Raw genomic sequence first — 72089 nt, forward strand, 5'->3', positions numbered from 1 at the left:
GTCAAATAAACCCCAAAGTCAAGGATATAAGCAGGTAAAATGTTTAAAGTGAAAGAAAAACAAGCAAATAATTGAGGCGATAAATTTTTGTAGAGATTGGGTTCAAGAAATACGGAGGAAGGCTATTTTGTCAAAAGCCAGCATCTTTTTTGCCAACCCCCTTAAAAGCTGATAAGTTAAAAGTAACTAGGTCTGTTTTGGACAGTATCCCAGATACATCTTCCTCTTACCATCAGTACAATTCAATAATTTAAAAGAGGAACTAACTGGGTAAAAGTAGTATGTTTTCTTTCTCCAGTGATCTATAGACTGTTAGAATGTGAATGTGGCTTTGCTAATGGAAAAAAAAATTTTTTAAGACACATATGTGTGTGTTTGTATGTAATGTGTTTACAGAATGAACACATGTTTATGTGAGTGCTTAATGTTTCTTATTGATGATTATAAACATCAAAATATTATCAAATATTCATTCAATTAAGAAAAATGTAATGAAAACACAATTCTGTATTTTTAATTCACTGCTGCAACTTCCACATTGAAATGCTAATATATGTCCATGAAAATAACCTGGTGAATACTCTAACAAATACATAAGAGTAGCTTATACATGTTGACTTACTCATTTGGTATTCTTATTAAAATCCAAATAAAACAAAGGTATTTAAAGGTCCCCCCCCAATGTTTTTACACAGAAATGTCCTATATACAGTATTTTTAAGAGTTAGTTATATAGCCCAATGAAATGTACATTTTACAGTCTCATACCTAATTTGTTAAATAAATTCTTTAGCTCCTACTATATACTGAGCATTTCACTGGGGTATGACAGTATCATAGGACCCCCAAGAACATATAGATTGATGAGGGGGATAGACCAACTCCATAATGTGACAAATGGAACAATAAAGTTATACACAAGGCACAGTAGAAGCGTCAAAAACACTGGAGAAGAGGAATGCCATGGACCACAGCAGAGCTTCATGGTTAGACAGGCAGGCTCGGCAGTCATACAGCCAGGCCCCATTCCCCACCCTCCATTTAAGAATCATGTGACCTTGGCTATATTGCTTTATCTCAGTTCTTTCATTGATAGAATGGGACATGACAACACTTACCTCGTTGGGTGTGTATGTTGGTAATCATATAAATATAGTAGAACAGAGTATATTTAAAATATGCATATAAGTCTTACTCTTTACATATTCTTATATAATTTGCTTCTCTCAGAGTTATTTTGTGAGATTTATCTACAATGACGCAGGTACCTCTAGTTCATTCATTTTAACTTCTACATAGTATTCCTTTGCTTGATATGCAATAATTTATTCATTTTCCTCTCAATAGGCATTTAGGTTGTTTCCCACATTTTGCTTTTACAATGATGCAGAAGACATTTTTTATAAGTCTACTTCCATGTGTATGCAAGAATGCCTCTAGTATTACATTTCGTCAAACTCCTCACAAAGGGCATTGTGTAATTTACATTTCCAGAAGCAATGTTATGAGAGCTCACATGTGCCATATTCTGACCAATATTTGTACCTTCAAACTAGTTTTGCCAAACTGATGGTTATGAAGTGGCATCTCACTACATTTGCCCAGTTATAGCTAGTGAAGTTGAGCATCTTTGGGGGTATTTACTGGATTTTGGTGGGGTATTTTTCTGTGAATCATCTGTTCACATTTCTTTCCCATTTCTCTATTGATATTTTTTTGGAAGAAATCTTAATATACCCTGCCTTCTAACCCTTCTTGGTTATATGACGTGGAAATGTTTGTCTTTCCTTTTATAATTTGATATACAAAAGTTTGTTTGTTTTTAATTTTAATGCCACCATTTCTTTTAGCCTTTGCTTTAGGGTGTGTGTTCTCATGTGTTATTTAAGCCATCTTCTGTAACTCAGGGTTAGCTCATGTATTTTCCTCTATTTCCTCTAACTTACAAAGCTGAATTTTTCACTTTGCAATTAGGTTTCTAATATAATTACACTTGATTTCTGTGTATAATATGAAGTGTGGACAAATGTATTCTGCACAACGAGTTGTCCTAATACCATTTACATACCATCACACAGTCCACCTTTTGCCCACACTTTATAATTCCACTTCCTTATTTTTTATTTCTTACGAAGCTTTTGCTTCATGCGTGTGCATTTGTGTATGTATACTGAGACTTGACGTAAAAGATATGTCTTACTGTGCACCCTGTTAAGAAAAAGTTGAAAGCCATCATACCACCATATGTGGCTAAAAGAAAAACTCATGTGAATAATCTATAGCCATATTGTTTCTATAATGAACTCATTTGAAAGACATTACAATATAAATTACATTTTATTTTTTACTTTATTTTAATGGACCTATGTGCTAATAATAAGCTTCATTTTATATGTATACAGAGTAGAAAGATGATTATTATCATAAAAAATTTTATTGTAACCATATTCTTAATAGTTTATAGGAGTGGAGAACTATGTCTGTTCTGTCTACCATTGTAGTGCCAGTGGATAGCACCATTCCTGGGACACGGCCAGATTTCAATAAATATGTTTAATGAATAAATAAAACATAACACAGTAAATATTTTATCTCAAAGTCAACTATTACATTCCCTTTTATCCCTGCATACCTTTTTCTTACCTCTCAATTCAACAGTCCAAGAGAAGATTCAGCTTTGTCTACATCAAATTTGGAGCTCCCCTCACAAGCGTTCTCACAAAATCAAAAAATAATTTAAACAGAAAATGTTACACTCTTCATATGACTGTTTTCCTCTTTTTGGAATGGCCTTTCCCCCTCCATTCTATAACTTGGAATCCAGTTTTCCTTTGAGTCCTAACTCAGTAGAGCTCTTTTTCCCTGTGTATCTCCTTAGCCATTTGCTAAATGTCTGCACCAGTGATCAAGATGTATGAGAACATACACCTCTTCATTGCTACTTAACTGTTGCATGTGTAAGTTCCAAATTTTTTAAACTCCTTGATGATAATGACCATGATCATGACTTTAATCCTCCTCTGGAATCTAAAACAGTACTGTGTCTATCAGAGGTATTCAATCTATGCTTGGTGAGTGACTAACAATAAGTGAGTGGATTGAAGCCTGATTTCCATCATCTCACTAGACCCAGGGCCACAGATGCACCACTTCCTTTCATGACAGAGTTAGGGGCATGATTCACTTTATCTATGAAATATCAGCTGTGTGCTATCATTAAAATTCTCCTCTGACCCCACTGAGAGTTGGAAGGAAAGTTGAAATTTTAGAATATTCCTTCTCTTTTATGAAATTTCATTTTTAGTTATGAGGCAGTGTAAGGCATATTACCATTTTATTTGAACATTTATTTTGACCAGATTGCAAATTTTCTGTTAATTGAGTCTTAAGTTGGCCAATACACCATTGTAGATTTGCTCCATAGCTTCCGCACATGGAATTTATTGCAGACTTTTCACCCGCATCTGCTCATTTAGTTTGCTTAAACTGGTACAGTGTTTCCCTTATACACAGTGGGGGGTAGGGAAGTGAATTGTGAGTGAAGAACGAAGGAAAAAGAACTTAAAAATATTCGCAGTTTAAATTGTATCTATATCCAGGTTATGTAATAAAATATTAAGTGAACTATGCTTTTCTTTTTGTTGGTATGCTATATACTTATCATTATTTTTCATTACGGAAATAACACACTAATTGAAAAGTTGAGAAAATGCAGGTGAGCAAATAGAAAAAAAAGTTACCTAAAATCCTTTTACTCAGAGATAACAACTATTAACTTATGCTGTATATTTCCAAACTTTTCTTTGTAAAATATATGTTAACCGTAATTTTTGCAGCAAATATTTTTCAATTTGACAGTTGACTTTTTCCCACCTAACATTGTAAACCCCTTTCCATGACACTAAATATATATATATATTCATATTTAATAATTGCACAATCTTATTCTGCATAGATCCCTGTAATATATATAGTAGCTCAATCCTATTTGTAGGAAACTTGTTTCCAATTTTTCGTTATGTTTAACATTTTAGCAATGAACAGTTTTGTACAAACATATTTATAAATGTATAATACTTCCCAAGGATAAATTCTAAGAAGAGGAATTGCTAAGCCAACAGTATGATTTTTTTTTTTCTTAAAATTTTGGCATAATTTGCCAAAGTGCCCTCAAGTTTTACTCTGTTGCATCTTCTCTAACAAGTACTAGGTACTGTGCTTCATTTTTCATGTTTGGCAGCTAATGAAAAAAAAAGGCATTTTATTTTTATATTTTTTATTATTTTTAGTTGCTGGTGAGGTTAAATATCTTTTCATGTGGTTATGGGCTGACTTCGTTTTTCTACTAGATTGATAATCTTATCTTATTGATTTTTCAGAATATCTTTGTTCAGGAGACTGACAGCCTAAGTTTTTAATCCAATAAGTAAAATATTGTTTCCATAAAATAATTTATTCCTTGACTTAAGTAAGATGTACTCACAAAAACATTTGCCTGAAAGATTCCAGCAAGAAATCTTTGATTGAATTCCCTTCTCCCCTCACACCACTTTTCTGTTGTATTCTTAAAAGTGCATAATGAGAACCATGTAACTTGTGTTATTTTCAAGATTAATAGACTCAGGGTGCAAGAGATGCAACATTTGGAGCATGAAGAATTGTTAACTAGCAACAACGTTTTGAGGAATGGTTTTGCATTCCGAAAGCTTCATTGCTTCATTGAATAGTGAACACAGGAACTCACTTGGATGCAGATGTTGTGCTTACACATATTACAAATGCAAGCAGTTATCTCCAAAGTGAACAGAGAGGAATGATAAACAAACACACACAAAGAAAAATACATAAAATTATCTCATGGAAAGAAATACTGCACGGAATTTAAAAAATGAACTCTCTCTAGGAAGTGTGCTCTCCATCTAGGGCCACTGTGTGGTAAACATAAGTGCAGTGGGTGATGACATGAGGACTTAAAAAGCAAAATAAGTGTGTCCACTTCTGTTGGTAGACAGTGCTAGAGTCTGCAGGGCTAATTCAACATGCAAAGTGTTATCCTGACATAAGTTATAAATCAATTTAAGGAAAGACTATCATGCCTCTAAAATTACACGTTAAACTTTGGTTTGGTTGCAGATTTGTGCATTTTTCCTGGGGAGAGATTTCTATATTTTATTATCAAATTTTCAAAAGGGACACACATGCTGTTCTCTGTCATCACCTTAATATTTTGACATTCTCCACTTTCTCTTTGGAATGACCTTTATTTTCTTCTCTCTGTTCTTCGGATGTCAAAATAACATTCTTCCCCAAACCCCACGTCAAAGATTACCTTGTTGAGAAAACTGTTTTTAATTCAACCATCAGATTACATTGTTCTGGACATAAGCTGAACCTTTTCTGCCTCTGTTAATAATAGCAACAGAGTCACATTCCGTTGATCATTTTGCGTGTTGGTCAAAGTTAGCCAGAAGCAGTATTTTATTCCATCTCTCCAGCATCTCCGTAACCTTGTTTTGGGTTCTCTGCATCCAAAGTTTAGGTGCTAAGAGTAATTAGTGTCTATATGTACGAATGACTGAAAGATCAAACAGATGGGTGATTCTTGTCCTGTGACTGAAGCTTCACTTTCTAGTTCCTTTTGCTTTTCAGGAATCTATGTTCTTACCCAAAATGGGTTGCCTCATTCTGTGGCTGCCTCCTAGGTTTTGAGTTTGCTGTCATTGTTTCTCCCCAGACTCCGTACCGTATCACCATTGGACCTCTGAGAAACTTCCAGGCAAGGTTCTCTGCATTGTCCTTTATCATTCTTTGTGTCCTAGGGCTTCCAAAACAAAGGCTGGTTGGGTGACCTGTTGAGTCTACTCTTTCCACTAGGCTCACCACTGACCTGGAGTCGCTAAGAGAGAACACTGCAGATATTCTGTGATATTTTCCCTCAAATGAGCATTTATCCCAAGTTGGTACTTCCTTGAAAAATTGAATATTGTATTTCAAACATTTACAGGTGGTCAAATGAATTGTTATCACCCATAGAGTTTGGAAGGAACCTGCTATTTTCCTATTGGTTTATTATTATTATTATTTATGTATTTATTTATTTATTTTTTGCGGTACGCGGGCGCCTCACTGTTGTGGCCTCTCCTGTTGCGGAGCACAGGCTCCGGACGCGCAGGCTCAGCGGCCATGGCTCACGGGCCCAGCCGCTCCGCGGCATGTGGGATCTTCCCGGACCGGGGCACGAACCCGCATCCCCTGCATCGGCAGGCGGACTCTCAACCACTACGCCACCAGCGAAGCCCTGGTTTATTATTAAGTCAGAAATACAACATAAACAAGTCCAAGTCCCCATCTTTGGGAATTTAAATTGACATCTTGGAAGTCATCTTGGTAGTAAAAGAAGTGCAATGTCAATGGCTGGATGATACCATTATATCTTAATATATTTTTCAGTTCCACTTGACCTGTAATATGTCAGTAAGGAAAATACATTGAGTAAAAAAGGATAAAGTTGATATTTTATTGCACTTTTCTATAGTAAAGAAATATTGCAAGAGGCTATAAAGAGGTCTTTTTTTTTTTTTCAATGCTTTACGGAGGTGATATTATTTTGTAGCAGGTACGGCAAAAGATTCAGAGTTCAAATAGTTTTAAGCCTCTTCTGTTTATTGCTTTGGTGATCTCAGGCAAGTTCCTTAAAGATTCTAGTCCTCAGTTTCCTTATCTTCACAACAGGGGTTACTACATGCCCTCAAAGTGTCATTTATAAGGATGTCACGTTAACACATATGTGAAGTAACGTAAAAGAATAAAATAGTGCTTGCAATTGCCAGTGATGACTATTGTGATCGACTTTTTTTGACTCCAGATACTCACTAGTCTTTTCTATCTGAGGTGATGTGAACTACCTGGACAAGAAATATTTGAAATGAGTCTAAAGAATTGAGTTCAGCAGGCAAGGCATTAGACAGCAACTGTTTCCCTATTGTTTCTACCGTCCCAGCCAATAATTAATCCCCTTGCAGTGTTGAGGAGTCTTACTCGGGGGAGCATTAACCTTGGACTTCACACCTCTGTGCTACTTCAGAAATCAAATTCGCCACACTACATGGAATCATCACAATGGTGATAGCCGTTTTTTTATTTCCCAGGCTGTTTAATTTATTCTGCATAACTAGCCACTTTCTCCCTCGGGAAATTCATAAAAGGTCTCAAGCCTCTGATTTCCCTGTTAAAGGGGACAGAACGTGTAAGTCTCCGGAAGGGGTAACATGAGGCTGCACCTGCAGAAAACCCAGTTTCAGGGTGCACAGAACACAGCATCTGTGCTTCGTGTTCCTAAACTCTAATGAAGCATTATGCATCCCTTAAAAAATGTATTCTGGTGTGAAATCTTGGTCTTTCTTGTTTTACTTTTCTTTCTTTTTTTCATCCCTGGGCTGCCCTGGGTCACATCGTGCTTCAAGAAAATAAAAAGGCTTCATTAGTCAGGCAGTACCTGTAACAGATGTCAGCTCAAACTGAGCACCCTAAAGAGAAGCAAACTACACCTTTGGCAGCCAGAAATGAATACATCCTGAATCCAACGAGACAAATGTGTCTAAAGGGCTATTCTAACAGATTTGACTCTACATTGTAAAGTGCTTGAGTGAATGTGCCAATAAAGGGTAGATGTATATTTCAGCACCCTAGGAGTTCATTTCTGTCAATCAATGGCTGGAAATTACTTTGTGGATATTACCTAAAGGTGTTTTTGAATCACTGGACATTTGGAAGCCTGGTTTGAAACATGCATTTAAATGGAAGCCGAATGTTTTAAAAGCTTTCTAAGCATTTGAAGCTGTTATTCGGAAAATAACGTTTCAGAGTAATATAGCAATACCATTGGCTTTTCAGAGGGGGAGGCTGAAGCTCAGCAAGGTTGAGTGAATTGTTCCACTAATGTGTGTAGCAGGGAGGCAACAGAGCAGAAGCCGGAATTCTCCAACACTAGCTGTTTTGCATTCTACCACTATGTGATACTTAACTGTGAAGGAGTAGCATTAAGAAGGAAAGTTGCACTCAAGTTTTAGAGAGATTTGAAAAAAACGAAACAAAAAACCCTGGAAGAAAAATTTTTTTTAAAACTCACAAAAGGACCTTCTCTTGTTGGGACTCATAGGTAGAGTAAAGAGAAGAAAGGGAAATAGAGGCTGTGGTCTTTCTCTTTGAATTTTTACCTCCACCATAAAAAGAAGAGTTGCAAATAAAAAGGAAGCTACAGGCCAGACTTTTGTCACAGGCAGGAACAGAAGAAAATACAAAGACTGCAGCAAAATATCGTGGGTAAAATATTCTAAATTCAGAATACTGGGATGTAATTCCAAATTTCAGCACTTACTCCCTTTATGACTTTAGGAGAAGTTCAACATCCCTGGAAACTGTGGTTCCTTTACGTGTAAACTAGGGAATTTTTTAGAGTTGTATTTAGATTTTTATGTTAAATTTTTATAGGTCTAACTTATATGAGTCCCTTATGAGGTTTAAATTCAATAATGCCTATTAAGTAACTTTATAACCTGTGTATGTTTTAATGCTATTATTGCTTTTGTAAATATGGCCAGGAAACTCTACTGTCAGTCTCAGAAGTGCACAAGAAATTTGATGATGCTACTTATTGATCATCTACCAAAGGTATAACATACGCTATCTCTAATCTTTCCTACAAACTTCAAGGTAGGAATTTGTATTACAGTTGAACAATGCAGGGATTAGGGACACCAATCCCACATAGTCTAAAATCCAAGTATAGCTTTACAGCTGGCCCTCCATATCCACAATTCCAAATCCACAAATTCGATCAATTGCAGATTGTATAGAACTGTAATATGCATTTATTGAAAAAGATCTGTGTATGAAGCTCCTTACAGTCCAAACATGTGTTGTTCAGGGGTCCACTGTATTTTCCTATTGCTGCTGCAATAAATTGTCACAAACTTAGTGGCCAAAACAACACAAACTTATTCTCCTATCTTTATGGGGTCAAAGTCCTAAAATCAAAGTGTCAACAGGGCTACATTATTTTTTCTTGAAGCTCTGTAGGGGAATCCATTCCCTTGTTTTTTTCTAGCTTCTAGAAGCTGCCCACATTCCTTGGCTCATGGCCTCTTTCTTGTGTTTCTCTGAGCTCGGCATCCATCATCACACCTCCTTCTCTGAGTCCGATGCTCCTGCCTCCCTTCTCTGTTAAAACTCCTGTGATTACAGTGGGCCCACCCAGATAATCCAGGATCATCTCCCAATCTCAAGATCCTTAATCTGATCACATCCACAAATCCTTTTTGCCAAGTAAGATAACATATTCACAGGTTCTGGGGATTAGGATGTGCTCATCTTTAAGGGATGGGAGGCATTATTATATGAAGATCAGAGTGTGGAATAATGTGACCAAGAGCTGAAGCAGGGATAAAGAAACATCACCGTATGCATTGATACCCACCAATTTGGCATTAAATCTTAATGTAGAAGCAAACATTATTCATTGCACATACCTATTCCTTCATCAGAAGTTGAAGAATTTTGTGCCTGTTGTGAATAAATTGAAACCCTAGCTCACTTCTGGAAAAAATATTTTCAAGATCAGATACTTCACACGGTGGATGAATAGAAATTTCTGGATGTAGGGGAGCAAAATATGCAACCCCAAAATGTGTCTCTTTGGCAAGAGTTTTAAGTTAGACTGATTGTTTTTAAAAAAACAGAAGACTCAGGAAGTCTTTCTTTAACTTCCCCTTAGCTGCCCAATGAATTTAGGTAAAGAGCCTGTTCCCAGAATAGAGCTATCACCAGAGGTATCCACAAAGAATATGGGTGAGATGTGGTGGGGAAACTTGGGAGGGCCTGGAGATCAGAATCCACTCTGTGTCCCATAGTCTCTGCATGTCCCAGCAAACATGTTACCAAAGATCTGCTTTTCCATCTCCATGTAGATGGCCTTCCTTCCCTCTGAAGTCCCAAAGCACTACCCCCAACATCGTCTTTTATCTTTAGCTGAGAACGTTATTTAAGGTGAGGGTTTGGGCCATTGTGGCAAGTTACTCAGTTTTCCTGGGTCTCTCCCATGTATACGTGTTATTAAACTTTGGTTTAATTTCCTCCTGTTAATCTTTCTCATGTCACTTTACTTCTTAGACCAACCAAATGAACCTAGAAGGGGAGAGGAACATTTCTTCCTCCCCGACAAGGACAATACACCCAAAGAGGAAAAATCTTCTCTGTACAAATAAAATAACTAAGGGAATAGGGCATTCCCTTTTTATGCTGTTGGTGTCCAAAAGACTGCAAGTGACAAGGTACAGTCCTGGCCTCACTAAAGTGAGGTTAACATTGGTGTCTATTTCCTATCCGTGTCTATGCCCAGGACTATAAACACTTAGATGTGATGCTCACCGTTTGGTGCGATGTTTTTCTGCTTCCCAAAGATCAGCTGGGCTTGGCTTTCTTATGCTCACTGTGACAGGGAAGTGTAGTAGTTACAGGAAGTACACACCAAGCTGGACCATGGAGAAATAAAACTATGTGGATCGTGGAGAGGATGATTTATTCCATGTATTGAGTGTACCAGGCACTATGTTAAGCATGGACTCATCAAATCTTAGATCAAATCTCAGACATAAGAATGAGTATTCTATATATATTACAAAAGAGGAATCTGGGGCTTAGGTCAAGGTCACGCAACCAGTGAGGCTCAGAGTGGCACCTGGCAGGTGGGCAGCGCCTCTGAGCCTACTTGCTGATTGCATCAAGTAGCCCTCACCTGTATGCCACAGCGTGATGCTCAGTGAAGTGGCTGGGAGTCTTAGGGACTCAGGGTCTCAGAGCTTTGTGCAGCATTACATTGGGGTGTAAGGTGCTAAGAGCAGGCTGTACCTGGTGAGGAGTGCTCAGCCTACACAGTCAGCAGGGGCCAGGCTTGGGGCTGTTACCCTCCCTCCTGGGTCCAAGCTGGCATGGAGGTATCTCAAAGATGAGGAGGTAGAGGTTAGAATTCAGGGCTGCTGGGGTGACTCCGTTAGTGGGAAGGGAACCAGGGAGGAGTGAACTGTGCAGGGAAGAAGCTGAAGAGTTCTTCGCTAAGTAATAAATGAAAGGCTTTGCAGTAGTCTAAACTGTGGATGTACAGGCTGAGATTCCACAAAGACTGGTAGAGAAGGGCTTCTGGGGAGCAGAGAAATGAGTGGAGACTCCAGGGTTTGCACAGCACTGGGAGACAAAGGAGGCTTGAGCAGGAGAGTGGAGACAACTCTCTGAACACATCAGGCATTTAACTGAGACACCGAAAGTTCTGGTCTTAGAAGTAGAGTTACTCTTGTCTTAGAGGAAGGCTATCCTAGACTCAATAAAGTTTAACACCAAGCCCTGAAAGAATTGAGCTGATCTGCAATAAAGTAATTGCTTGCCAGAACAAAATTAACACTCTTCAAAAGAAGAAAACAAAATCCAGACCAGGCGCCATAGTCTAACACACAATCGAAAATTACGAACAAGTGAAGAAGCCAAACAATATGATCCGTGGGTAGGGGAGGGAGGAACAGTCAATAGAAACAGACCAGACAAGATAGAAACGTTGGGAGTAACATACACAGACTTTAAAACAGATGAATGAGTAGCTATTTAAAGACTTCTAGGTCTAATAGTCTATGACAAAGAAAAGTTGTATGTATTTATATAAACTTTCAGAAGAGCCCTTGCTTCAGTGAGATTCAGCGAATTATGTATTGAGCTCTTTACAAAGTGCTGAACACACTACCAGACACCAAGAATAACAAAATAAACACGAACAAAATCATCTTCTGCCTTTATGAACTCTAGTAGGGGTCAAAACTAAACATGCAGTTTTCACTGAGTGCTATGAATGCCAGGATAGAGTGAGCATGCATTGCACTAAAGCAAAAGGAATCCAATTTGCTTGGAGGTAAAAGAAAATTAGAAGCAGTGAAAAAACCAAGATTTTTCTAGAAAGCTACCCACAGATTCTTATATTCCATGCCTGTAATTTGCCTTGAATGTGTACTCCAAAATTCTTTCAGAGAGCTAAACCAATTCCTTATCCTCTAAATGGCTATTTGAATGTACTGTTTCTTAATGCAGAAGTGATAGTGAAAGATAGCTAAAAGTTAGGGCTGCATTCTACGACTGTCACCTGAAGAAGCAGCCCCTAAACTCTGAAGAGGATGTGACATAAGCAATCATTGGTTAATCCAGAGAGAGAATATTGTAAACCACAATTTTCTGTCTTTGAGACAGAAAATATGAAATCAGAAGCATGTCTATTCTTAAGAAGAAAACGATCTTTAATTAAAAGATCTGCTGCTATAAAAGATTACCATTCACTGGGTGGCTTATAAGTAACAAAAATTTATTACTCACAGTTCTGGGCGCTGGGAAGGTTCTGTGTTTGGTGGTGGGCTCACTTCCCGATCTGTAAACGATCTGTAAACAATCATCTTCCCACTATGTTCTCAGACAGAGGAAAAGGAAAGAGAGCTCTCTGAGTCTCTTTTCCAAGGGCATTAATCCATTCATGAGGGCTCCACCCTCATGACCCAATCACCTCCCAAAGGCCCCACCTCCACGTACCACCGCATTGGGGAATAGGTTTCAACATATGAAATTTGGGGGGAAACAATTATCAGTCTATCACAGAAACTATGAAGCAATCACTTGGGTCTAAACTACTTGGTCTGTTCAGGTAAAGCTTTGTAAATTGTCTTCTCTTAACTGATGAGAAAGCTGAAGGATATGGAATATTTATGACCCAAGACATTAAACAAATTGCCCATTTCCTGACTAATCAACTTGAGGCAAAGCTAACAAATAAGATTAAATTTGAGGGTGTTCTGTCATTTATCACAAGTTACAAAACTTCTCAGTTGAGGTTTTTTAATTCAATGGAAGGAGTTAAGGGCCTTTGTTTCAAATTATTTGACTTTTGTTTTTCAATCTAGAAAATAACTCTTTAAAAACCATTTTTATAGAGACTTAAAATGTTATGAAACTTTAAAAAACATTATTAAAGTATAACATGCATAAGGGAATTGTAAAACTTCTGATAATTTAAGTGATAAAATGTCTATTGTAGGAGGTAGTCATAGTTTTCAACTACACCTACTGTTAATTAGTTACAGAGTGAATCAACGTGCAGAGTCATTTGCTTTTCTCCCCCTTTTCTGTTTTTCATTTTATTTACTTTTTTATTTGTTTATTTTTATTGAAGTATAGTTAACTTATAATGTTATATTAGTTTCAGGTGTACAACATAGTGATTTGATATTTTTATAGATTTCCCCTTCTTTTTCTTATCACATCTGGGACTAGCTCCTTTATGTCACATACTATCTAAACTCCACGTAGCTTCTGGTGTATGAGACTATGTTGCAGGAAGGGGGACCCCTTCCAGGGCCTGAGAGTGGGCTCTTGCCTAACAGTGGGAAATGAATTGTCCGAGGAGACACATGTGCTGATGAAACAAGAGACCTTATTGGGAAGGGGCGCCTGGGCGGAGAGCAGCAGGGTAAGGGAACCCAGGAGAACTGCTCTGCCACGTGGCTCGCGGTCTCGGGGTTTTATGGTAATGGGGTTAGTTTCCGGGTTGTCTCTGGCCAATCATTCTAACTCAGGGTCCTTCCTGGTGGCCTGCACATCGCTCAGCCAAGATCGATTCCAGCGAGAAGGATCCTGGGAGTTGGTAGGACATATGGACTGGCATCTCCTCTCTCCTTTTGACTTTTCTGAAATTCTTCTGGTTGGTGGCAGCTTGTTAGTTCCGCGTTCCTTACCAGGAGCTCCTGGTGTAAGATAACTCATGCAAGTGGTTACTATGGTGCCTGGCCAGGGCGGGCGGTTACCGTCAGTGGCTCCCCTAACATTGCAGGATGCTCCTTTGGTTTTGCTCTGCAGTGGGTTGAGCAGAGTTTTGTTCCAAAACCAATATCCTGATTCCCTGCAAAGGATCCTGTGAACTGTGGGATTCTACCCTCTTGAGTCCTGGGATGATTTTACAGAGTCTCAGTACATAACGTGAAGGGATAGGTGAGCCTCATCTAGAAAAACATACTAGCACAGATTTTTCTTTCCTACTCTCACCCGGTCAACACTCCCTGAAACACCTCTGCTCCACAAAATTTTCCTTTCTTTCTTTGCCCTGCACCTTACTGTGTGGGCTGCTTGGGTAGTTAATCATTACAGTAGTCTTCTTTTTTTCTTCTCAAAAAAGAAGACAGTCTTTCAGAGGCTTATTTTGGTCCTCTGCTCACTTCTTTAACACAAGAAGTATAGATATGCAAGTGGCAGAGAGAAAGAAATCTGCCCATGAAACCCCAGGACCTGGGTCTGCACCTTTGCCTTTCCAGGGGTAGTAACTGTAAACAGCCCTGCAGTGAATGCGGCCGGCTGAGCTCCTCTAAGCGGAAAAGGTTTGTGAGCAGGCAGGAACCATGGGACACTCTGTTGTTTCTGTCATCCTGGGTCTCCATCAGCTTTGTTTACCAGCAATGGCTGAAAACCAAACCTCCAAAGGGTTTAACTATTCAGGGGAAAAAAAGGAAAAAGCAGTATATTAATAATATATGTTCTCCAGTGTCTGCCTCATGCACTCTTCTTATGAGAGTTAAACATAGTACCTGGTGTAAGATGTCCACCCACCTTTTGCCCCCCAGACTTCTGTACTTAGAACAAGGTTTGAGGAAAAGTTAGCACAAGTATCATCCCCTTCTGAAGACATCTTAACAGACTTGCAAAATGGCACCTTAAGACCTCAGGAGATAAATGATTTTAAAGCAAGTTAAAACCACACATGTCGGGCTTCCCTGGTGGCACAGTGGTTGAGAGTCCGCTTGCCGATGCAGGGGACAAGGGTTCGTGCCCCGGTCCGGGAAGATCCCACATGCCGCGGAGCGGCTGGGCCTGTGAGCCATGGCCGCTGAGCCTGCACATCCGGAGCCTGTGCTCCACAACGGGAGAGGCCACAGCAGTGAGAGGCCCGCGTACCGCAAAAAAAAACACAAAACACACATGTCATGCAAACAGATACTACAGAAAAACAAAGCACTGTGAGAACTGACGACCTCAGAGCTTGCAGGTCTCAAGTAGCCACTGTAAAAGGTCAGTTAATACAGGAGGGAGGACTAAGGAGCAGGAGCTGCTGCTGAATCTTCGCAGGTGAGCACGTGAGCAGGTGAGCGGATGAGCACGTGAGCGGGTGAGCACGTGAGCAGGTGAGCACGTGAGCAGGTGAGCACGAGGCTAATGGCGCTCACCTTCTCTCCCGGCGCGGGCTCATTCACCATGCAGACCAGGCAGCTGGTGTCAGAACCTTGCCTCTGTAAACGTCTCTACTTTCTAAAAGAGAACATAATTCTGCTCCCCTGGTATATTTCTTCACTTATAGCTGTCTGAATTGAAAAGGCAGATGTTTTATTTGGGGAATTAACAGCCAGGGTGATCGCTTTCAGGTGAAACAGTTAATAAATTAAAATTTAGGGAGCAGAGAAGTCTACTTCGGGAATAAAACTCTACCCTAAATGTGGGGAGAAGAGAGCTCCACTGGTTGTTATTGGAATAGCTCTGTGGATAATTACATAATTAGGAGAGGAGGAGGGGGTGAAACAGTCGTATTGATTAGCTGTCTGAAATTTGCCCGATTGCTATACCTGAAGCCACACATCTTGTTACTGAAATAAAACGTGTTACACAAGGCTGGAGCCTCATGCAAAGGCAAGGACTATACGTGGTGCATGGCACTGCACAGTGGCCCCAACCCCTGGGATCTCAGCTTCTTTTAAACAAAGTCAAATCTCTCTTATTTGAAAACCTCTCTGCCTTAACCCTCCCTCCTATCCTAGTCACCTCAGCATCTCCTCATAGCCCTTTATAGAAAAAGTCTTCAAGAATAATCTTTACCCACCATTCAGGACCTCACTCCCCACTCACTCTTCAACCCACTCCCACTTCAGTTCCGCCTCTGCCATTTCGCTGGATGCTCTCATGGGGAAGCCTGTGGCCTTCCTCCCGCAGAGCCTCTGAGCATCCTTCAGCCTTCACACTGAGACTTTAAGTAGCCCTTCTGACCACTTCCTCTTTCTGAAAACCCGTCTTCCTCTGGTTTCCAGCAGCACACATCTTGCCAGTGTTGCCCTGTATCTCTGGACATTCTCTCTGCATTCTAGCAGTAAGCTCAAAGTGGTTCTGAATAAATATTTGCTCCATAGATAAGAAATGGAGGAGAGAGTGAATGAAAGAAAGATTAAATTCAACTTCTAAAGGAAATATGGGGAGGAGTGGCATGATCCGCAGATAATTTTTTGTAATTAAGCTTTGGGCACTGTGTCATGATAATGCCTACCCGTAACATTTGCTGAACTTGGGGCAAGTGTGCAAACAAAAGACTCAGACCCATAGATCTTCCATCTTCTCATCGCCAGCTCGGACCCTCGCCACGAGAGGCTGGCATGCAGGCCAGGGGACCACACAGTGTACAACTGCATGTTCCTTCACCCCTTCAGCCCACTCCTGCTGGCAGCTGCCCCCAGGCTACCCCTCTGGCCGAGGGGTGAGGAAACAGCATCTGAGTCCCCCCTCTGGAGGGACAGGCAGGGAAGAGGCCTGGGCAGGTGCTGGAAGCCAGCCTGGGGACTTTGGGGCTGGAATTTGGAGGTCTGGAGCAAGATCTGAAAAAGGAGAATTGAGCAGGTTCTGGAGGACAAATCCCTTGTCCTGCAAGGAGAATGTAATAGGAAGAGCCAGAGGGGTCACCTAACGTGCCCGGCCCAGGGCAGGGGCCCAGCAGGGGCTTCTGGTTGTGGGACTGTTCTTCACCATCTGGTGGCATTTTTAGTTGAGGAATCTGAGGCTCCCTTTTGGTTGTCCCTAGGAAACATCAGAATTGTGTTCAGAAGCCCAGGAAAGGTTCTTTTTCATCTGTTGTCAGCGTGTGTATCTTAAAGAACTGGAGGTGCTCTGGAGGGCCCATGCTCTTATCTAGGTCCTGGGCATCACAGTTTCTATACATTCTATATATCCTATATATTCTATTCTTATCCCTTTTTTTTTTTTTTTTTTTTTTCTTTTGCGGTGCGTGGGCCTCTTACTGTTGTGGCCTCTCCCGTTGCAGAGCACAGGCTCCGGACGCACAGGCTCAGCAGCCATGGCTCACGGGCCCAGCCGCTCTGCGGCATGTGGGATCTTCCCGGACTGGGGCACGAACCCGTGTCCCCTGCATCGGCAGGCGGACTCTCAACCACTGCGACACCAGGGAAGCCCTATTCTTATCTTTTTTAATTGCTTCTCTGATTTTTTTTTACATTATATTTTAAACTACAATTATAGATGATGTGTAAAAGGAAGATACCTGACAACAATCAAACAGGATTGTTTTTCACCCTACTTGGAGGCTGCTAAGGAACAAATGAAGGAAATTTTATAAGCAAAGGTTGTGGAAAAGAGATGGAGAACTTGATCAGACAGAGGTTTAATTAAAAACTAGTGAAGTGAGGAAGCTGGGCTTACCCTGGATGAAAATTATTTCATTGTACGTTAGCCTGTTTTCTCATTGTCTAAGCTAGTATTTTCAACTTCCTCGTATGCATCTAGAGAAAAATAATACTTTATTTAGCAAAATTGATCATGTATACTACCAATCTGTATCTATTTACACACATGCACTCATTCATTTCACATTACAGAATGGCAAAATTGGGAAAGTTGTGTATGTTGCATGTGATTTGATGCTGCTAATTATGAATATTTATGATGAAAATGCAAAAAAAAGTTAATGTGTTAGACTTGAAAGAATCCATAGACTTTGAAAATCATGCCATTTTAGGCCTGAAAAAACACAAAAACAAAAACTCTTGAAATTTCAGAAACTGTTTCTCCTTCTCTTCCATTCCAACCACACAACTCTTGAATTATATGCCATGCTGTCCCTTGAATATATCAAGCACTTCTACACATCTGTGCTTTTACTCATGCTAGTCTATTTATCCTTAGAAATTCCTTCTTCCTTTTTCACTGAATAAGAGTGTACTCATTCCACAAAGCATAGATCAAATACACCTCACTTGTGAAGTCTCCCCCCACCTCCCATTCTGCTGGTCAGAATCAGTCATTTCCTGTTTTTGCTACAGAGTATGATGTAACTTACGACACTGGGTTCAAGTACCATTTCTGCCACTTACTAGCTGTGTGATTTTGGCTAATTTTTGTCCCTTAGTTTCTTTATCTGTAAAATAGGGACAATAATAGGCTATACCTCATGAGGTCCTTCTGAGGTTTAAATTAGCTATGAAAGAAAAATAGATGAAGGATTTTGAAACAATGCCCAGGACAATGTAAGTGCCCCTGAAATGCTAGATGTTCTTATAACATGCTTTTGTTATAACACATCATATGAATGGTTGCATAATCTATTTGTCTATTCATTAGCTTATCAGAACTTTGCCTTTTTATTCCCAATTCCCAGGTGTTTATCACAAAATAAGCTTTCAACAAATTTTTGTTGAACTGCAATACAGTAACACTAAACTTCCTTATACTAAATGTCTAAAATTTTATGATGCAGTGAGGTTCTTTGTATGAGCTATTTATTGTATAAGGAAATCACAAGTAGATAATTTTACCAAAATTGTAAAAATGTTTACAATTCAAAGACCTGGAAAAATGGCCTGAATTAACAAAGTTTTCGTTGTACACTAATTTTGTTAAAGACAAAGTAGTAATGTATAATTCCCTATTCAATGAGGGGTTAATGATGGTTCTGAATTGTGCACTATTTTGGATAAACTGATATTGCACTTTTTTCACAAGCGTTTCTAGCAAACTGAGTCAGGAAGGAACAGCATCATTTGTTGGTGGATAGTTTATTATTTTGTGATAATAGACTGAAAATATGAATGCCCCATTTGGAGATTTTCTGGGTCATTTAGCAATGGATAATTTAAGCACTGGATATCTTGGTTCTGTGGAAGCTCTGCTCCATGTTAAGACAGAGTACAAAAACTCTAGCCATTTGTGCATATAATACATACACATAAAATAATCATTGTATATAGCAGAGTGAGTGGCAAGCTTGTCCCCGTGTTTTAGTGGAAGGGGAGAGAAGGACTTCATCCAGAGTTATCCCTAGGGAGCAGGAAATGAATCGGGAACTTAAACCACAGCATCATGAAAAAATACTTTGCATCGTAAGCACAATTCCACTGTCCCCTGAGATGCTTCCACATTATTGCTGGTCCAAAATGTGTTGCTGATGAAGGAGTCTGCTGAGGACCATGCTTCCCCTCCCTTCCCACCCAGTCACCACTGGTTTACTACAAAAAAGAGGAGCGTTCCGCGTTTTGTATTCATTGTGAAGTCACTCAAATCTGTATCTGCTGAAGTGACAGTGTTTTCTTCTTTAGTCGGGAAAGGACCTGGGTTACCAGAAATGTGTGCATTGGTATCTGTCTATGGGATGAAATTAGAGACTTCTTTGCTGAGGTCATTAACTTGTTTAAACATTCCCAGATTTAACTGAAAAAAATGGAGAATGATTTTTACTCTCCTTGATTTTCCTCCTTTCTTACAGGTAAGAAGTCTCATGTCTTCCTTTTCTGGGCTAGTTTTTCTCATCTCAAATATGAAAACTCCCATTGCTTCCCACCATCTAAGGTGGTACTATGAGGACTAAAGAAATCATAGCTGTAGAAACTTCTGAGATGTAAAGCTGTGCTCTCTCCGTAGCAGGTAGAAGACTTCTTATAGTGAGAGGAACTCCTTAGTTGGGGGAAGGCCTTGGTAAAACCACAGAGATGAAAGTTCCATGGACCCCAGGTCTTGGGAAAAAGAATTCAGATGATCCTGTATAAAATGGAGATTTCTTTTCTCTCTCTCTCTTTTTTTTTTCCATCCTTTGGAAAGAAGCAGAAAGAGGTAGAGAAAGGGCGGTAAAGATGGGAGAGGAAGAGAGAAAGGAGGAAAAAGTAAGTGGCATGAATCCCCCTGTGATTCCACTAGTCCTCAGGAAAGTGAAATCTAATGAACACTTGTTGCCAGAGGTTTTAAAATATGTGTGTGGAAACCAGGTGTGAGGCTGAGTGTCACCACCTGGGGATGTGGAAAAACATAGATCATGTATGCAGGCTCAGGATGTGGTAACAGAGATGATCCTAAGAAAGCATCTCCTCGAGAATTTGCGGAAATCGTCGAGGTGACTGGGGTCTGTCACAGACATGGACCTGGAATCTCAGCCTACTTTATTTAGATCTCTGAAGGCCAGGAAGGCCCCACCTGATCTTAAAGTCATTGAATGATGTTGAAGGAGAGGCCGGGTCTGTGTTTTAGGAAGCAATGCTTTCTCAGGAAAAGCATTTCTAATGGGGGTGGGCTTAACACTCCTTAAAATGTTGTCTAAAATTCTGGTCTTAAAGTTGTACACTGTTGTATTCATTGAACAGCAAAGCAAGTGATTCCAGGAAAGTTTGGGCTTGTGTTTATTTTGCCCTCCAGGTTTTTCTACACTTATGTGTTATAACTGAAGCAAGTGGCACAAACATCCTTTTTCATGAACTCCACTTTTATAACTTCCTTGGTCTAAAACTACTACAAAGAGAATTGGCTTTCCCCCATATTCATTCCTTAGTGATCTTAAAGCAATTATCTACTGCTATTAAAATACATGTCAACATCAAAGGTTTTATACTTTGGTACATGATTCCTATTATAAGCTATCACTATAAGCAAAGAATTCATTCCTGTGTGATGTTGAACTTGACATTTTTTAAGCACCATTTAAAAAATAATACAGTCCGTTGAAGAAAATGCCTAATTTTCAGACCAACATGAGGAAATAAGAAAGCATTACATTAAGCTCCTCCTTAAGATAAAGCATCATAACTTTCACTGCCTTATTCTGCTTACTGTTTGTTGCAAATCAGATACAGAATAGTCTATAATATTTCTGGACATGAGTGGTCCCAAATTTACTACACAGGTTATCAATTACATCAAAATAAGCAGTGAACATATATACACTATTGATACTGTGTATAAAATAGATCACTAATGAGAACCTACTGTATAGCACAGGGTACTCTACGCAATGCTTTGTGGTGACCTAAATGGGAAGGAAATCCAAAAAAGAGGGGATACGTGTATACGTATAGCTGATTCACTTTGCTGTACAGTAGAAACTAACACAACACTGTAAAGCAACTATACTCCAATAGAAATTTTAAACAAGCAGTGAAAGGCCCCAGTAACCCAGTGATGAAGCGTCAGTCTGAGAATGTTTATTTTGATGCCTCTCTTGCTTCTGCGAAGTGAAGACCACGTTCTTTTGGAGAGTGTCTCACGTGTCCTGGAAGATGTACTGCAGCAAGAATGGCTAACAAAGTGATCACTGGATAGAGGCCCCCAGAAGTAGAGGTTTCCCAACCAACTGAGGAGAAACCACAGAGTCTGTTTCATCTAAGATAAAAGCCATCATCCGGAAGCCTTCTCCAGTGAGAGACTTGCCTGGGGGTGCCCCTCACTCTGAATCACCCCTTCCAGGCTCCTCCAGGCCGCTCTTTTCACATCAGTAAGAATCTATCCTGCTTCTCACCATGATCCCAGTCTCCACAATGGGACACATGCTTAACAATTTGTTTTTATAAATTATACTCTGCCTGATCCTGAGGGGGTGAATAAAAGATGTTTTAATTAAGATAATTGTATAAATAAATTAAAAATTAACAATAAGTCAAACAAAGCACAGGAAACCAAACACCATGCAAGAAAAGTAATGTCTCTTAGGAGTCCCAGAATGACTAAATTAGCAGCAAACTAGAGGCATTCATTTTTTAACTCTATTTACATGCAATTTTACATTTTTTACTTCACTGATAAACTGCGTGTTTTATGCAGATTCCCATTAGAATTTCTCTGAGTTCTTCTCCAAATAGCATTCGTACTTCTTAGGCAGGCTATGTATCTCTTTAAAAAGTTATTTTCCTTCTTCTGTGAGAAACTATCAACTAATAGTGCATCCGTGATATCTTATAACCTTGGTAATAGCAAAATGTTCTAAGTGAAAACAAATAGATAATTTTAGAGATTATGGCTTTGCTCAATTAACTCACCTATTTATAGCTCTTTTTAACATCTGAAACCATTGAACACTCTGCTCAGTGAAACCTGTCTTGTTAGCCTGCACTATAATTTTCTCTGCCCTGTTCTCCTTCTAACTACCTGGCTGCTCTGGTTTAACTGAAGGGAATATGTGTGTCAAAGAGTCTTCAGCGCAAAGCAGCTAGCTTTTGAAGCATGTAGCAAGTGTGAAGTAACTTTTAGAAAGAAAGAATGAATTAATGAAAGAGTGAATGAATAGGACACTCACCTATTCCAGAGCCAGGAGAACACTTATATAAATCCAGTTTATAAAGCAGCCAGGGAGTTTACGTCTGGATTTATGAGAATCGGGCAGACTTGGATTCATTTGGAGGGCTAGAGAAGGAAGAAGGGACATGCTTCTTTTGGATTTTTCTCTGTTCTGCCAGCACCACTCTAGCAATGGTCCTTTGTCCTAGAAGTACTTTTGGCTCACTTCCAGAGTTTTTCCCACCTTCTCAGAACCAACTTCAGAGATATTATCACGGGCGCAGTAGCACCTTCCTTAGACATCTGAGCCCCAGCTTTGTGGGGACCCCTGAGCACCTGAGTACCAGCACCATCTGGCAAACACCCCATATCATATATCTGGTTCCACCTTCAACTTTATAAGTTTTAATACCCCAACTTCTGCTCTTATTTTCCCCACCTGAGAGGACAGAGTACATCCCGTAGTTACTCAATATGAATTCAATATTCTCCTTTTGCTTTTCAATTTTCCAAAGTTATTTAACCAATTCCTTATGTTAAACTCTCTCAGTTAAAGTAATGGATATGGATCTTGCTGTCCGTCAGAATATAGTCCAAAAGGAACTTGAGTGCCTCATGTGCTTTCAGAGCACCACACTCGTCCACTGCATTTTTTATATCATGTGAACAGGTCATGAGGAGCAATCACTCTGGATGCCCATGTTTGCTAGAAGGTGCACCAGAGGGTGAGAGGCAAACTCTTAAAGATTCCAGAGTCTGTCACATCATTGATTTTAGGGGTCCAGTGATCGGGGGCATGGCAGGACATCCCCTCCAAGGTCAGGGAAATTTATTGCCCCTGTACTTTCTACCACTAAGAAGGAGGGGCCATGCTTGGTAAACATCTTTGGATTTTGAAGACAAGATATGCCACACTTAGAGACAGAGCCCTGACTCATTTGTTGGAGGACGCAGAAGGTTGCAAATTTTGAGCAGGACCCAGAATAAGAAAGGACTCTGCAGTAGGTTCAGACTGTGGCACTCGCTGCCCTGCAGTTCAGGTTGTATGTCAGGAAGACTCAGTGGTTCACCAGGGATCTGCAGCAGATAAGGGCACTATGTGGCGTTTCTGTCAAGACCCCCAAACCAAGAGTCGTGGTACAGAACTCTAGAATTTCAGAGCGAGATCATGCCTTCTGAAGCAGAGAACTATTCACCATTCACAAAGCTTCTCCTCAGAACGTCACTAGGCTCTGATAGAGTGAGACAGGAATGGGACATCAAGTAGAGACGTTTATCATGAAGTGGGAAATGTCATACCCACCAAGTCACAAGGTGGGATAGGTGCACCATATGTCATAAACAATAGAAAATTCTGGATTCAGACCAAGCAGGTCGACAGAGCACAAAAATTAAACCAGTGTCCCAGACCCCATGTCATGTGCCTCTTCTGAATTGGCATCCCTTCCTTAGCTTCCCTTTATGGCTTATGTGGGAAGTGGGAATGGGGGGAAGGGTTCCCTACAACCAGAGATAGAAAAAGAAAAAGAAATATGAGCCTTATTCTTGGATGGATCACCTTGAAATATTGGTGCAGACTGAAAATGGACAGTTGGGAAACTACAACTCCACTTGGGTGGGGTGGGTATCCCTGACAAACACTGGGGAAGAGAAACTGGCCCTTTGGGCAGAGCTTTATGGAATACTTTGAGTAATAATATTATAATATTGTAAGATATTGTAATACTGTAAGAGCAAAGACAAGGACATTTGAGCAAGAGGCCTTTGGATGGACCAATGGCTCTGGGCACAAAGTATGTGAATCTCTGTGCTTTACATCAATGCCCACCAGAGAGCATATGCCATAAATGAACACTGAACACCAGATACACAAAATTGCCCATCCACTGACATCAGCCAGCCTCTGTCTTCACCACTCCAAGGCCTCTGCAAGGGCCCCAGGATGGAGCGGTCACGTGGGCAGAAATGGAGGATGTACAAAGCTCAATCAAGATGAGCTTTCTCTCTCCAGAGCTTCTGCCACTGAAGGACATGTGACCTGTCAGCAGCTGAGATCAACTCTGAGCCCTCAACATGGTATCATCTCTTGAGATCAGTCAGCTACTCGGTAGCAAGCTGATTGCAAGAGGCCCTGTCACCCTGGAGGGGATGCTGATGCATTCTTACTAGAATTGATATAGATTCTGGCTACGATTTTTCTTCCCTGTCTGCAGTGCCTCTGTGAGGGCTCACAAATTACCTGATTTATTGATATCAGCTCCTGTATAACATATCATGGGACCAGCAGACCAACTTTATGTCAAAGAAGTGACAAGGGACACATGAACACGTGACCCCTTGGTTTTCTTGTACACTGCATTGCACAGAAACCACTGCCTGTATAACAGTGGAACAGCCTCTCCCGCCTCAGCTCAGGGGCTGACAACTTTAAAGGTTTGGTTCCCTGACCTTCAAGACGCAGAATACATTGAACAAAAGGTTATTATACTGACGTTGTATCCCTCGAAAGCCAGAATAGAGAACAAGAAACAAGGAGAACAATTAAGCTTTCTCATCATCATCCTTAGTGACCCAGTTAAGGAACTTCGAGCTTTCTGTACCCACAAGTAGATGTCATTTTTTCCATTCCATGATCCAATGCTAGAAAGAGGGAACAACAAGTGGGATAAGCCTGGGATCACTTTCCAAACTGAAATGGAATGTGCTTTCTTCCTTTTTAAAACCTTATTCAGTGTTGTTATGAACTGAATGTTTGTGTTCTCCCAAATTCATGTGTTGAAAGACTAACCCCCAGTGGGATGGTATTAGGAGATGGGGCCTTTGGGAGGTGATTAGGTCAGGAAGGTAGAGCCCTCACAAATGGGATTAGTGCCCTTATGAAGGAGACCTTAGACAGTTCTCTCGTCCTCTCTGCCATGTGAGGATACGATGAGAAAACAGCCATCTACAACCTGAAAGAGGACTCTTACCAAACCCTGCCAGGAGGCACTGTGATCTCAGACTCCCTGCCTCCAGAACTGTGAGAAATAAATTGCTTCTGCTTGTAAGCCACCCAGCCTGTGGTATTCTGTTATAGCTGCCCCCACCGACTAAGACAAATGTTTGGTATATTTGTGTGTTTGTGTATCTCTCATGGGCTTATGGTTGCACATGCACATTTAAAATATACTAAATATCCTAGATTTTAAGCTCCGTAGATACTGTCTACAGCTTAGTAAGCTTTCTTTTTGCCTCATAGTGATTGTGACTGTGCATTTCCAGGGCAGCCTCTTAGTAAATATGTGTTGAGTTGAATTTCCTTTTTCAGAAGCTGAACAATCTTTGCAGTTGAACGTTGGGTTTCCACGTGAGGGTGAAGGAAGGAGGCAAAGAGTAGCTGTGCTTTTCACAGCTCAGTACTGCCTGAATGTAATACGTGGATGCCCAGTCACTTTGATGCCTCTCTAGGGCTCTTGATTTTCCACTCAATTCTTCAGTGATTCTCTCCAGCAAACAGTGTGCTTTCCTTAATGGCGCTTCCTCAATTGTGCTGCCCGTCTGTCACCTGTAAAGAAAGGTATCATTTGGCTTACAATAAAATAGAATATAAACCACGGAAATGGTGTTCAACAATTCATGTGCAAGTTAAGCAAAATAACCGCACCCTGAAAAGGAAACAATATCCAAGACATCTGAGCCTAAATGTTCTCACAACAAACTTTTTTTTTTTTCCTTTGAAGAAACATTATTTCACCAAAGGACAGAAATCTGTATATAAAAGGATGCTCGGGATTTGTTGTTGGCTGGCTATGCATCTAGGTCCCAAGCAGTCTCAGCCCATCGTTTTGTTCTGATATCCTAAGTTCAAAGGGAGATAGTAGTGCATTTACCCAAAGTGGGCAGGGCTAACTCGGTTTCTAAAAACACACATGAACTTGTGGTCTTTTTCCTAACAACATTTATTCCTATTTTTCAGAAACTCCTTGTTCATTTTGACAACTTGATTTTGGGATGAAAACACAATGTTAGTAATTCGAACTTCACAGTGAATTCTCAGGATTTTCAAATACAGAATCAGATCAGGCACAATATGACACCAAATGTTGCAAATTTTGTTCTTGCTGTCCTTTTTGGCCACCAAAGAAAGGGTGATGGCAATCACTTAAAATATCTAAAAATGATAGAGGCACTTGAAAGATAAGCATAGACACAATCTGTTACCAGTGTGAAATAGGACCTCCTTAGCAGACATAATGCTAAATAGAATGGCTTGACGAGCAGAAAGTACACACTGAACAGTGAAATCACTTGGTCAGCTAATGTCAGGTGGTATGTAGGGAAGTTTATAAGATAGAGTGAGCAGGTGATGGTGTATCTGACACATTTAAAGTACATATTAAAGATTGAGGAACACTTTGATCATACCCTGAAATGTCAACTGTGTACAGTTCTTCCTAACTTTTTAAAAATGTAGGTATAGAGGTCTTAAGTTCTCCCTAGTGCAATAGAAATGGGAGTTGTAATTTGGCCTTGACGGGAAATAATAAAAATTTAACACACTAGGGGTTCCTTACTTTAGCCTCTTTTGCCTTTATTACCAAAAAGGAACTTCTTTGGGTATAAAATTACAACGTTGGGGCACGTAATCCATATTAGTTCTTTCATTAGATATACGTGATTCTAAACTATTAAATGCTAAAGAAAGTTTCATTCATTAACATCCAGCTTTCCTCCTCTCAAGGCAGTAATGTTGGCAGAATGAAAGCCACACATGAACAAAAAGAGGCAAGAAAGAAAGAAAGAAAGGAGGGAGGGAGGGAGGGAGGGAGGGAAGGAAGGAAGGAAGGAAGGAAAAGAATGTGAACATTTGAAAAGAAACTATAATCACACTTCCATGTTGGGCTTACATAAATGTTTTTCAGCTTGCCATAGAGAAAGTAGGTCACTGTATTAAGATATTAAAAATACATTAAAAAGTTCTATTAATTTAATGTAAGAGCATCAACGATGACCTTTTTAAAAATTATCAAAGCTAGGTAAGGCTACCAAAAAATAATGAGATCTGTAAGTTTGTAAATTCACCTCATTCATAATCCCGTATCGAATATATTCCCCTTTGGACCCCTATTTTTTAAATTCTGTTCATACATTTCTCTCCATACACTCAGCTTGCTTCTCTACTACAGGATCCAGCAGGTCACCCTCTTCTCTCCCTCTCTCAGTCTTTTATTTTTATCCTCCTTCAATCAGACATGATCTATTCATTACCCATACTTACCAACTGTGAAAAATGCCAGTGGGTTTGCTGCCCATGACTGAGTCTCTCTTCCTTTTCTTACCTCCGGGAAGGGACGCTTAGACGACAGCACTCAACAGGATATGGAGGGGGCTGAGCAGTGGGGTGCTGGTGAAGTCTCAGTAGGTTCTGCCCCCACACCACTTTCTTCATGTTGTGGGAAAAAAAATGCTGATCTCACTCTGGGGGAATCTCATAGGCACTTGACATCTTCAGTTCTGTCTCCTTCTTGTTTGTTCATTCTTCCTTCTGGTTCCCTCTCCTTTCCCCATTAAAGAGCCTTTCCCTTTTCCTTCTATGGGTCTGGAGGGAGTAGGGAGTGTCAGCCTGCCAGCAGGCTCTCAGCCCTCTGTCACCCTCCCTTAGTTAGGGCTTAGGAGCTGCCTGGGCTTAGACGCTGTCTGGAGAAGATCCATTTTGCCTGAGGCCTCTGTGCATGATATTAGGTCTGAGGAGAATTTAGATGATTACTTTTATCCACCACTGAAATCAAATTTAGGAGAAACTTCAAACAGTGGCAGCAACACAAACTAAGATAAAGGTATAAAAAAAATGAGCTTACATCACAGAAGGGAAGATTTACATGAGGTATTAGAAGAAATGCTTGAGTGAACCAACACAAAGCAGATTGTGGGGTCTCCATTATATAGGAAGAGAAAAGAAAAAAAGAACAAAAAGTTTAGACTACACTTGGTCTAAATTTAAGTGCTTGGAAGTAGGAAACTAGTCTAGATGACTTCTGACATTTTCTCTCCCTAGTATTCTATTTTTAGGAGCAGTCAATCAATCTCTTGCAGAAAAACATGAAATGTTCATATCTATAGTCCTCAAAATTCACTTTGAAATTCATCTAGGTTGTCAAAAATACATCCTGGAGTGTGCAGGAACTAATGCTTTAAACTAGCAAAATAGAAAGTTATGTGTTTATAGCAACGATGCTTCCATCAATATAAAATTGTTATACTCTAGTCCTTACACATAATGGAGGTATGATCATGGAAACATAGATTGTCATCAGAGAAGAAAAAAGCTAAACTTCCTGAATGTAGCAAATTAATATAGGCAGGGACTATATATATAAAATATATTTCCAATAATTGTCAACCACACAACAGTTGAGACTAAAAAGTGTGGTTGCTAAATATTCCATATTCCAATTTCATTACAACAGATTCTGAAAGGTACGCTTTTAGCAAAGGGGACATTGTTGTCCTGCTGCTGTCTCCCTGGACTGCCACCTCTGAGTGATGTAACACAGATGTAAAAGCATTGTAACCTAGGCTGATGAGAAGAGATTTTCTTTGGGGCGAATGTAGAGTTGATGGAGCACCCGACAGAGATGCTCCTCTCTTTTCTATAAGATGAGGAGATGCCCAAACCATTCCACTGGGTTAGCAACAGATGATCTTTCTCTTGCCTGAAAATTGCAAGGCATACAGCTAAGAGTACATGCCCTAAGCTGGAAGTTCAGTGAGTCAAGAAAGAGGTTTGATCATTTGCAGGCGCTAAAAGAACAGGTGCTGAGAGAGCGGTTAGCTTAGGCTGAGGAAATCTAAAGCAAGGGGCCAGGCTTCAATACCTTACAGTAGCTCCCAAGAGAGTCGAAGTGTTAAGAAGACTCTAGGAACAAGAGGCTACGGGATGGCCTCTCAGCATTAGAAAAGTAGGAGAGAGAGGGTGACAACCTTATCAACAGCGAGGTGGGTTGGCCATGTAAATGTAGAGCACCTGCGGCTACCTAGGAGAGAACAGATGGCTCATTCATGACAGGCACAAATGCAGCCCTTCCTCTCTTCTCTCCTCATCATCCCAGCCAGAGGACTGAGAGGGACCAGAGAATTCACTTCACCACATTCAAACAGCTTGTAGCTGGATCTGCAGGCCTGGCCTCTGCAGAAAAGGATGAAAGCTTTCAGCCTGAAGGTTTGAAATGGGTAGATCTAAATGTTCATAGCCAAGATAGACTCTTTTTTTTTTTTTTTTTGCAGTACGCGGGCCTCTCACTGTTGTGGCCTCTTCCGTTGCGGAGCACAGGCTCCGGACGCGCAGGCTCAGCGGCCACGGCTCACGGGCCCAGCCGCTCCGCGGCATGTGGGATCTTCCCGGACCGGGGCACGAACCCGTGTCCGCTGCATCGGCAGGCAGACTCTCAACCACTGCGCCACCAGGGAAGCCCTCTAATTGAATTTAAGATAGTCTCTTATCCTTCCCTGGCTCCTATGCCATCACTGATAAAATGAAAACACTGGATGGGTATCTAATTGCATGATGCCCTAAAAGGTTTGGGTCTTCTAGTTCCATGGTTTTATTCATGTCTGAGGAGATGTGATGAGCTAAACTGAGCAACCCAACCCTTTCCCATCTATGATGGACAAGAAGGAAGCATCCATTAATTAGTAACTATTTCCATTATTACTTATTACTGATAGTAAGGTAAGGCCTATTCTGGGCCCTAACCATCAAATGTATATATACCTAATTCAATAGATTAGCCCATTGTGTTTATTTTAAGAGATACCAGAGACTGAATGTTTGCTCCCCTCCCCCCAGATTCACATGTGAAAGCCCTAATCCCCAGTGTGATGGTATATGGAGGTGAGGGCTCTGGGAGGTTATCAGGTCATGAGGACAGAGCCCTCTGAATAGGATTAGTGATGCCCTTATAAGAGAGACACTAAAGAGATGATCTCTCTCCGCACCACGTGAGGATACAGCAAGAAGGTGTCCATCTGCATATGAAGAAGCAGGCCCTCACCAAGAAACCCAGAAACCATGCTGGTACCCTGATCTCAGATTTCCCAACTTCCAGGACATTATGTTATTACAATAAAAATACATTTTTATTGTTTAAGCTATGTAATCTATGGTATTTTGTTAAAGCAGCCACAACTCACTAAGACAAGAAGTCAACAGTTATTCTCTCTATTTTTGCAAAACATCTGCACTGTAAATCACATGTTTTTCCTCCCATTAACCCAGGCATTGAACTCCTACCTGAGAACTCAGGACTCCTGCTAAATAAGGTCAACATAGTTTAGTGCTGCAAGCAATGTTCTTCTGCTCTCCTTCTCTCCTGAGTACTACCTAAATCTTTTATTAGTGGACTTTTTTCATGAGCTTCTGTCAATTATTTTTCCTTCTTTTCACCCCACAATTAGGCAAGTGACTACTCCTTAGAACTGCAGAGCAATGCAGATTTCTGGCTTCCTCTGAGATGAAAGTCACAGGACGCTCTGGGTTCTGGAAAGTCGACTGAGCTTTATATCTGCACAGTCTTCCATCCTTAGCCATTTCGAGATCCTTTTCTATGTGGTTCTTTACACATTCTTCTCAGTTTGGCTTATATCTATTTGAGCTTGCCTTTTCTTTGTTTACAAAATTAACACTTTTGCTTTCCTCAAACTTCAGATCATCTAGTGTTTCCTCACTTTTGCAGGCTGCCTCCTTTATTGTTTCCTGTAGATCCCGATACTTGATTTCTTGCTTTCTTTGGAGCTGAAATTTTGAGTGAATTATACTTGACATTTAACATATGCACAGTGAACATTCAGACTTCAAAGAATGCCAAGAAACAGACTCTTCTGCAGTCTATAGTTTAGACCAGCACAAAATCCACATTTTCTTTAGTTTTTTAATGGAAACTGCCTTGTGGCTGAGTAACTGAATGAGCTCTTCTTTGCTAGGGGCAAAGCAATGCTTACTGACCCATTGGTGTGTGTAAATCGGAACTCCATCACGACTAGGTCTTTGTCCTCTAGAAACCCAGAAGCTAAATTCAGACTATAAAGGCTAGAGATAATGAGATTGAGCCTCTTCACACTCTTGTAGAAAGAAGGTGAGGTATGAGCTCATAAATAAATTAGAGAGGGGGCTGGCAGAATGTGAAGAAAGTTTCCAGGGAAACTCAAGGTGCACTGGACAAGAAGGGCAGAAGGTGGTGATCAGAGAGGAGAATGTGACCACCACAAGGGAAAAGAGAAACTAGAATTATATTCCTTCCTCGCAAAACCAACAAGTATTTAATGAAGGAGACTAAGAGCTGAAAGTCAGTGGATAAGCATTTACCAAGACAGCCTCATGTTTCCTTCAGCTTGAGAAAACTTTAGACGGGTCTCTTCCTGGGCTCTCAGACCTTGACCTCCCTTTCCTTAGGGCATTTACTTTAGAAAACGTGTAATTGCAATTTTTTCTCTATCCCTTTGAAATGCAGATAGATCTTCTCTAGGCTTCTTGCCAGTTTTGCAACCAAGGAATGTCTTTCTCAAGGACCCTGGGAGCTATCCCTTTGAAATGGCATCATCAAGAAAGATAAAGCTCCCCCCCCCCATCTCTGCAGGAGGGTAAGAATCTAACTTCAGTAAGTGCCAATTAGCAGACATAGATGGTCTAATCACATTGACCAACCTCCCCACTAATGTCCTGGAGTACTTTTCCACTAGCTCACCCCAGCATTTAAAAGTCCTCTCATCTGTCTTTGCTTACAAAGAAGTTGAGTTCAGTCTCTCTCCCTTCTTGCAATAGTCTTGAATAAAGTCCTCTTTACGTGTTTAACTCTGTCTGGTACAATTTTTCTTGGACAGTTCACAGGCACAGCCTACAGGTGACCAGCAGGTACTGAGCTTGGGTCCTAGAATGGGAGGAAATCAAGCCCCAGTTGTTTTTCTCCATAATGGTTAGAGGGTAAGCATCAGAAAAACGTTCTGTGGCAAGGAGGATTCCCAAATGGAAAATTTCACCACATCCTCAGCTATCATGAATGAAGCAATGACACCCCCAGAATCAGAAATCTAGAGACAGAAAGAAAAGGTGTGGCATTTTAGCAGCATCCTACACTAACTACTGACATAACTATATTTAATTATTTAAACTTATTAGTATAACTCTGTAGTAAAAGTGTTGTGTATTTTAAATATTCTTAGAAATGCTAAGAAAGTGGGACCTTGCCAACTGTATCAATAGTCTCTGTTATAAACTACAGAGGAGGCATGTCAGAGTGTCCTAAACTTGTGTAGGACTAAGCCTATAAAGCCTTATAGAAAATAATTATAAAGGGCTTCACCAGTTTCCTTCTTTTCTTTCTTTTTTTTTTTTGGAGAGAGATTTATTCGTATTTGTGAATTTCCTCATGTTAAGTTGAACATGAAGCAAGACAGAAGGATCAAACTTTTGTCTTGATATTATCTGTGTGATATTCCAATTTTATATAATATATTGGAATAATATTCCAATTTTATTTAATTCAACATTTATTAGTTAAGCAGCTAAATGTACAATACCTGGGCCAGGTATTAGAAAGACAAGAAGTGAGATTCAGTGTACATAATATATAAGTCTAAGTCAAGTCTTTTTTTTTTTTTTGTCATTGTACAAATTGAAATGTGCGGTGAAAGCAATATTCCAACCAGTCCAGAGGTTCCCAGATTCACTTACGCTGGAGACCAACATGGAAGTTCATCTCAGCCCTGTCTTCAGGGTACAGTGAGGGCTGGTACAGAAGCATCTGAGGTTCATATTCACTAAGAGGCAGTGATACTGACTAAGGATTTCAAGCTACCCAGAAAGCAAATGAGAATATAAAATAATTAAAAGCCATAAAAGTTATCTGACAGTGAGCCAGGCAACTTTGTGTCTTATAACTGTTTCTTGATTCCTCTTCTGAGCTGATATTCTCAGAAACAATGATTGCTGCCACTGGGGTGGCATTGCTAGTGCTTTAGTAGTGCAATCACTGATATCCAGGAAGTCTAATCACCAGCTAACAAGGGCTCTCATGATAGATGGGGACCTGGTGGAGGTGCAGAACCAGTTGCCTTATTCCTTGTCACTACCAAATGCAGTTGTAAGCAAGGGGGCTTCCATATCCCTTTTGTTCTGTACTTGCAGCCCAGGCTCATATGTCTTTTACAGGGTTTTCCTGTGATTGTCAGCTGAAATGGAGTGCTACCGCCTTATGGTTACTAGTTTTAGCCCAGTGGTGTGGCATGAAGTCAATCAGAAGGAGAAAAGGAGAAGGTCCCATGAGGGCTTAGTCTTTACTTATTTACTGTGATTCTTGTCAACAGCTAGAAGGATGCTTGGTACACACTAGGTGGACACAAATACTTATCGAAAGAAGTAAAGTGAGGAATAAATGAAGAAGAAGGGAGAGGATGAAAGAGTAAAGGGAAAAAGGAGAGAGGGAAGGAAGGAAAAACAAAAAGAATCAGAGACTATGTTTAGAGAACAGAGTTTCCTACCGTTGGGGACCATACTCTGTGCTTCTTGAAAGGCTTCTGAACAGGTTGCGATGTTCACACTACATGTGGCCAGTCTTTCTGGCTCTGTGCCACTTCATTCCAAGAGGTGGGAATGGGAAGCTGCGTTTACACTGAGTTTGTATTGCAAACGTCGTCACCTTTGCTTTCTCTTAGCACATTAAATTTATCTTTAAAGCTTAAAAATTGTTCCTTCTTGATGCTCAAGATATAATGCTGGTCTTTCTGCTGAATTGATTTTGACAGTTCAGCCCAGGGTAAATTCCAAAAGCGTAAACAAGGGCGGATATGGAAATACTGATAAAGTCAAAGAAATACTAGATAAAATTGCCTTTACAGGCACTGAGCACCTGAATACACATGAGCCTTGACTATCATCCTGAGACTTCTGGGGGAATTATTTTAGATTTTGCTACTTGACTGGCCACCAAAGCAGTGATACACAGTGAGGTATGAGCTCATGAGCCTTAAGGCATCCTTCTCTAGTCCAGTGGATAAAGCATAGTTCTAGAATTGGGGATGATTCCAAAGGCCTGAACAGGTTTTCATAATACAAAGCAGATCAGGAGGCTCCCCAGCCAACATCATTCAGTGTGACTTTTCAAAGTCAGTTCACAAGTGTATCCTGCACAGAGATATGCTAGTGTGAGCTCAGAATCTGATCGATCTTGACATGAATAGTGAAGTGTTAGCTCACAAACCAAAGAGACCTAGTTACAAGCTCCTTCTGCAGCACAGTTGTAGCTTACAAGTCATCCAAGCATGTGTTACCCCCCAGAATGGACTTGACAACAATCAAAGATTAAAACTGATGGGAAGGATGTTGGATTTTAGTGCATTGAGAGAATATCACTTTTTTAAAAAATGACTTATCCACTGGAGTAGAGATACTTTTTAGGAAGTACTCAACCTGGAAGTCATTTCCTCCAGGTAAACAAAGTGGTGACCTATATAATACCACTTACTCTTGTTCTGTACAGCAGAGAGACCTCTGGCCAAGAGGGCTCCAAAAAAGAGGACATCCCTAGGTACTGAGAGCTGTAAATTAAAGGCCGGTGGATAGGGCTTCAACATTTCAACTCATGCAGCAACTGAAGACTCATACTTAAAGCGTGACTTGGAGCAATTGCAGACCATGAAATGGAAGATTTTTTTGCAATTAGCAGTGAAGAATAAGGTATAGAATGCAAAAGGGTGTGGGAACACAGAACAGCATCGACAGGGAAGAGAACTGGTGGAGCATAATGTAGAAACAGAGTAAGAAACAAAAGGGGAACTTGTAGGAACCAGAACAAAGACATTCCCATATTCTTATTTTTGTTGTTACAAGTTTTGAGAACCCCTTGGATACTTCCAAAAACATGTTGAGTGAAGGAAAGTAGACACAAATAAGTAAATGCCGAACAATTCTCTTTCTTTGAAGTCCATAGGGATGGAAGTCAGAAAGTGGCTAGGCTTAGGGGTGGAAGAATTAACTGGAAAGGGGCACAGGAGAACTTTATGAGAGGATGGGTACTTTCCATATCTTTACCTGGGTGTGGTTACACATGGGTGTATATGTGCATGTAAAACCCATGTAGCTGTACACTTAAAGTCTGTGCATTTAAAAACAAAGAGAGATATCTGACTGATGGATCCCACCATCACTTGGTCAGAGCTTTGGGTTGGAGTAAGTGTGATAGTTCACTGTAGGCATCAATTTGGCTCTACCACAGTGCCCATATATGTGGTCAGACTTAGCCTGGATGTTTCTGTGAGGTTGTTTTTGGATGAAATTAATATTTAGATCAGTGGACTTTGAGGAAAGCCCTTCATAATCTGAGTGGATATCATCCAGTCATTTGAAGGACTAACTAGAGCAAAAGACTGACTTCCCTGAGCAAAAGGGAATTCTACAGCAGACAGCCTTCGGACTTGAACTGCAATACCCCTTCTTTCCTGAGTCTTCAGCATGATAGACTTCAGACTTGAACTGTAGAATCAGCTGTCCCCTTGGCTTCCAGTCGACCGGCACACCCCATAGATTTCAGACTTGCCAGAGTCCATGATCCTGTGAGCTAATTCCTTAAAATAAGTCTCTCTCTCTCTGTGTGTGTCTCTGTGTGTCTCTGTGTGTGTCTCTCTCTGTCTCTCTCTCTGTCTCTCTCTCTCTCTCTCTGTCTCTCTCTCTCTGTCTCTCTCTCTCTCTATATATATATATTTATGTATATATAGACACACGTCCTATTGGCTCTGTTTCTCTGGAGCACTAGGTCAACTGTCTTTATTGAATAATACTTGCATGAGGTCTGTTCCTACCCAGAGAGGCACACGTTCTACCCCTGCTTCTTAGGAATTAAACAAAATGAAGCCATCCCTGAGCATTTACCCCTGCAACCCCATTTGCATTTATCACATTGTGAGTCTCCATAAATATTAAAAAGGCACTCCCAGTTCAGGCCCTAAGTCAACTTCAAAAATACACAAGAGATTGAAGAGCGCTCACTAACTAAGCACTGGTATTAGAATACATGGTATGTTAAACAAAGCTTATATTTAAGACATGTTTTGAAAAGTACTTTGGAAAGTACAGAGTCAATACTCTGCTCAGCTGTTTAAATACACCAAACTACACACATACATACACACACACGCGCCAGAAGAGCCACCATTTGTAAAGTTTATTGTAAAGCTTAAAGCTTACTCAGGGAATAGAAAGAAAGGATTCCCACTTTCCAGTTTCATGGGCCCTAAATCTCCATCTGCTGCTTGATTAATGGAGGAGGTTTGGCACCACTCTGCCCTGCAGTCAAAGGTAAAGCACACTAATGATGACCAATAGGTAGAGAAAGACAGTGGGAAGGGGAGAGTTGGGGATACTTAGGTGAAGAGCTGAAAGCCATCCATCTCTTTTAACTCAGACTCTAAAACTGTGGCGAAAAAGATTTTGATTTCTCCTTTTGCTCACAGCTGAGAACTCAGGGAAATGTTCTAGCTTTGTCTTGATATTTTGTATATTTAAGGAAAGAAAAGGAGAATTTTGAGCAACTGTGTTGTGTGTATGTGTGTGTGTCTGTGGTGTGTGTGTGTGTCTGTGGTGTGTGTGTATGTGTGTGTGTCTGTGGTGTGGGGGGCTGTGGTGTGTGTGTCTGTGGTGTGTGTGTGTGTCTGTGGTGTGTGGGGCTGTGGTTTGTGTGTGTGTGTGGTGTGTGTGTCTGTGGTGTGTGTGTGGTTTGTGTGTGTGTGTGGTGTGTATGTGTGTGGGGCTGTGGTGTGTGTGTGTGTCTGTGGTGTGTGTGTGTCTGTGGTGTGTGGGGCTGTGGTTTGTGTGTGTGTGTGGTGTGTGTGTGGTGTGTGTGTGTGGTGTGTGTGTGTCTGTGGTGTGTGTGTATGTGTGTGTGTCTGTGGTGTGTGTGTGTGTGGTGTGTGTGTCTGTGGAGGGGTGTGTGTGTGTGTAGGGGAACTGGAGAACCCCCTCCATGTGTGTGTGCCTGGCTCCAAGCTTTGCAGGGACCTTGCCTGCCACTCTCATTCTGCTTCATTCATTCTTAGGTGCTTGCTTTTCCGCTAACCTTCCCCGTGACTACAGTGAAAATAACCCAGGGTGACAGCTTGAGACCAGCAAGAAAGCTGGTATAGGCCCCCCAAAACAATGTATATTTTAGGCAAACTCATCCCAGGGTACTTTTTGTCAGTTTTCTTTGTTCAAACCCCTGTTATTTCTGCTGGAAACCACTAGTGTCATAACTATATTTTAAAAATGAAAACTAAGAAGATGAAATGGGTTTGGTGGGGGGTAGGAAGAAGGGAAAGCATGGCAGGAATGAAAAGAGCTTGACAAAACGAGCCTCGCGTTTTTCTTCAGTCTGTCAGAACCTGCTCCTGCTGCTGATGTGAATTGTAGTATGTTGGCTGGTGGCTCAGTCAGTCTTATATATGGAAGTCCCTTAGATTGGCTACCTGGATGACCAGCACTGGGTAGTCGGTGGCTTTAGTCAGGGAAATTTGATCCCCAAGCTAATATCTTCTTAGAGAACCTGCTTCCCTTTTGTAGGACTCTTCATGTCCCCAGAAACATGGTCTTGTATTAAAGCAGCATCCCCAGTGATACGTTTAGAGTCAGTGCACCCTTGAGGAAACACACCCTCATTGAGCTTGAGGCAGGACCATCCCCAGGACCACCACATCCTAGTTCATGTGTAGCCTGATTTGGAAGTAGATGAGGGAGAAGGGAAGGTATGTTAGTTTAGATTCCCACTGGTGACATCAAGCCATCCCAAGTGGACGCTGATACATTTTTTTCTGAGAAATCAAGGGAAACTATGGGCTAAAAGCCTGTAATTCCCAGAAGTCCGTCCTATTTCCATCAAAATAAATGTTCGCTTCCCCCATTTTCCCCTGGATCAAAATGTATGGCAGTCTTGTTTGAATGGGGCCTTCCCACACCCAATGATTTCACCATATAACCATTTCACACCCAATATTTCTCCATAAATGCGGACAGCATGTGAAAGGGGAACCAGGATAGGAGGAAATTCAGTATCCAAATACATTTAAGCCATTACAATGGGCTGTCTCAGCAGCAGCAGGGGATTATTCAGATTATCAGTAACTGGTAAAGTTATTCCTTGTCGATTGTTATTCCACTGGTACAAATATGCTGTGGATTAAAACATGCCACTGAAGACTTAACTACATACAAGGAAAAACTAATATGAAATTGTTAACTTACATTAACTTTATCAGCATTTCCCTTTTGCTCAAAAATGGAATTAAAAGATGACATCACTTAAAAAAATATTTTACCATCAAAAGAAATCTACTTGGGCAAGCTCTATGCTAAGAGCTGTGTGAAGAAAACTATAGATCCACCCCTTGCCTCTAGGAACATGTAATTTTACACAGATACACAGACTGAATCAAATCTGAACAAGACAGTAATAGAAGCACAAGCTTTAAAAGTACAGGTGCCCGGGGCCATTAAGCGAACAGAAAACAGGCCCTACACACCTCAAGAGAAGGCATCAACATATTACACAATAATAAAATAGTTGATATCCAAAGTACCAATTCTGACTTCTCAAGAAAATATTAAATTATTATGTTCAGGATAATTTTTATTTTTTTTTGTTTTTTTTTTTTTTACGGTACGCGGGCCTCTCCCTGTTGTGGCCTCTCCCGTTGCAGAGCTCAGGCTCCGGACGCGCAGGCTCAGCGGCCATGGCTCACGGGCCCAGCCGCTTCACGGCGTGTGGGATCTTCCTGGACTGGGGCACGAACTCGTGTCCCCTGCATCGGCAGGTGGACTCTTAACCACCAGGGAAGCCCCTATGTTCAGGATAATTTAAGAAAGTAGAGAATGTGTATAATTTACTATAAAATCTTTATTACTATAGAAAATGTTTAGGCAAAAATTTTAATTTTTTAATGTTAACACACATGTAACAAACATCTAGAAAAAATAATTTACAGATACATTTAATTATTTGACTTCAGTGGAACAGTGAGAAATTTATAACCGCTAAATATATCCCAGATCCATTGCTGTTACCTTGTAGGCCAGTTAGGTAAAGGATCGCCTGATACAAATGCTTTGATGATTCCCTGCAGAGGAAGCCAACTAAACACATGTAATAGTTAAACTTTCAATTTGCAAGTTTGAGAACTAAAGAGAAGTCATTTATTTCTTTGAGTAATAGCAATTATAAGATTAATGGAGGAAAACAGAATATGTACAATAGAACATAATAGGTGAAAATGGGGGATGACAGAGAGGGGCGGGGTCTCCCAGGTTCTCTTGGGACTATCAAGTGCACTTACTGATGAGTAGAACCTTAGGGGAGAGCAGATTCAGGCCAGGGCAGGTTGAGGCAGATGGTGGTGGAGAGGGCTTACGTTCATTTTCAGGCTTGCTCAGTTTGTAACGCTCTTGAAACATCCAGGTTGAGATGTAGAGTCAGCAGCATCAGAAACTCAGATGATAGATCTTGGCTGATGTAGACGAAAATGAATCAATAGTCAACCCATGAAAGAGGAGAAATTTTATTCAACTCAAATTTGAGTTTTATAACCTGGGAACAGAAACTCAGAAAGCTCTTAGAACTGTTGCACCTGTTAGAAGTCAAGGCACAATTATATAAGCTTTTCGAGACAAACGGCTGTACGTCAAATGTTGTAAGTGCCATGTGACCCCTTATCAAGAAAGAATGTTATCTTTAAGGAGTCATCTTATTGACGCTAGGAGAACGTTGCTGTTTATGGTTGAGCAGGAATTTCTGCCGATGGGGAAGGTCTGGTTGATGCATAATGCAGATATACAATGACATTGGGGGGAGAGAAGAAGTCAAAGGGCAAAGAATAATTTTTTGTTTAAATTTTACTTGTCATAAAATATGAATATTATTTCACACTGAAGATATACAGCTTAGCTTATTAACTACTGTGGTATATGATAGATGAAAGAGTAATAAATGGTTAGATGGATGGATTGAAATATAGATAGAGGGGCAGTTCTCTGGAGGTCCCAAGGTTAGGATTTGGCACTTTCGCAGATGGGCCCTGGCTTGACTCCCTGGCCGGGGAACTAAGATCCCAAAAGCTGTGCAGCTCAAGAAAGAAAGAAAAGAAATATAGATAGAGGAATAGATGGAGACAACAGAGGAATTAAAAGACAGAATGACAGAGAGACAGATGATCGCAGAGTGCCCTGGTACTAAAAGCTGTGATGGAACGCTCTTGTCTGTTACACAGAACTCCATATATATATATATATATATATATTATTCTAATTGATTCTAATTCTTCATTATACACAGGTTGTTTCTGATTGATGCTAGTATCCCCACACCCTGTTTCTGATTCAAAATCCAGTTTTTAATTTGAGGAATACTAAATTTCTTTAAAAGAGGAAATGTTATATTACATGGGGAAAGGGCAATATTGACAAGGTTTATGAAACATCCATCCAGGCTTTTACTACTAATATGTCCATAGATTTAGTAAAACTCCTAACTGGTCTCCCAGTTAAAACAGTTAAGTTTAGTCTTGTCACAAGGTTACTGAAATGACTTTACATCTCATTTTATCACTTTTTCTTCCTAATGGACTTTGTGGTTCAAAACATTTAGCTTCATGAACCAAGATTTGAACTTTTAATCACATTTGTTAATTGTGACCAAAATAGTTCATAATAGAAATGCGTTTGCCTAAGAGACTAGATTCAAATGGTATTTCAAACACACACACACATGCACACACCCTCCAGTTTCCAAAGTAACTTAATGTTATATTGCTGTATCTGTGCAAATCTGATAAATCATTTACATTTACTCTTGATGAAAAGGGAGAGTGAAGTGGCAACATAATGTATTGGGTTAATAATCAGATTCCCTTGTACTTACATATCCCCCTGATTCCAAGAAGCTTTAAATACCTTAGAGATATTATCTCATTAATCCCTACAACATCAATGTGAGATGGATGGCAAACAGTATGCTCTACTAGGTGCAGAAGAGATAGAGATGATGATTAAAATAATACATCATGTTTGTAGAACATCCTGTGCTGAGGTGTTGACAACATTTTGCAGATGCTATCAAACGAATTGACTGATTTTCCTAAGAGATTGGCACCAGGCAAAAATCAGTTTTCTTCAGGTGAATATGGAAAATGAAAGCATATACAGTGACTCATTCAATTTTACTGGTGGGGACATAGTCCAAAAGATTTTTTTTCTTCTTACGTGTGTATTTGGTGTTCTAAAAACCTTGATTATTATTGTTATTTATTTGATACTAAAGGTAGATAGATAAATAGATAGGTAGATAGATAGGCAGGCAGATAGATGATAAGAGAGAGACAGAGACAGAGAGAAATAAAAAGGTGGCAAACCTAGAATTTCACTCCTAACCTGAACGTGTTGATAATTACAGTACCATGGTATCACGCCAGCTGCTGCTGATGAAAGAAAAGATGAAGGCTCTAAATTTAGTAATTTTCCGAAATTCTGATAGACTTCATTTCCAAAAGCTAATCCAAAGCTTCTTTGAGGTAGGCATAGAGGAAATGATAGAAATAGCAATGAATTTGAAAATTCAAATAACATTCCTATTATAAAATTATGAATGCTTGAAGGCATAAAACTCCAGTGACTACAGTGATTTTATTTAAGGGGACACAATAATTTTTGGAATGGCTTCCTGGGCTTCCTCAGATAATGATAAAGTTGGAAGAAAGCAACCTCTTACTGTGACCTGGTGGATTTTGCTGTTACTCTGTACTCTGCTTTTACCTGAAAGAACCCAATAAAAAGAAAGCACTTTTGTGACCGCCTGGAGGGGTGGGATAGGGAGGGTGGGAGGGAAGGGAGACGCAAGAGGGAAGAGATATGGGAACATATGTATATGTATAAGTGACTCACTTTGTTATAAAGCAGAAACTAACACACCATTGTAAAGCAATTATACTCCAATAAAGATGTAAAAAAAAAAAAAAAAAGAAAGCACTGTTGTCATATGGTACAAAAGACCTGAATGAGGAAGAGGTTGGCACATTGGAGGAATGTACAGACTATGTGACTGCAGTTCTTAGTGAAGTAGAATGGAATCAGATGAGAGCAGTGGGACCACTTAGGAACCAGGTTTTAAAGGGCTTTGGAGGCCTTGGAGAGAAATGTAGATATTTTTAAGTACAGTGGGAACAATTCGTGGAGCAGCAATTTGAGCAGAAGTTTGTGATCTAACTTGCACTTAAAAATCACTCTGAATGTTTTGAGGATAAGGGATTGGAGGAATTCAAGACTGGGAACAGGGAGACCAATTAGGAGGCTACTTCAGTAGTTAAAGAGACCGATGAAAGAGCCTCTACAGGAATATTCAAGAGTGAGAGATTAAAGAGAATTGCCATTTATGTCAACCATGCTATTTTATTAACCAAGATATCTCACTCCCTAATATGAGAGACCACAGAGGCCCTAAATTAAATGACAGAATAGTAGCAATTGCAGCATTTTTTTAAAAGCCACAAAAAATAAGTTATAAATATTGACTTTGTTACCATGGTAAGAGAAATAGAACAAGGTCAGGTTCCTTGTTTCTTATTGTTTCAATTCTTCACTGAAGCAGGTGAAACATGCGCAAGTGCGATTTGCTTCACACACAGCACAGAACCCATTATAACTAAAGACTTTCTACACCAGCTTCAGTCAGCTTCCCTGGATCATAGCAAAGGCAAAAACACATCAAAAATAGATAGATGACGGGAAAGGAATGGGCAATCCCCAAAGTATAAGCACTTCCCTTGCTTCATTGAAAGAAAATGGACACCAGTGAGCCTGTTCCCTGCGTGTTCACGCCATTAGCTATGCTCCTCTCATTACCCACTGGTTAAATTTTAGGCATTTGAACGTGATGGCGAAAGGCATTTTCACTGTGCAGTCAGTGTTCTTTACAAATAGAGACATATACAAGGAAGCAGAAAGCTAAAGTTGTATTCTTGACGCTGATACTGGCTTTATAATCTAAACCAAGTTATTTGTCAGCTTCTACTTCATACATACCACTCCTGCCCCCCAGCCAACTTAATTGATCATTAAATCAACTTAGTTACCTCCGCTAGAACATGTTGTACCATGTGATGAAATTTATATAATTAATGTAATTATTTACTTAACAGTATTACTTTTCAGTTTCACATTCCAGACAGTAGTTGATATATTTTAAGCAGAATTAATAAGAACGTCTACCCAATCTAATATTAGAAATTTAAAATGCGATTAAGTAAAATAGAAAAGTACTGTTATTGTACACGTATTAAAGTAAAATTTTCTGGGCTTCCCTGGTGGCGCAGTGGTTGAGAGTCCGCCTGCCGATGCAGGGGGCACGGGTTCGTGCCCCGGTCCGGGAAGATCCCACATGCCGCGGAGCAGCTGGGCCCGTGAGCCATGGCCGCTGAGCCTGCGCGTCCGGAGCCTGTACTCCGCAACGGGAGAGGCCACAACAGTGAGAGGCCCGCGTACCGCAAAATAAATAAATAAATAAATAAAATTTTCTGAAAGAAATATATAATTTGGTTTGTAATCCACAATATCAATCGAAATGTCCCACAAGCCATCAGATTTGCAAAGTACAAGTTTAATATTTAAAGTATCATAAATTAAAATGAAGGCAAATTAATTTCACTATCAAAGAGAATTATTTTAACTCAAGGAAGGGGTTGCTTTTATTTTCAAATATTTCTCTGTCCTTCATTAATTTTCTAACTCTTTAACCCTCATGTATTACAGACATAATTCTTCAAGGCAGACCAGGTTCTTTCCCAGGACTAAAAAGGAAGAGCTTGCAATGTTCTGTATTAAAGGCTACAGACTGAAGCAGGGAAGAGGGAGTTTTTGTAACACCACTAACGCCATCCTTCTTTCCTTAACTCTGGTGTATTTTTCTGTGCTGCTGAACAATCTATTACTCGGCATTGGCAAAGCTTTGCCTCAGCAGGAGTTGTCAAGTGCTAAGTGGTTTATAGATTTGAATGTTGAGATCTGCAAACAGTTGGGGTGGAAGGAGCAGGGTGGAGGGGGACCCAGATATGTTAATGCTTTCACTTTGGCTTGCCAAATATGCCTTTCATTTATAACTCAATGAATCATTTACTTTGGTTGAAATAAGCCATTCTTATTAAAGCACATCGGCTGATAATTATGAAATATGTAAGCAATGAAAAAATGTATTTCCAAACCAGTAAATAGAAATTCATCAATATCGGTAACAGCCAAGTTGAGACTACATCCCCTCTCTATTTTTATCTATGTTTGAAATACCCAAAATACACCTTATTATCTTGACGCATAGTAATGTACAACATAAAGGGTCTCTTAATAATCACGTTTAATTCACCATTCTTATTAAAATCTAATTAAAACTCCCCCAAAGGAGAACATTCTGAATTTAGTGAATAGGCTTATACAACCATTGAACTCTCATTATTACTAATGGGGTAAACTCAGAATATTTGGGGAATATCAAATGATTTAAATTTACATCTAGACAGCAATCATATGTTAAGTATAAAACTTCTTTAGAAGGACAAATTACAAATAAATATTTAGTTGTGGAAAAAATTCTAATCATCTCTTACACAAAACTTCAGTTTTTATATCTATTTCCGTTGGATGTAATTTTTTAAGCTGCAAGAGTATAGCAGTTACACATTGGAGGAATATCAGGAATAAGAGAGCTATTTTTCCCCAGTGGTTAAAGTAAAAAATTTAAGTGAATCTTATTTTTTTATATAGGCTGATACTGATTTTGGTCAGAAATAAAGCCACCTCAGCATAATTCAGTAGTTCTTTATGTATTCCCACAGGGCCGTCACTCATGAGGGCATTCAGCAAATATTGAGTTTATCGTGCACCTAGCACTGAATGGGAAGCTAGGCCACAAAACTGAGCAAACCAGACCAGGGTCCTGCCTGCTGCAGCTGACAGTCTAGTGGGTATTCCTGTTACCAGTCACCACTGGGGGGATATTCCTGGGATTATGGCCATGAAGCTTACGGTGTAGAGGTTACCTCAGTTTTAACATTTACCAGAGCATTTTGCTGCATAGTGAGTATGACTGTGTTCCCTCCATGGTACATTTTGCTTTGCTCAACTTGTTTCTCCAGCTCAAACAAAGTGCAGAATTTAGTGTGGAGGAGTGAACCCAGCTGTGTTCAGATGTGATGGCCACCATGTCAGCTTTGCACAGCAGGGGTCAGCGCTGACCATTTCTCACTGCCCTCTGCTCACACTTCAGTTACAGCATATGTTAGACTGCGGTAATCATTAGTTAATATCAATGTTTGGCTCTGAAGGAGAGGTGAGATCACAGACCCCTCGAGTTATGTATAAGAAAACCAGGGGTGTGTTAGTTGAGCTAACTTGAGTCGAGTTGAGTTGAGTTTTCAAAAGAAACATGAGTTCTAAAAGTTGGAAAATGTTTGAGACACATACACACACGCACACACCAATATAGATGCCTTTCCCCTCTCACTAAGTCTACCTATCAACACCTCTCTGTGCCTACATCTGTCTTTCTCTCTGCCTCTGATCAGCCCTTACTCCTCCGAGTTAGAAGGGTTCCTAGGGATTTGGCAGGAACCCCACCACTGACTGTCCAGGTACCTTGAGTCCCATTACAGTAGTTATCATAATGCTCCTTCAACATATCCCCAGCAATCTCTATTCAGCAGCAATTTCTCCAAATGTCTGAGATGGGAGAGGCATCTTTCTTGCTATTATGATGCAGTATTCCAGGAGAACATGGAGTTTTATAGGCACGAAGTACCCTTAATATCTACCGTATAGTATTCGGTTATTTCTCCCTTTCTTTTGGGGAAAAAAAGATGAAAATAACGGTGTTTTCAAGTAAGTCACACTATAATGTATGTGAATCTTTGCAGAATAACAAATTTCACATCATTACATCAAATTGAACATGTAATGTTTGGGAAGTTCCCAAATAAATTATCCGATGAAAAAATTTCTGTGAACATTTTGTTTATGTTACAGTTAACAAGAAAGGGTCTAGAAAACCTAGCAGAAGTGAAGTGATAGGGTTATGATTTGATGTCATCAAGCCAATCTTTTCAACCTTAAGAGCCCAAAGTATATGGGTTGAAATTTGAAACAGATGTCTAGTGGTTTTTTAAAATAGTCCCTGTCTATCCTCCAAAAACCTGTGTGGTAAGGGTTCCCAAAACTTTCATTTCATAAGGCAAGGGTTGAAACTATGTAAATAGAAGGCTGAGGTCACCATGGGGCTCTCTGAATATTTTGCAATATTGCTTTAAGTAGATATGAAGGTAGCAGTAAAACAACCTTTGACTTGTCTTCAGGTCTTTTTTCATGTTGAACTGTTTGCATAATTGCCTATGTAAAAATAATTTAAAAATAGGTCTGGCTCGGGGAGAAGAGTCATCCCTAATTTGAGGGAGCAGTTTTCCCTATTTTATATTTGGTTGGTCAAATTACAAGAATCCTCAATATTGGGGAGAGAATTATGTGTTGTACTCTCACAATATTTTCTCCATATGTCCTATTTCTTGCTTTCATTTATGTAAGTGTCAACAAATATGTAAGTACCAACTAATCTTATATGCATCTGGAGATGCAAGGATGAACTGGACATATGGTGTCCCTGCCTCATAGAACTTAGAATCTAGTAGAGGAAATAGAAAAAGGGCAAGAAATTACAAGAAGATGTTGAGAAGTGCCATAACAGTGTAAGTTCAGTTCTTAATTCAGAAAAGCAAACCAGATTTCTTTAAGAAGTTTTTGTTTTTACTATTGTAATTGACTAGGTTATTTTCTCCCAGGAATAAAGTATCACATAAATTCTTCAAAAATACCTTTATGAATGTTTTACAAATGAGGACTGAGAAATTGAAGGACATTAAAAAATCACTTTAGAATTGTGTTGTGGGGAGTGGAGATTGAGGGGAACAGTGGTCAGAAGGACGTCTCTGGAGAGCTCCTAAAAGGGTTGCACTTATGAGAAACTGTAAAGCCTTCTCTAATAGGTTTCCAACCCCCAAGGACGAGGTCAATCACCTGAGTACTCAGCTCTCTCTTTTCTTCCATTTAAATGCAAGAAAATGCAGGGTAAGCTCATTTCTGAAGGAAGAATGGAGATGAGTTATTCTGCACCCTCCCCAGCAATTTTCCTTCTAGCCAAGTAAGCTTCTAGCTAAAGGGACAACCTTGCACTTAGTTTCCAAAAAGCCTTTTGTGACAAATGATAGCTATATCAACCTGGTGCATAGGTGTGCTGAAATAAAGAATTATTGCATCTACATTGCATTGGATTCTGATTTCATTCACTCTAGGCAACTCTGGGCTGCCTGCTTTGAAAGCTTTGTGGGTAAATTGTATCAGGAGAGGGCTTCTTGTTTTCTTCCTTGATTAAGTCTATAGCTAGATCATGATTAACTGCTACTGTAGCTGCTTCCTTTCCAAAGTATAGGGAAAGAATGAGCTAAAGTGTGTCTCAAGCTATAGGAGACATATTGAAGGTAACACTTCACTACTGAAAATACAGCACTGATCATATGAATCCTTCCATCAGGCAGAGAATCATTTGCCTAAAAGCGTCTTTCAGCTCATGCATATTTTCTCCCAGCAGCATCTATAATGATATTCACTCTAGCACATCCATGGACTTGTGAAAATCCTTCCTCTCAGCATCCATGTGATTATATATAAATTAATTGATAGAATTGCTTCGTTATAAGCTGTCAGTTTTTATAAAATATAGTATGTCTGATCAATATTAGATTTATATTGACAGAATGATGTTAACCCTATCATAGTGTATCCTTCTATCCCTCCGCCAGGAGTTTTAAAAGTTATTTCGACTGCTTCACAGTCACTAGAAGTCTGATCCAAGGTTAAGCACACCTCTGCTAAAGATGAGTCTGCTTTTTTCTATACTCAGATGCATAAACGCACCGGAAATGTCTGAGTGGGACCTATATGTTCATATTATGCTCTTGTATTTTGGTCCAATTGAAAAACCAATATAGATATTTAAAAATATTTCTAAGTTATAAATATTTACTAAAAACAATCCAGTCAATTTGGATGATTTTCAGTTAATCTAGATAAACTTCAGATGCCAAAATAGAATTTTTGCACTATCTCAAATCATCATTCAAACTTTTTATTCTCTCTATAAAAAAATAGAAGCTAGAAGAATATGGCTTGACTAATAAGTGAAAAAAGAAAGAGAGAAAGAACATGGACATAGTTTGGCATTCTTTGTGGACTGGGATATTAATTCTTATAGATCAGGAAGGAAAAAACATATCCTTCTGAGACAATTTTGGGGCAGAATGGGAAATTTGCATTCTTCTGGCAGCGAGATCTTGCATGACTTTGGCTGTTGGCTTAGTCTGGGGTTATGAATGTGAAACATCTGGCAGAGCTGTAGTAAGTAAATCCCAGAGGAGGTATTTCATCCTTGTAAGCTATAAATAAGCTGGTCAGAGCCAGCCCAAGGTTTCAGTGGGCATTTCCCAGCCTCTTTCATGAGCACTTCACTTCTAATAATGCTGAAAGCTCATCTGATTTATAGCTGTGCATAGGTTATCACATATGTATTTTCTTAGTTGCAGCTGGAAACAATTGGATTTTTATTTTCACCCATAAAAAACTCTATGGGGGAAATTTCCAGTCTGGTCTTTAAATGTACACTTCAGAGGAGGCCAACAATACTGTCCACCTTAACAGTAACTCAGAAATTATTCTTCATTATTAAAAAACAAAGCTGTAGTTTTTGAGTTTCTTATATTCTTTTTTTTTTTTTTTTTTTTTGCGGTACGCGGGCCTCTCACTGTTGTGGCCTCTCCCGTTGCGGAGCACAGGCTCCAGACGCGCAGGCTCAGCGGCCATGGCTCACGGGCCCAGCTGCTCCGCGGCATGTGGGATCTTCCCGGACCGGGGCATGAACCCGTGCCCCCTGTATCGGCAGGCGGACTCTCAACCACTGCGCCACCAGGGAAGCCCAGTTTCTTATATTCTAAAGAAAAATTATTTTAAAATTTAGCATGTTAGTATAAAACACCTTCATTTCCTCACCTTATCTTTAGAAATCAGAACACTGGAGCTATAAAAGGAAATAAAAACTTTGAAAGCTACAAAATTGTACAAAAATGTTTCTTTTTTGCCTCATTTATATACAACTAGGCAATTTACCAAAATAATTTAAAATGATCCGGTTTTACTCTAAGGATTATACCAGAATCCAATATCAAAATATAGAAAATTTATGATTAAATTACCTGTTTCATATCTAGATTGCATGGAATTTAAAATTAGTCATTCAACATTATTCAGATCAACTTTGCAATGAATTTTCTCATAATACCTGATCTATATACAATACATCCTATTTCCCATAATTCTATTTCTTTTTAAAACCCATATATTCCATTTACTCACAAAATACCTAAAATTAACCACCAAGGGAAACTCTTTCTATAATATCTTTAATTCCCTTTTATACTCCTGATAAACAAACAAGATGGAAGGAAAAAATCTGAACCAAATCATATAGCAAAACTATAACAGCTTGTCTCTTGAAAGGCACCATCTCAGAGCCTGACTCTCAAAAAGTAAAAAATAAATAAACACTTAGGCAGCCGTGATGGGAATTTTCAGGGCATATTTTATGCATGAGTAGAAATGCTCAGTGCACTAGGCTCAAAAAAGAAAAACTGAGGATTTATATGAATATATAGCCTCTTAAAATATAGGGTAGAGAGGTGGGGGAAAGAAAAGAGTCCAATAAAAGAGGAGCTAAGATTACCGTTGGCAGTCAAAAACACATTATCATGAAAAAGTGAATGAACTCTCTGTGCTTAATGTTCTGCTTCCCCCTCTGATCTGCTGGTGCCTATATCTATGGCATGTGGACACAGCAAACTATATTTATTACCTCTGGAAGAGCAAAAGGTACAAGACCTTGATTCTTCATCCATCAGACCCAGAAGTGACTGAATATTGGGAGATGGGTAAGATCTTTCCTGAGGAGTCAATAAAATCAAGATTTCTGGTACTGCCATGAAAGGAAGGTTAGAAATGAGGCAGGGGAACTTTATTTCTTCCAAAGGCAGAGAAACTAGGGCTACAGCAAACCTCTCTCAAGTAATGAGTTCCACGGCCACCAAGGAATGGCTTTTCAAGGTCAGAGATGAGCTGCAGTTACTGCAACCGAGAGCTTCAAGTTCCTAGAATCAGATTTTCTCTATCTTGAATCTACACACAGAGATTGTTCATTCCACCACCCAGAAATCTGAAGACATTTTGGGATGGATTAGAAGCCAGTGAAAGCAGGGCAAACATTGAAACTCTGAGTATTAGAACTGAAAGGAAACTTGAAGACTATTGAGTGCCACCATTTTACCTTAGAGGTGAGACAACTGAGACCCAGATGCATGGTGACTTGTTCTGCACCAGAAAGCCCTGCCATAGCCAATGAAGGCTACTAGAAAGCAGTGAGGCCTCTAGAACAGTAGCCCTAAGTGAATATAATGGGGTTATTTTGGTTATTTCTCCAAATACACAGGAGGTATAACCACACCATAAATTCCTGTGAATATTCAGGGACAAAATTATAACATTATACTGGAAGAGACTGGTGTTCCCATATATATCTTCTTAATATTCATGCAAAAGGGTAGAAACACCATTATCAAGACCAATACTCTTGAATTTCCAAAGTAGGGGCTGCCTACCACATACTTCAATTTGAAGGATGCTAACAGTCCCAAATTGTCCCCCAAATGTCTGCCTCACCAGTTGGCCAGGTGACTGTAATGTCAGCATCAGATCCACTCTCGCATATTAATAAGTTATCTGAAGAATACCTGTGTTAAAATGCAGTTACATTATCCCAGAGTAATAGTAGATGATGGATTGGCACTCAGTAGAGCACTAGCTTGGATTCATTTATAAGTTTAGCAGGCTGTCAACCAGCAGAACAGGCCCTGAGGGAATGCTTCTGGGACAGAAGTTTTGACAAAAAGGAAAGGAGTTGGGAAACGTCATAAACACAGGACCTGCCCTGGGTAGCTCCACGTCAGAGTCCGAGCCCCGATGGAGCCATTGAGCGGCCCTCTGACTTCACATTTACTTTCTGAGGCTCATTTTCACCTGGGACTTGAAGCCAAGAAATTACAACTCAAAGTGTTTGTGAAAGGATTTAATAGAATAACCATGAGTAACAAATCCAAAGTCACAAGGTAAATCATGGAAATTTCAGGACACCTTTCACCAATGTCTCTTTGCCTGAGACCATAGCTGGATAGTAACAAGAGCTCAGAGCAAAAACAAAAAGAAAATTCCCTCCTGAATTTCTCCAACTTGGCCCAACATGGTTTACATGAGTGTGAACCCTGGAAAGAGACCCCTATGATTTATCAAGGTTAAAAGCAAGAACAGCTAGTCACCCCCCTACCATCCCACTTTCCCAAAACTTGGAGCAAACAGTGTTCCCTCAGTAAATGAAGACTACTTTCTAATAAATATTTAAAATATGACCTTTAGGTAGAACAGCTCCTCTTCCCAAAGAATTTCCAAAAGAAGCAGTTTTGAAAATATCCAGGGGTATAAAACTGCACTATCCTCAGAATTGCCTTATTTATAAAATGCTTCAGGATTTCCCTGGCGGTCCAGTGGTTAAGATTACACGCTTCCACTGCAGGGGGCATGCGTTTGATCCCTGGTCAGGGAACTAAGATCCCACATGCCACAGAGCGTGGTCATAAATAAATAGATAAATAAATAATGCTTCTCTGTGGATTGATCCTAGGATGTTTGAGAGAGCCCCCAACCTGCTCTCTGGGCTTTGACATTTCCTTTTCCAGAATTACTAATCATCCCAAAAGCACAGGAGAAGACTGAGACAGATAGGTGTCATTTTCCCAAAAACAGATGTGAAAAGCAGAAGCACAGGAAAAGTTAAGAGACGTGAGAGAATCTAGAAGAGGCATGCAGGGATATTTAATCACAAAGAAAAATCCCAATTTGAATCGAGTAATTTAAAGCTCAGATATCCTGGATTTTCTGAGAATTGATAGTGCCATTTATCTCATTTACTATCAACGTCATGTGTTCAATAGAGTCACACAAATGAACCAACTGATAATAAGAATCCAAGGAGCAGTCTAGTTGTGAGAAAGTTCATAGCAGATCATGCTCAGTCCATGCATATTAGAGTATTCTTGCTATCAATCCCAGATATATAAGGTTTTATTACAGGAAAAATAGGCACAAATTTTGACAGACATAATTACTTATATACAGAGTTTCAGCAAAATGAAATCTAGAACAATTCATTCAAACTTTCAAATAGGAATATGGCTCTGGAGGAATGTAGATTATTGTTAAGTAAATGTGCAGGTACCAATGCTTTGCCAGTTATTCCACTTCGTTGTAGTTAAATAGCATTCCATTCTTTCAAACTGTATTTTTGAACATTGATTGAGGGTAAATATGCTCGAAACTATAAATGATTGAATATAGCTAGCCCCATCCTCGTGTTGTTAATGTTAAGAGCAGTTGATTTTTAACTCTCGGTTTATAAATGTTTTCTTATGTTTGAGACTCTGATAGTTAAGAAAATCAACACTTGGTAACTGGTGATATCTACTCTCCTGGCTCAACCTCCCAAACCATATTTTTACCACATTATTTTTAAAAAGTGTTTGCATTTAGAAAACCTTTTCTGAAAGTTCAATCCAGAATCAAGTGGTGTGATTTGAGAACCCAAAGGAGAAAAAAAAAGAATCTATGTACAGAAGTAATTCCTTTTAAAATGGCACCTTCCACTTAATAAATTATCCTTGCAGAGGTTTGAAATTAAATTTAATCTGTAATCCTTAAGAAATATTTCACTCTTTATGAGAAATGCAGTTATAATTGCAATATTTGGGCATCATTTAAATTCACAATTGTTCCTATTCTCCTTCTTTGCAGTTTGACTTCTTTTAAGAAAAAAAATCCATTTTTATCTGTCTCTTATGGGAAATGGGATTATTCATTTTATTTATTTATGATTCATACTCTGGGCCTTTTCTCCATAAAGCAGACAATCTTTCACAAGTAACAGTCTCAAATTTTAATCAACTATAACTTCTAACAATACTCTGAGGAACTTTGTACCTAATTTTTTATTCAGCCTTACACTTTGCTTATTCTGTGCAACATGAGGAGATGTTGAAAATTGAAATAGGAAAGTTGGAGGGGTCTGTTCTGTTCCCTTAAGCCTATGAAATAGAGCAGAGCAACAAATCTTAGATGCACTCCAACTGTGAAGAGGAGAAGACAGAGAGGCAGACTGGAAGAAAGTTAGGAAGGGCTGCTCAAAAGAGAAAAATCTGACTACCAGTATTCTTTAACAATACCATATACCAACACTTACCAGAGTTCCTTTTACCCAGTACATCCCATCTGGCATTCACCAAAATGTCACAAGGCATACTAAAGCCAAAAACACGGTTCGAAGAGACTGAACGAGCATCAGAACCAGACTCAGAAAAGGCAGAGATGTTGGAATTATCAGATCAGGAATTTAAAACTATAATATAATATGCTGGGAGCATATACTATTATATATAATATAATATAATATGCCTGGAGTGCTAATAGACAAAGAAGACAACATGTAGAATAGATAGGCAACATAAGCAGAGAGATGGGCAATGCTAAGAAAGACTCAAAAGGGTATGCTACAGATCAAAAACACTGTTGCAGAAAGACATATAAGGAAAAGATCATGCACATTCTCCTCCTTCCCCTCTACTCCCCCTTTTCCTCAAAACCTTTTCAGGGTTAATTTAACAGAAGCATCAATTAGGGTTGTGGAAGAAGGAATTCATAGCAATCATACTACACAAAGTCTGGTCCTTTTGAGCTGGACCAGAAAGCTCTGCATCCGAACTCCTATGGTCCCCACACCACCTGCCTTGGGCCTTCATTAGGCTTTGCTATGTGGATAATTGATGGGAGGGAGGCACCAGGTACAAGAGCTCTGCTTGGCGAGGCATTTCATAACTGCTGCTTCCACACTGTCCAGGCGAATTACACCATCAATTGTGTAAGCTCCTACTTATTACCTCTAATTGCTGCAGAGAGGATGGTGCTGACCAGTGCAGAGCATCTACTGAAACAAGGAGGGTAAGGCCAGGAGCATCTGATGGTTTATGGGGACCATCAGGAAATTCTGTGAAGAGAGTCAGTTTCCCTGTAACTATCAGCATGATAAGGACAAAAGGCACTCGGGTCGTTATAGTAAATAAAGGCCTCCTGAGAACGAATCGTTAATTCCTTAAAGAAACTTTACAGTAACTTATTTATCATGTGCTACTGCGTGTCCTCACACACATTGCTTGGCTCGCAAATGAATTTTCCAAAGCTGGATCCCTGTAAAGAATCCCAGTGACTTAAAGAAATTCTTAATTCCTCACCAATTTATAGTAAATGTCCTAAGAGCATGTTCATGGGGGGCCCAAGGCAGGCTTTGTCCTCTTTTCTTATTGTTTCTGTTGTTGTTCTCTTTTAAGTGGACATTTTTGCATGAGTCTTATCACTAATGGGATTCATGAAACTGGAAAATGAATTCTGTGATCAGTGACACCGCTTTTTTCCAATGGAATTTCTGGGAAAGGGACAAGAGTTTTCATGTGCCAAGTTAGAAGTTACCTGTTTGCATTTCCTTTAATGTCATGGCCCTTGATATTTTGGAATCAGGGATTCTGTTGAGAATCTGCTGAAAGTACCAGAATATCTCCTGAGACAAAATGCGCAAAGGCACGTGCACACAAGTTTGCGAGCCATATCAAGGGTAAACTTACCCGTGCCTACCATTGAAGGGTCCCCTAGAAGTTCAGGGACCTCAGGTAAACACTTCCTGTTGTAAAGGGCAAGTCTGGTGCTCTCCTATTTACAGGTGGTGTCTTTAGTGCTCATCCATCCCATGGCGAGAAATTCATTTCCAGCACTCCCCAAGGGATGTGGCAATATTTCACAAGGCACTCAACCCATGGATTCCTCCCTCCGGTGGCCATGAAGGCGGATATGATTAATTTGTTTTATAAGCAGATATAGCTGTCTGTTCCAATTCTGTTCCCTTAAATTTTGAGAACATTTCCACCCCTTCAGTTTATCAGCTCTCCAAGTCCACCCCCACTGCTAGCTAGCTCAGGGAAGGACCCAGCTCCGACTTCTGCCCTCCTGCCCCTGTGAACCTGTCTCCAGCTTATCCCTCCAGCCCTCTTCCTTATGACTTAGCTTCTCCCAGCGACACACACGGACAAGGGCCAACCTGTCCAAGCCAGGTTCCAGGAATCCTGGAACTAGCTGTGATCGTGGCATCCTGGAAACCAGAGATTCATCATACCAGAGGAAGCAATCTGCCCTTCACCAGGTACTTGCAAAAGTACTCTCTTCTCTGCTAGGATGCTGAAGGTAAAAATAAAGTAAAATAAAATAAAGCACACCAACCAACAGCCACATTGAGGCTGCTATATGTGGAAAATCCCAACTTTGACTCTAAGAAGTAGAATATGCCCAGAAGGAAGAAGACATTTTTTTCCTTCCAACTTTTAGAAGCAGCATAAACTTGGACCCCCTTTGGCCCCTCCACTTCTTGGGAGACAGCCTAGAGCAAAGGGAGCCTAGCTTCACTTTGGGCTCCTCCTCAGGCATCCTTACGTTCCTTTATAAGACAGTGCATTGAAAGCCTGGCTTGGTTGCAGGTATGCAGGCAGATTATACAATAGCCCCCCTCCCCGCAAAACATGATTTTTCAAAATAAGAGCAAAACTTACAAATCTGAGAATAATTTTATATTAAGTCCTAGTGAAAAGACATAAGAATATCAGATAAGGGAAAGGTGAGGAAAGTTTGCACCTCACAGGAAGAAATTTCTTCTGGCCGCTGTAGTTTCTGGCGCTTGAACATGAGAGAGGGGCGTGGGGGGGCATGAGGTGAGACTTTACTGTCTTTTCTCCCCTAACCCCCCTGAACTGAATCTCAGAAGAGAGATTGCAATAGCGATCCCTTGGAGGTGGGTGCAGATCCTGGGTAGGATGTTTCTTACTCTCTGGACAGAGGCTGGAAGATTCTTTGCTTCCCGGATGGCAAGTGGTGCAGCATCCAACATGGCGGTGCTTGGTCAGCCGAGGGGAGGCCGCTGAGGGTGTAGCCAAAGCGCGTCAACCTGAGATGGATGCCACCTGAGTTAGCACAGCAGAGTCGGGCCTTGACTGAGAGGATAAAACCAACGAGGAGTGACAACAGCTGTGGACCCTAGAGCAGCCCACTTCCCCGTCATCCTCCACCCATTCATCGTATTATATATACTTCCTTTTGCATCCAGATGCATTGTGGGAAGTGTGGAAATGGGAAAACATCTAAAGAGCTGAGTAAGGAACTCAAAATGGTGAATTTTTAAAACAAGAGAGATCACAGCCCCTGTGGTCGGCAAGGTCCAGCATTTTCAGCAAGGATGGGGGTGGAGGACAAGAGATTAGTTGCAAAAAAATGAAGTTACATATTTGTATATCACTTGTACAAATCAGTACATTTTGAGTACAACTTGCTTGCAATGTTAAAAACAGAAGACAGAACAGATATAGCTCTGTGGAGTAACTTGGGACAAGTGGTACGTATGTGCAAATATATGTAAATTTCCTCAATACTTCAACTCACATAAACTCATTCAATACATTTCATCCACCATTAACACCACTATAGAAATATATTAGTTCAATGGCTAAAGTTCTTATGTTACCATATAATACCACTATACCCATTTGGTATAACTCTTTATAAGGTATCCATGAATTAGCTTGAAGGTATCCATGAATTTTCATTTCCTGAGGGGAATGAATGGTGCTGAATCTCTAGGTCCCATGTAAACCACTGGTAATATTCCAAAGGATTTACATGTGATATTGAGGGATATTCAAAATTATTGAATGCGTGTGAGTGCTATGGTTCCTTTACACCAAATACACGGCTCTCCATTATGCAAGTTGTATGTATACTTTTGGAAGAAGAAAAAACTTGGGAAAACAGTGTAAGAAAATCATTCTGTTAAAACAATCTGAAAAGCATACAAATTGACTTGCTAATATGTGAAGCTGAACTGAAAGCATCTCCTTTAGTTTTCAGCAGAAGGTTCACTAATTATTAATTTAGCAGCAGTTCAATACAATAAACACACACACACTTAAACATCCCCTCTCAAAATAGGTCCAAGTCTGCCAGAAAAATTTTCTGCACTTGTATTGCTGTATTCCCCCACAGCATGTGTTAAAGCCTGATTCTACTTAAATATCACATTCCATTTTTTAATCTCTCAAAAGATTTAGGCATCTTAATGTTGCCTGGTGGTTCATCCATTAATGGATACTTCAACGGCAACTGAGGAGCGGTAAACTCAACGTGTGTTTGCCTGTGAAACCCCACCTGGTTGGGTCTGTTCAGGTCTGATCTTTGATGCTTACTGGCTATGTCATGTTCCTTCTCTTCAGGACGATTGTCAGAGTACAGGGTGGATCACGTCAAGTCCTTCACATCTATGCTATTTCATTGGCGCAATACCTCAGTATTCAACCTAGAATGGGTACCGCTCGCTTAGGGTGCTTCATAAGGCCACATTCACCTTTTGAGTTCTCATCACACATTTACACACATTCATAGGCCAATTAAATTAAAAACTGGTAAAATCTAGAAAAAATCATAATGTGAACCACTTCTTGAAAAACCTACATTGTCACCTTCAGACATTCCATACCAAAGGAAAAGAAAAAAAGCATTCTTTATAACCAGTCTGTGCTACTATAGACAATTTGTGTAATAACATTATTCCCAAAACTTTCTTGACCAAGGCCAAAAAATAATTCATATTGGTTACCATGTAACTTGAACAAAATTAACACAGTGCTGACTAAAACTTTGTAATATTAACTTAAAATTAAAAGTCAATTCTCTTTTAAAACTTTTTTCCTAATTACTGAGGATAGCCTGAGGTTTGTTCTTTCCATGAAATATTAATATTTTACATAGACTTTTTTCCTCATTTTGGAATGACTAATAAGTACTCTACAATTTTAATACAGTTAACTCTGAAACCTCTTTTGAGGTCAAAACTTAATGGCTTTTAAAACCAAGTGGACTCTACAAAAAGAGAAATGATACACTCAGCAGGAACAGTCAGCTTAAATTTGAGGGCATATCATTGTATAGGCGTATGATTGTGTAATGACAAACACACAGTACATTAATTTTCTGTTGCTGCCATAATAAATAACCACAGTTCAGTGGCTTAGAACAACACAGTTTTCTTATCTCACAGTTCTGTAAATTAGATGTTTGACACAGGCCCCACTGGGAAGAAAATCAAGAATGTAGGAGTGCATTCTTTCCTGGAGGCAATGGAGGAGAATTCATTTGCTTGCCTTTTCCAGCTTCTAGAGGCTGTGTGCATTCCTCGGTTCCTGGCCCCCTTTTTCCATCCTCAAAGCCAGCATTGTTCCGTCTCTATGACCATTCTTCCATAGTCACATCTCCCTCTGACTCTGAACTCTGTCCCTCTTACGCTTTTAAGGACCCTTATGATTACCTTGGACTAACCTGGTTGTTCCAGGATAATCTTCCTGTCTTGTATTCAGCTGATAAGCAACCTTAACTTCATCTTCTTGATACCTTAATTCTCCTTTTATGTGTAAGGTAACAGATTCATTATTATCAAGGTTATAGAGATTAGAACGTGAATATCTTAGGGGCCCATTATTCTGTCTACCACAGAAAGTAAAGCACATAAAGTGATGGGCAGCAAAACTTAATTCTATAGAACATTAATAATTGACCAACTTTTGTCAACTTCCTGTGTGTCTAAGAGTCTTTTGATTTCACAGAAATAAAACCCAAAGTATGCAGACTAGATAGAAAAACAAGGTTTCTTTTTTGCCAGCTACCAATACCCAAGGAGCTATAAAGGGCATTTTAAAAATTGATAAAGAGGCAAATTTTGGCATAAACACTAGGTGCTGTGTGTAATTCACGAAGAGTAGATACTTGTGGTGTTGCCTGAAGACAGAGTGCTTCTTACCTCTTAAATCCACATTTATTTGAAAAGGTTCTCCAAATTTCTGGCATGTCTTAATTTAGAAATTATATATATATATATTCAATATTTTTCAGATATTGGGTCATCTACCAATTACTATATAATGGAATCAAAGCTGCCAAGTTAGATATCAATAGTTCCTTATCTTGATGCTGTATTAATCTTCTTGTTGCTACTTTTTAAAATTCATTCAGATTTGATAAGCAAATAAGGGGAATCATATAGATAAAATGGAAACAAGTAGATCATTTCAAAATAAAGGACTTAGCTATATTGCCAAACAACCCAAGACCAGATATATCCCTTTACTTCCAGTTTTAACAGAAATTTTTAGAATGTTGCTGTCACTGTATGCTGGTTCATAAAGTTTCAGTTCCCACTTTCTTCCTCTGCTCCTCATGATATCTACTTTGCTTGCTATATTTCTGTGGGTGTGTTTTTGATCCTTTAAAATATTTAATGTTTTTATTTCCATAAATGGCAATGAACTATGGATTTTATTCTGCTGCTAACTTTTCCTAGTCAACACTGTATTTTTAAAAATCTGTCCAAGTTGCAGTATGTACACATCATTCATTGCTTCCAACTGCTTTGTGATATTCCATGTGTGTATCCATAGGCATTCTCCTATTACTGAACAGTAAATTACTTTCAACTACTCTGACAACTAGACTAGGTTTCTCTGGTTACATACAAGGGAGTGTGTTGCGGGGGGTGGGTCTTTCATAGCATAACAATCAGTCCTCATTTCACTAAGTGCTACATATTTATGCTCCACCCACGAGGGTTACTGTGGGGTATGCTCTCACCAGCAGTGCATGGGTTTCCCTGTGATCCATAGTCTAGTTTACACTTGTTGTCTAGAGACTCATCAAACAGCAGAGCCCGTCCCATTCAGAAGTGGTGGGAATAACTGTCTCCTGGACTTTCTATCACTTTTTCACTTATTTTTGCCAAGAGCATTACAGTCCTCTCCTAAATACAGTTCCAACAGCCTTGGACCCTCACTCCTGTGATTAACCTGAATCCTGAATCCAAGGGCCAGACCAGAATGAGATGCTGTAAACTCACTCCAGAGAATCTATCTATACCTCCTCCCACCAGCCTCTATACCCAAACAAACTACAATCTCTTCTGCCAGTTATAAACTGAAAGCCCATACTGGACAATAAGTGTATCCAGATTGTTGGGGAAAATGTTAAACCACCACCCCACGTACAAACCCGACTCTGTACCCACCAGTGCTTACAGACAGCAGAGTACGAGCTGAAGCTCCGCCAGCAAAATGCCATTTCTTATGCTTGTTCATATACAAGTATGAAGATGTGAGAAAATTTCATTCCAAGACCTTTATAGCTCAATAACATACATCCTATTTTAGCTTAGAAACTGTGAAACAGATCAGGTTTGCAAGATCATAAAATTAATCAGCCTTAAACATGCCATAAATATTTTGAGCGAGCTTCTCACCCTCACATTAATCATGAAGTGAGAATATTCCCATTTTAAGTATGCAGATAATGCTACAGCACGTTGTTTTATATGTGTGAGTATCATTTCAAAGTGCTTAGAAAAAATGCATTTCTGAAAATAAATGAATCCCATAATTACCAGAATAGCATAGAATTCTTCTAAGGATAGCAGTTCCAGTACATCCAAGAGAGTTGTTATCATATTTTAACAACCCATATTTTATGATTTTTTACCATTTACAAAACATTTTTTTTTAAACACTATCTCTGGTTCTTCACAAGCCCCTTGTGAGTAGATACTATCATTATTTCAATGTTAAGTGACTTGTCCAAGGTCACTGGCCTAGAATGATGAAATTACAACACAACCTCTCCTAAATAAAAGAGAATCCACACTTATTTTCAATGGCAACCTACTTAAAAGCCTGTTCAATTTTATAATATTTAAGTGTATACTTTATGTACAGCCCTTACTTTCAACTTCTTCCATGTAATAACAGATAAATTAAGAAACCACTTAATCCTTTCTCTTTGGGATATTAAATGCCAAAAACAAACTGTCTTGTAGGTAATCTCTAATTTTTTCTTTATTCTTCAGGTTTTTAACTTCACTTTGCTCAATTTTTCACTCCTCTAAACTTGTGAAGGACAAAGCAGGTATAGATATGTGATTAATACAACCTGAAACCATAATTTCATTTAAAACTTTTTTAACTGCTTTATTCAGGTATAATTGAAATGCAAATAAATATCAAATAACTATGTGCAATTTCATGAGTTTGCCCGTATTCAAACACCTGTGATAACTTTACCACAATCAAGGTAATAGAGGTACCCAACACCTTCCAAAGTTTCTTTGTTCCCCTTTGGTTTTTAGTTGTTTTTTTGTAGTAAGAACACTTAACATGAGGTCTACTCTCAAGAAATTTTGAAATGCATGGATATGGTGTTGTTAACTCTTGGTACTATGTTTCCAGAATTTACTCATCTTGCATAACTGAAACTTTATACCCATTGAACAATTCCCAATTTCCCCCATCTCCCTGGTAATCACTAGCGTATTCTCTGTTTCTGTGAGTTTGACTCTTTTAGATGCCACATATAAGTGGAATCATGCAGTACTTGTCCTTCAGTGTCTGGCTTATTTCACATAGCATAATGTCCTCCAGGTTCCTCCATGGTGTTGCAAATGACAGGCTTTATTTATTTTTAAATACGATGTTGTGTTTTGTTTTGTTTTGTTTTTAACTCCAACCTATGAATTTAACTGGGAAAGAGAATATAATGTTAATGTGCATATGATTGCTAACTGTATCCTTGTCTTTTCTTAGAAGTGTATGCTTTTCATCAGGCACTTTTATTTTCTCTAAGCAAATTATGGGTTTATCCTTCATGCCCCATCCACCGGGTGCTGGTATCTCTCTTAACAACCTCTGGCCTTCCTGGGAATTCTGCTGTCCCTCCAGGTCTGCTTCTCTGTACAGATCCTCATGCTCTAGACCAGGAGTCACAAACTACAGCCCAGGGGCTAAATCCAACCCACAATCTGCCTTTGTCAATAAAACTTTATTGGAACATGGCCACAACATCCATTTGTATGTGAACTGTCTGTGGCTACTTTCCTCTATAATGACAGACCTGAATATTAACTACAGCGACCACATAGCCCACAAAGTCTAAAATATTTACTATTTGACCCTTTCATGGGAAAAGTCTGCCTGCCGACCCCTACTCCAGACTAACGCTTGCACCAGATTCATCTGTGGAACAATTTTAAAATACAGGTGCTCAAGCCTCACACCCAGACATTGTACTGTATTAGGCCTGGGGCAGACTCTGGGTATCTGAATACTGACCAAGTCCCAGAGGTGATGGTGATGCACACCCCCAATTAAGGTCTCCTGCTGTGAAAGGTTTGCCTCAGCTTCTCCAGTCCACAGAGGGCTCTTCTCTGTAATTCAGCTCTGGTGCTTCCTGAGCTGTAGGACAGATGGAGATTTTGACAGTCGTGTTCAGGAGGCTGCCCATCTGTTCTCAAGATGAATCCTGGTGCTCGTGTGGGAATCGTATGTTATTTTTCTGTTATTTTTCTCCCTCTTTCCCTCTATAAAAGTCCTCAGCATGCTGTGAGAAATCATTCCTCCCCAACCTTCCATCCACGTGGTTCCAGGAATAGACACCTGAGTCAGGCCTGACCCGTTAGACCATCCTGTCCCCTGTGATTGAGTCAGAGATATACAAGTCACCCAAGACAGGCCAGCTCATCTCAGGTCACCAACTCAACCAGTAAATACGTATTGACCGCCTATTGCATTAGTTTCCTATTGCTGCTCTAACACAAACTTAGGGCTTAAAACACAAATTTATAACCTAGGGTTTTCATTGGTCAGGAGTCTGGCAAGCTCAGTTGGGTCTCTGCTTAGATTCACAGGCCAGAAACAGGGTGTCCTATCACTTGCTTCATTCATTTTTGGTAACTGTACCATTTATTATTTATTTGATAGAGTTTACTTTTAGTCACCCAATCATTTAGATCTTTCAAGATTAAAACGCATACATACAAATTTTCTTTTCCATTTTTATTATTAGGGGGAGATTCTTGAACTTGCCCAAGACATTGCATGTGCTTCAGAAAATGCTGGACTGATGGAGAAAACTAGGCAGGTGTACCACTCAGACTAAAAACAGCTAATTCCTACCTTACTCTGTCACATCTAATTGTAAACCAGTAGCAGCAAAGTTACTGGCCTAGGAATTTTATCAGGTTTCATGTATTATCCTTTCCATACAATCAGATGACACATACGAGTTCATTTCCATGTACCCCTCACCTAGCATCGTTTTGTCCTTAATTATGTGAGCAAGCACACAGGAGCGTGCTTTGAGGAGAGAACATGACGATGACCTTGTTTGGAGGCTGCTGCTATGAATCTCTCCCAGCTGGAGATTTGGTTCCTTAATTTTCAGGAGATTAAGAATTGAGTGGTTTGCTGAAAAGCATTTCAGTCTGCTGGTTTAGAATTTCGATTTTTGATTGGAGGTGGAGTGCCGACAGAGGGAGAGTGTTTGGAGGCTGTTAAGGACAATGTCACTGAAAAGAAACTGTTTCCTGCAAGAGTTCTATTCTGAGGAGTTGCCTGTGGCAGTTCTCAGTGTTTCTGCCCGGGCGCTGACAGCTTTTACTGATACCGTCTCCATGCACTGGTTATCAGCTGTGCCCCTGCCTACTGTTCCCTGCATTTGGAAAAGGTCATTTATTGCAAGTTTACTGAAGTCCTTCGAGGCTCACAACCAACATTATCTTCAAAAACACAATGAGTGATGGTTGAGCTTTATATACTAAGAAAACACACAGAGAGAAATGGAACTTGACAAGCATTAGGCAAGAGTCTTCCAGAAATTAACTAAGTATGTCATGGCCAAGGGTGAGAAAATAACAGAAAGCACCAAACCACTGCTGAATAAAAAGTAAACAAAGGAAAAAGAAGAAGAAGGTGGAGGAAAACAAAAACAAAAACAAAACCCTGGACTAAAACTAAAGCAGCCCTGCATTTTTACATGCCAAAAAATCTAATTAGGAAAGAAATTGCAAACCAACAGTCAGATTGTTATGAACTGTGAAGAAATACACAGAAATTTGAGAAAGGGCTGTCTACACTTTTATAAACTGTAACACAGCAAAAGCAGGGTGTGATATAACATTTCCATACAGAGGTGCTTGACTTTTTACTTCTCGCTTGTATCCACTGACTTGACCTAGGGATTTTATAATCAACGCTGAAACACTTTAAACATTATTCTTTGGTGGACTGGATTCAAATGACAGGAGACAGACAGGATGGCCAGAACACAATTCTGGGCTAGTTTTTTTTTTTTTTTTTTTTTTTTTTGGTGGAAAACAGAGATAATGAGAAACAGCCCAGATCTTCCTTACTGATCAATTTTCCATTTCTCTCCTCATTCCCAGAAGGCTACCAGTTCTCTCACTTATGTAACCAGCAAACTCACTGCCTTCTCCATAGCTAATAATAGCCTCCTGGTTTCTGTTATCTACTTGATCTGCAAACTGCTTCCCTGACAGCATTTTTTTTTTTCAGGGAAAGCCCAATACAACTGACATTTAGAGAAGCAATCTGAAGAATTCCAGTAGAGGAAATTGATATTTCCCATCCAAATCAGGCAATACTCTGGAATTAAGAAAGCACTAAAGGCTATAGGAAAAAAAAAAATAAAACGAGAAGATACAAAAGAAGGAAAATTAGCGCTCTGTGTTCTTTATTTGTGCTTTTTATTGTGTGTTTTAATGACATGTTGAACTCTCAGAGAAATTTTTCTTATTAACTTCAATCTTTGATATAGGTTTTCTTCTCTAAACCATGTATATTTGATTTCAACCTCGGAAGTTTAGGATATCTGACAACACAGAGGTGAAAATTACCGACTCCCTGAGTCCAGTTGAGCAGGTGCCCAAAGAGAACATTATAATGGAGCGTCACTCCTCACAGACCTCCACTACAGAATGTTAGTTCTGGGTTTTAATTGTTGAAGTGGCTTAACTTTTGACTTCTACAACAAGCCATAAGCCTCCTCAAAAGGAGTTATATCTGTGCTCACAGTCTCTTGCTTAAAATTGAAGAATGCTGTCTGTGGTGGTTTCCCAGGGCCGTCCTAACAAATTACTGTAAACTGTGTGGTTTAAACGCCAAAACTTTATTCTTACCACAGTTGTGGGGCCCTAGAAGTATAAAGTCAAGGTGTCGACAAGGGTGTGCTCCCTCCAAGGGCTCCTCCAAAGGGGAACCCTTCCTTGCCTCCTTGAGCTCTGGAGGCTGCCAGCAACCCTCCAGATCCTTAGCTTGTGGCTGCGTCCCTCCAATGTCCTCCTCCGTGGTCACATGACATTCTCGCTGTGTGCCTGTGTGTCCAAATCACTCTCTCCTTCCTCCTAGAAAGACACCAGTCACTGGATTCGGGTGAGCCCGTAGGACCTCATTTTAACTTGATTACACCTGCAAAGACCCTCTTTCCAAATAAGGTCCCATTTGCAGTTTCCGTACGGACATGAATTTAGAGGAGTGGGCAGACAGTGATCAATACAGGGCAATGTTACATCAAGTGAGCATCACGCAGCATCCCCGCCCTTTGTTCTTACGTCTTTTGTGAGCTTTGATCAGGTCCGTGTGTCCCTCAGCCCAGCACACACTCACCTGCCTCCCCGAGTGCCCCTTGCACAGTGTAACTTCCCTTCTTGAGGCAGAACAAGGCCTCAGATAAAAGGAACTGCACACACATGCTCTGTTCCGAAGCTCCCCTCACACTTTGCGATTTCCTTCCTTGTGTTGCTTCTTCCCACAGCTTGGCCATTCACTCTGCATTCATACACACTGTTGTTTAATGCCTGCTCATTTTAGCCTTCACAGCCAAGACGATTATTCCAGTGTGGTTACTTCTGTACCAGGCAGGCAGAGATCTGAACGAGTCCTGCATCACACATGCTCAGACAATCAATGGGAATGACACATTTTTAAATGGCATAACTGTAGTAGGAACTGCCGACTCTATGAACTACCATTCTCCTCAGAAATATCTGTCCCACTCCTACCTAATCTTGTGGGTGGAGCTACAGCTGCCCCATTCCAGGGGAAGCACCTGGTCTAAGCTGGACCCTCAGATGCCCGGTCTGTGATTGTTCAAACTCCAAGGAAGATAGTTATCCACACCTATCCCTCCCCTCCCTTACCCTTGGAAGACTTGAAGATGCCAGCCATCAAATTTTTGGTTATGTAAGAAGTCAATCTATGAAGAAGGGAAATAAAGCTGATACAAAGCAGAGCTGAACAAATAGAGAATCCTCTCAGCATTTAAGGATCTGGCTGGTGTCTGTCATTTCGTGTTTCTGAATTCTGTGAACTAACAAATTCCTTCCATTCAGCTGAAACCAGGTGCATTTGTGTTTCTCTCACTAAAATAACCTCAGGGATACAGACTAGCACATAGCTGGCCTTGACAAAATGTTAAAGCTGAAAGGAAAGATTTTGGACATTGTAATGGGTTGAATTGCGTCCCCTCCAAAAAAAGACATATTGGAGTCCTAAATCCCAGTGCCTCAGAATGTGTTGTTATTTGGAGATATGGTTTTCACAGATGTAACCAAGTTAAAATGAGGTCGTTAGGGTGGGCCCTAATCCAACATTACTGGTGTCCTTATGAAAAGGGGAAATTTGGACACACAGACAGACACACATAGAGGGGAGATGAAAATGAAAAGACACAGGGAGATGGGACATCTCCAAGGCAGACAGCCCTGGCACAGATCTTTCCCTTACAGCCCTCAGAGGGAAACAGCCCTGTCGGCACCTTGATTTCGGACTTCTGGCCTCCAAATTTGTGAAGCAATGAATTTTAGTTGTTGAGATCACACAGTTTGTGGTACTTAGCCCTAGAAAATTAATATGGACATTATCTGTTCACTCCTCAGTGACAGTAAAGAAACAGGTCCAGAGAGTTAAGCAGCCTAATTGGCTACACCAATTCACATTCCCAATTTACGTTGCACCAATGTAGGAGCATTCCCTTTTCTCCACCTCCTCTTCAGCATTTATTGTTTGTAGATTTTTTTAGTGATGGCCATTTTGACCGGTGTCAGGTGGTAGGTAACTCATTGTAGTTTTGATTTGCAGTTCTCTAATGATTAGCGATGTTGAGCATCTTTTCATGTGCCCGTTGGCCATCTGTACAATTCCATTTTCTTAGACAGCTCTCCCAGACTTTCCAGGTGATGAGCAAAGGGATATAAATAACCCAATGTCATGGCTGGAGTCCCAGCTGTCCCAATCACTCCATGTCCTCCAGAAGCATATTGAGGACTCACTAATTCTCTCCACTTAATTTGTCAGCACTGTTGGCTACACAGCCAGAGTCTTCATCCCTCCTGACTTTATCCTGGGAGTCATATCGTGCTGGGTTGGTGCCGCCCCCAGAAGACGAAGATAGATGTCACCCAGACAGTCCCTCAGTGTTTCCTGGGCGTGATCCTGCAGCTACTTCCCCATCTACAACTCTGCCCAAAGCAAACACCTCCTGCCAGAGAGCAGGAATTCAAGACTTTCTCTTCTCTGCTTTTTCCATCCCTAAAGGGGTTAGGCAGAGCTGAGAAGAATCATGGAGCTCGGGTTAAACTCATAATCCTGACTCTGCCAATCAGTGGGTGTGTGGTCCAAGACGACTACTAAATTCCATAGTTTGTGCTTTGTTTTTCTCGTGTAGAGTGGGAACAATATCAACTGGGTAAAACGTTATCTAAGATTTACCTGAGATGATGCATGTAAAGAATTCGGCACAGTGCCTGAAACAGATTATTACTCAATACATGCAAATAATTGAAATAATGAGGCACCCCTATCATTACACACATATAAACACAAAGAACCATGGGAGAAGGAAGAGAATTCTGAAGCTTTTAATGACTAATTATCTATTAATCTATTTAACAAAAGATCTACTCCTAATTGCTCTGTTCATGCAGAATGTAGAATAATTCTACCTATTTTTCTTTTGGAGAGATTATTTAAAAGGATACTTTTTATGCCTGAATACATTGAAATTACTACAGAATAGCACTTAAATCATAAGACACTCCCGATTTCCTTCATTTCCTTATTTTAATGAATATAGAAATACACTAATAATGACCTAATAAATTTTCATTTTATTTTAAATCGTGTTCACCCCGTATTACAAAACAAAATAAAAAATATTTGCTCTTGCAAATACAAAAAGCAACACAATGGATAATAAATAATATGATGGAGCTCACTAGACAACGTGTTGGGCCTGGAAAATTAATGATTTTTAATTTGGGGGAGATAAGTTGCTTCTTATATATTTATTTCATATAGGATGGCAATGCCGCCATCTTGGCATTGTTAATCGCCATTTCTAATGACACTTCTGGGGCTATCTCTACACAGTACGTTGCTTTCCGCAATTCAGCCACATACTACAGCCTTCTCTGGTCTTGCCTGCTTGTTGTACCAAATCCCAAACAAGTTGATGCTGCAACCTTTCTAGTACTTTTCCAGCAATCCCTGCTGATCCATAAATTACAATCATAGGTTATCCCTTATTCCACTGAAACATTGTGAGAAACCATTACATAAATGCTACTTGAGCCCTTCATGGACAGATGCTATATATAAAGAAAAATAATTAGCTTTGTATTTCCAACCTGAACCACATGACGCACCAACAGTACAGAAGCAGGCACTTTCCTCTGACATCAGTGGATGATTTATCATCTCTCCCTACAGCTGCCCAAACCTGCTCCTTTCAACTTTTTGACATAGATTTAGATTTTCCCATCTGAATGATCTTTGTCAACTGGTAATTTAGATTTCTCAGCAGATGTCACATAAGTCTAGAATAAATGCTTTTTAGGTGTAAGTTAAATTTGTTGGCATAACATATAGAAGTCAGTGTTCCCACGATAGTCTAGAATGATAAAGAAATCACTACCATATTTTTTTAATAAATAGTAGCATACCTTCCTAATTTTTCATCATGAATATTATTCATTTGGATTTGTTTAAAAAGAAGCCCTTTTAGTTATATGTACAGCTGAAGAACATACCATTTCTACTTTCTTAATCATGAATTCCCATATTTTTGCAGTATGCCTTGTCCATGGGTTAAATGGACACACACAAATCTAAGTGAGATACCTCATCCCTTGTCTCTGGTTCATGCCTATCAACACAAGTTGATAGCTGTGACTTTGCTGCTTGGCCAGCTGTCTCCGTCCTTTACTACCAGCTAAAACTCAAGTTATTAGGCGTGTTTTACAGACTGCATATTCGTGTCCACCCCCATCCAAAATTCATATGTTGAAACTTTAACCTCCAATGGGATGGTATTTGGAGATTAAGGGCAACTGGGGGTAAATGGGATTAGTTATAAGAAGAAACACAGCTTTCTTCCTCGCTCTCTTACTTCACCATGTGAGGACACAGCAAGAAGACAGCCATCTACAATCCAAGAAGAGGGTGCTCCCCAAGAACCTGGGGACACCTTGGTCTCCAACCTCCAGCCTCCGGAACTATGAGAAATAATTTCTGTTGTTTAAGCTCCCAGTCTATGGTACTTTGGTAATTGCAGCCCAAACTGACTGGGCCAGCATGGTTTGGAAGGTCCTGTATAAAAGCACTTTTCCACCTGTCCGCATTTACTCACCGCCTCTCCCCACCATGCAACTTGAGCATCTCAAGGTTCCTTGAATAAACCAGATCATTGTACAAAGCCATCACTTCATCTGGACTACCATTGTCTGCTCTCTTTCCTTTTACCGAGGAAATTCATATTCATACTTTGAATTATAGCACAAATATCAATGACTCTGTGAAGCATTTACTAAATTTCTGAGGATAGAGTTGATCTCTTCTCTCCATTCCTGTAGCACTTTGTCAAATTTCCGTTTAATTTTACTACGTTATATAGAAAAATATTTACTTATATATCTATCTTCTAGTCTGAAAGGTAAGCATATTTATCAGAAGAAAAATGTCTAACTTATGTATGTATTCTTTTGGAAACGTGTTTGGCACACAATATATTGTTGATTGATTGGTAACTAAAAAGGTAGGACAGATGGATGATAATAATTATTCATTTGATTGGCAGAATGGCAGAACTTTAAATAAGAGACATTTAAAATACAGAGAAACTGTGAGAAAAAGAAAAGGAACTTAGTTGTTCCCCATTGAGCAAAGCACACAGTGCATACTTTATAATAAAAGAAAATTGGATATACATTCACTGACCACATATCATGTATAAAGTCTTGAACAAAGAATGGGAACTACAAAGACTAAAAGAATACTGTGTGTAAATTTGTGGAATGGGTAGACTGTTGGAAATAAATAGAAAGTATTAAAATAGGGTTGGTTCTCATTTGGGCCTATCATCCATGGTATATATGATTTTAAAAAATAATGTTCTTGAAAATGACATGCACAGAAAATTTAAAACCTGTATTCACTCTAATTGGTCTCCTCAACATGCGACATTTCACATCACTTTTTCTTAGACTAGTTGTAAATCACCTTTAGCAAAGATGACAACTTTGAATGTAACTTCTTTCTGCCTTCACTAATTCTACAAAATAGACATGCTTATGTGGTTTGGCTACAAGGAAGGTAGGAAAAGGAAAGAACTGGAAAAACTGTAATTGTCCATGAACTAAGTAAGTACCAAGAGTAGTTGGATCTACTCACAGATAGAGTAATTCAATACATAAGGCAAAACATAAAATAATAATAATAAATCATTTGGAGATTTTCTCTCCCTGTTTTTAGCTAGGTCAACTTTAGGGATATTACAAATCTCAGAGGAGGACTCTTGAGTAAAGTACATGGACAATTAAACGTGTTTTCAGTATTTATTCCCACCCATTTCATCTTTAACAGTAAGAATCTTTAGTCCTGAATTTAGAAGCATAAAGATCTAAGTCTGGAGGCATCCAGGAGAACACGGTAAACCACAGCAGTGACCCTGCAGCTCGTGGTACCCAAAGCACTAAGCCCAGTAGAACACAGAGCATACTTCATTTATGTATGATTTTTTACCACCTACCCCCTCAAAAAAAATTTTTTTGATGCAGCTACTAATGTGAAATCGTATTAAAATAAATTAAAATGTTAAATTAATAAATCAATCATTTAGGAGGAAAGAGAGATGTACCAAATAGCTTGTAAAATTTTATTGTTCAATTGAGTATTAATTTTAATTCTGGAATTCCTAAAAGACAAAGCAAAAAGAAAACTATACTATAATGTAGTCCTTCTGTCAGATTAAAAGAAACAAGAGATTTCCTGAGAAGGAAATTATATTCCCAGAAAAAAGGTGCTCCCAAAGAAATTAAGAAATTTATCACATGAATCCTATAATGAGAGACAATAGACTCATAATAGATCCTACCTTCCACTGCAGTTTTGTAAAAGTTCCAAAGAATCCTATAAAAGGAGTATTTCTTGAATTGATCTTGTATAAAAGCCAGCCCACTCAAGTTCTCCAC

Source organism: Monodon monoceros, unplaced genomic scaffold, assembly GCF_005190385.1.
Source record: "Monodon monoceros isolate NGI ecotype Baffin Bay Population unplaced genomic scaffold, NGI_Narwhal_1 Super_Scaffold_1, whole genome shotgun sequence".
Classification (NCBI taxonomy): domain Eukaryota; kingdom Metazoa; phylum Chordata; class Mammalia; order Artiodactyla; family Monodontidae; genus Monodon; species Monodon monoceros.